This window comes from Abramis brama (assembly GCF_963993115.1).
Source record: "Abramis brama genome assembly, chromosome: 1".
Taxonomy (NCBI): Eukaryota; Metazoa; Chordata; class Actinopteri; order Cypriniformes; family Leuciscidae; genus Abramis; species Abramis brama.
The window spans coordinates 57,688,269-57,757,673 of record NC_139963.1 but is presented as its reverse complement, the minus strand read 5'-3'; the positions used below and the strand labels follow the sequence as shown (position 1 = coordinate 57,757,673).

The window sequence follows — 69,405 nt, the reverse complement described above, 5'->3', positions numbered from 1 at the left end:
TGTACAAAGTCAATTGCCCTAATAAAAAGATAGGGCCCTAAGACTTGTGTAGGTGTTTAGTTAAATCTTAATTTTTCTGTTTAGTTTTTTTTTTTTTTTTTTTTTTTTGATTCAGAATATATTTCAGTGTGGTATACGGTAGAAATATTGCAAATTTCAGTCTTATTAATTTTTGTGTTATAAGATTTTGAACTTAGATATAATAGTCTTGGAAATATGTAATCATGTGCAAATTGGCCTGTATAGTAAATCAAGTTCTGTTGGTCTTTGTGTTTAAGTGAGAAATGAATTAATGTAAATTGAAATATCTCAGTTTAGCAGCAGACTGATCTTGTGATCACTGTGTGAAGAGTTTTGAGAAGGTGTTCAATGTTGTATTATGATCAGTTTTGAACTTATATATAACAGTTTTGAATAGACTGTATAGAAATGGGCTCTGAGTTTTGGCAGTGGTTGTGTCTAAGTGACATACTGTATGTAGTTTGGAAGATGTAGTCACTGAATGCATTAATACAACATTGAATGACACAGACATTTGCAACACTTCTACAATAATACCATATTAAAATATATTCAGAATCTAAAAAAAGAAATACTATCAAAACAATTAGATGTAGCTGAATACATACACAGTTATTAATCTTTCAGTTTCATCACCATCTATACAAAAGGGAAAACTCGGGGGAAAATGTGTACTATAATGTAAACATTGACCATATAACATAAAATGCAGAAATATTTTATAATGCTACCTGTTATTTGTGTTTTTTTATTTTATGAGTGACAAAGTGTGTTTGTTGGGTGAAACCTTTACTAGTGTTCTGGAAGAATGAGTTGATTTTAGACATGAATGAAGTGTTTTGAGCATTTTATTGCGTTTTGAATGTGAAATTAACCACAGTGAAGCTTAAGGTTGGTTATGAGTAGGCCTACTGAGTGAAGCATTCTGAAAAAATTACCAAAGTATTGAGAAATGTGTCCTAGCGTCTGTAAAAAAAAATAAAAAAATACCTGTAATAGCAGCCGTACATGGAGCCTTATTTATCACTCAGAATTAGTGTTAAACACATTTACACAAACAAATGTAGATCACTGCCTCTCTAGGGTCGTCCACACCATCACAATATGGGGATCCTGTGCCTGAGTTGCTCTCTTTTGGGTTTATTTAGCTGTTTGACACATCACAATTAAGGAAAATAGAGAGAAGACTGAATATTAGTCAAATATTACATAAATCTATACAAATAAAATTGTTTCTTTTTTCATCAGTGATTATTGACTAATTATTATGTCAGGAGTCCTCAACTCTGGTCCTCGAAGTGCACTGTCTTGCAGTTTATGTCCAGACCTGATCAATCTCACTTGCTCTTTTAACCAAAAGAGCTCGATTAGCTTGTTCAAGTGTGCTGGACCAGGGTTGGTGCTAAAGTCTGCAGGACAGTGGTCCTCAAGGGCCAGAGCTGAGATCCACTGCAAAATGTTCTGAACATGACTAGATCAATCACTTACAGCAGTGGTGTCCAGTCCTGGTCATGGAGGAGTTTAGCTCCAGCCTGTCTAGTGTCCGCTGATCCTAAAGAACTCGATCAACTGGTTCAGGTCTGCTTAACTGGGGTTGGAGCTCAATTCTGCAATCAGGATTAGATGGCAATAAATACTGAAAAGAGAGAGGACAAACCACATTTCAAATACAGTATTTGTTCAGGGAATGAGGAACATCTCATTTAAAAAATGACAGTTTTTGTAAATGTCTATGACAAATCTACAATGCAAAAACTGAGAATGTGTCAGACAGTGATTCCAACAGAATACTTACACAGAGCAGTACCAATTATCTGATTACACATATGGAAAAGGGAGAAAAAGAAACTACTTGGTTACTGACGTAACCTCAGTTCCCTGAGATGAGGGAACGAGTATTGCGTAAGGCTAGCTTACGCTATGGGAAAACCTTCTTTTCTCGAGAATATTGAAGCAAACATTTTAAAACGCAAGCACAACTGAGTGCGAGAGCGGTCATTGGCTGTACTGCGGCAACTGCACGAACATATGGCGAGGCGGCTTTGACGCGAGAACCAAGCAGGACGTGTGGCACCCTGGCGCGCCAGAGCCCGCCAGTATGGGCGTGATCAGACGTTATATATTGGCGTGTCTCGGGTACCCGTCGAGGAGCCATGCGTGGAGGGCCCATAAATCGGGATGGGGTTGCAAAACCATCCCGTTTGCCTGTGTGAGGAGGTCGTTCCTTAGAGGAATCGGCCACGGGGCTGTTTCCATCAGCTGTAACAGCTCTGGGTACCAGCACTGGGTTCTCCAGAGGGGGGCTATTAACAGCACTGTACATCTGCACTCCCTGATCCTTTCAATGACCTGTGGTAGCATCGTGACAGGAGGGAATGCGTACAGAGGGCGGCTCGGCCAGTCGGTGAGTGTGTCCCTGTTCTTTGTAAAAAAATATTTGGCAGTGAGCGTTGTCTTCTGAGGCGAAGAGGTCAACCTCTGCCCTGCTGAAGACATTCCACAGCAGCTGAGCCATTTGTGGGTGAAGATTTTTCTGGATAGCATATCCACACCCTGGTTCAGAACGCCTGGTACATGCGCCGCCCTCAGTGAGCACAGGTTGAGCTGGGACCAGAGAAAGAGATTCTCGGCCATGCTGTGCAGGCTGTGTGACCTGAGACCACCCTGGCGCTTTATGTAGGACACCACTGCCCTGTTGTCCGTCCGGACCAGGACTTGGAGGTCTTTTAAGTATAGGAGAAAGGCTTTTAAGGCTAAGGCTAACGCCTTCATCTCTAGACAGTTTATGTGTAGGCGTTTCTCTGGGTCTGACCACAGACCAGAGACGGGCCTATCCTTGTAAAGGGCCCCCCAGCCTAAGCTGGAGGCATTTGTCGAGATTGGGTGTGATCTCGAGGAGAAAAACAATCTCATGCCAGACCGATACCATTCAGTCGCTTTCCAGGGAGTCAGGGCTTTGATGCAGCCGTGACTCACTCTGATTTGTAAGTGACCAGTGTAAGGGTGGATTTCCTGCAGAGGTTCAAGCTGCAAGAACTGCCGAATGACTAAAGAAACATTATTAGCAAGATGGTAGAAAACTGTACATTTCTTGTCTATTCCACCCACTGCCACTTATATCAATGACGTAAATAAGCGCAGTTACAATAGATTAATATTTGTGGGAGAGCGTTGCTATAGAGAGTGACGATATTGTATTGCAATATGTAGCACTTCAAAGTCAATACCAAATCAAAACTAGTTAGCACATTAGTTGTAATTGAAAAGGTTTAATGACAAAATATGGTTATGGTTACACTTAAAATAGTTACAAAATAGATATATGAGATGATGATATAAGTTATCATCATCTCATATATCTATTTTGTAACTATTTTAAGTTGTAGTTAGTTTAAGTTACCATTAATCTTACTTGTTTTATACTTTCCTTGACCATGTGACTAAAACCCAACTGTGAGACGTTCAAAATCCTTTGGGGCCCATGTGAGCTTTCTGTGGGCAAGCCCACAGTGAAATGCCCACAGTAAATCCTAATGGGGGCCCAAATTTAATTTAATTTAATGGGCAAAACTGCTATGGGCCCCGCATGGGCTAACCCACTAGGGATCCGTGTGGGTTTTCTTTGGGGCCCACACTGGCTTGTTTGCTGGGGTGTTATACAATACAGATAATTTCAAAGCAGCTTTACGGAGATAACAGAAAAATAATGCAACAATGTTTGTTTTATCTGTCCAGCAGATCTAGAAGAAAATAGTATAATTTTTCAGCTGAAGTCAGTTCAGTTTTGATTCAGTTCCAGTGTAAAGATCATCAATTAATTATTAAATTAGTTAATTTCATCTATAAAGTAGCTCTGCAGAAGAACAGTGATATATTAGGGAGATATTTTCTTTTAAAGAAATTATGTTTTATTACCAAGGTTCGGGAGGAGCACGTTCAGATAATTAACACAAGTGGAGAGCACTCAGCAATCAATGGTAAGAGGTGTATATATACTCAGCAGTCTCACCTCATTCCATTGACAGTTTTGCAGCATGTAGCCTGACAGTATCGTCCTAACAGGTCCGAATCGAGCAATTCCCGTCCGATGAATAATCTCTCGTCTATGAAGAACCTCTGCCGCAATCCTCTGACCAATATCGCGGGCGTCAGGCTTAACAAACGGGATCATAACCGCGGGCGAAACATCCGCTATCTCCTTCCGCATATTTCTCTACACCGGTCCATACAATAATTCCCGCCATAGAGAAATGGTTAGTAAGGCAATGCCGCCCTGGGTCTTCCTCCTTCGTCAGGCCGCCACAGCAGGCCCTAAAGTAAGCCGCGCCGTGCCGCGCCGTGCCGCGCCGCAGATTCAGTCCCGGCCAGTCCATACTCAACGTTTGCCGGGTCAACTCAGTGAGTGCTCAGCTCGGCCCTTCTCGTGTCTGTCTTGGTTGAGCTTGGCATTGCTTCAGTTGTTTGAGTCACGAGCCAGTCATGCCATCTGTATACAAATTTGATCGGGGGAATGCACGTTTTAAATTGTTTCTGTACAAATGATTTACTGTCATACAGTAGGTCGCACGTTACGTGCAGATTGATCACAGAATCATTAAGAACCTATCGTTAACACTGTCCTGCAATTTATCTGCAAAATCTCGTAAATCTATTTAAAAAAAAAAAAAAAAAAAAGTGTGTAGGCTATACAAGCAATGTGTTTCATGCCAAGAGTTTAGTTATCCTTAATTGAAACACAGTTAAATAAATACAAGATGCCTACATTTATGCAAGCTTCGTCCTTTACCATAAACCGTCTCTTTTGTACTTAACTTAATAAACTTCAGACAATCAAAATTGTTCTAAACGCAAACTGTTATCTTTGCTCGGTCACTTAAACTTCAATGTGCATAATCCTGCAAGGATTTCATCTCGCCTCCTTTTTCTCGCGTCTTTGATCTAAAGCACAAGAAGACGAGCGTCAGCCAGCTAAGCCCCACTCTCCTCCTCCCTTTGTTCAGCCACACACCGCAGGAGCTCAGTTTCTCCAGGTAAGTTTATCCACTGCTGCAACAGTGATGTCTCCTCTGGTCCTGGAGGAGCTCAAATTCTCTGGCAAAATTTTCTCTAATATTGCAACAGTAATGTCTCCTCCGCTCTCACTAGAGCTCCGTTTCTCTGGCTAATCTTCTCCACTGCCGCAGCAGTGATGTCTCCTCTGCTCCCACTGGAGCTCTTTTACTCTGTCTAATGTCTCCACTGTCACAGCAGTGATGTCTCCTCTGCTCCCACTGGAGCTGTTTTACTCTGGCTAATCTTCTCCACTGCCGCAGCAGTGATGTCTCCTCTGCTCCCACTGGAGCTGTTTTACTCTGGCTAATCTTCTCCACTGCCACAGCAGTGATGTCTCCTCTGCTCCCACTGGAGCTGTTTTACTCTGGCTAATGTCTCCACTGCCACAACAGTGATGTCTCCTCTGCTCCCACTGGAGCTGTTTTACTCTGGCTAATCTTCTCCACTGCCACAGCAGTGATGTCTCCTCTGCTCCCACTGGAGCTCTTTTACTCTGGCTAATCTTCTCCACTGCCACAACAGTGATGTCTCCTCTGCTCCCACTGGAGCTCTTTTACTCTGGCTAATCTTCTCCACTGCCACAACAGTGATGTCTCCTCTGCTCCCACTGGAGCTCTTTTACTCTGTCTAATGTCTCCACTGCCACAGCAGTGATGTCTCCTCTGCTCCCACTGGAGCTCTTTTACTCTGGCTAATGTCTCCACTGCCACAACAGTGATGTCTCCTCTGCTCCCACTGGAGCTGTTTTACTCTGGCTAATCTTCTCCACTGCCACAGCAGTGATGTCTCCTCTGGTCCCACTGGAGCTCTTTTACTCTGGCTAATCTTCTCCACTGCCACAACAGTGATGTCTCCTCTGCTCCCACTGGAGCTCTTTTACTCTGGCTAATCTCCTCCACTGCCACAGCAGTGATGTCTCCTCTGCTCCCACTGGAGCTGTTTTACTCTGGCTAATCTTCTCCACTGCCACAGCAGTGATGTCTCCTCTGCTCCCACTGGAGCTGTTTTACTCTGGCTAATCTTCTCCACTGCCACAACAGTGATGTCTCCTCTGCTCCCACTGGAGCTGTTTTACTCTGGCTAATCTTCTCCACTGCCACAGCAGTGATGTCTCCTCTGCTCCCACTGGAGCTCTTTTACTCTGGCTAATCTTCTCCACTGCCACAGCAGTGATGTCTCCTCTGCTCCCACTGGAGCTCTTTTACTCTGGCTAATCTTCTCCACTGCCACAGCAGTGATGTCTCCTCTGCTCCCACTGGAGCTCTTTTACTCTGGCTAATCTTCTCCACTGCCACAGCAGTGATGTCTCCTCTGCTCCCACTGGAGCTCTTTTACTCTGGCTAATCTTCTCCACTGCCACAACAGTGATGTCTCCTCTGCTCCCACTGGAGCTCTTTTACTCTGGCTAATCTTCTCCACTGCCACAGCAGTGATGTCTCCTCTGCTCCCACTGGAGCTCTTTTACTCTGGCTAATCTTCTCCACTGCCACAACAGTGATGTCTCCTCTGCTCCCACTGGAGCTGTTTTACTCTGGCTAATCTTCTCCACTGCCACAGCAGTGATGTCTCCTCTGCTCCCACTGGAGCTCTTTTACTCTGGCTAACCTTCTCCACTGCCACAACAGTGATGTCTCCTCTGCTCCCACTGGAGCTCTTTTACTCTGGCTAATCTTCTCCACTGCCACAGCAGTGATGTCTCCTCTGCTCCCACTGGAGCTCTTTTACTCTGGATAATCTTCTCCACTGCCGCAGCAGTGATGTCTCTTCTGTAGTACTTCTCTCGCTGGAGCACTCAATCTCCTCTTTCTCTTCTTTCCTGTCTCCTCTTTCTGTCCAGCGAGCATTGGTCTCACAGCGGATGCAGTGTGAGAAAATCTCCCGGGCAAGCACTCATTTTCCTCTTTTCCGCTTCCTCTTTCCGTCCAGTGAGCATTGGTCTCACAGCGGACGGAGTGAGAACTTTCCCGGTAGAGCACTTACGTTTTCTCTTTCATCCAGCGAGCATTTGGTCTCACAGCGGATGCAGTGTGAGAAAATCTCCCGGGCAAGCACTCATTTTCCTGTTTCCTCTTTCCGTCCAGCGAGCATTGGTCTCACAGCGGACGGAGTGAGAACTTTCCCAGTAGAGCACTTACGTTTTCTCTTTCATCCAGCGACGCAGTGTGAGAAAATCTCCTGGGCAAGCACTCATTTTCCTGTTTCCTTTCCGTCCAGCGAGCATTGGTCTCCCAGCGGACGGAGTGAGAACTTTCCGGCGGCTGTCCTCTGCTCTTTAGCCTTTTGGGGGGAGTACTCTGGGTTCGGGCCGAACTCTGAGCTCGGAGCCCTCCCTCCGGACAGCACGCCAGATACTCATTAAACCTTACCCCTTCAAATTATATGTAAGTGTGAACTCGTGAAATGATGTTTTATTAACAAGGTTCGGGAGGAGCACGTTCAGATAATTAACACAAGTGGAGAGCACTCAGCAATCAATGGTAAGAGGTGTATATATACTCAGCAGTCTCACCTCATTCCATTGACAGTTTTGCAGCATCCCTCCACCACCCCTTCTCCACGCTTCTAGTCCTAAACACTTACATACGGGGGGAGTACTCTGGGTTCGGGCCGAACTCTGAGCTCGGAGCCCTCCCTCTGGACAGCACGCCAAATACGCATTAAACCTTACCCCTTCAAATTATATGTAAGTGTGAACTCGTGAAAGGGTTAAAGGTGTAAGAAAGAAAAAAAAGACACACCCACGAAAATTATTTAAAGGGGTCACATGGCAGTTCTAAAAAGAACATTATTTTGTGTATTTAATGCAAGGTGTCTACGCAGTTTGGGGTTTTAAAAAGTCATTATTTTACACATACCATGCATTATTGTTGCTCCTCTATGCGCCGCCTTTCTGAAACGCGTTGATTTTTACAAAGCTCATCGTTCTGAAAAGCACGGTGTGCTCTGATTGGCCAGCGATCCAGTGCATTGTGATTGGCCCAAAAAACCTTACGCTCCGTCAAATGTCACGCCCGTTCCATATTTGGAACATCCGCTCTCAAAGCAATAATGACAGGTTATAATGTCGGTACTACTTTATCAATTCAAGCCCAAATCTGATCCGGATAAAGCAGAAGACCAAGCTGATCGATCAACTTTGCCAGCGCGACTGGACCAGAACTTATCAGATTGCGAATGTTTTATTTATTTGGGGACATGATTACTGATTATAATGACTTACACTGTATTACGCGTTACGGGTGTGAGAACACTATGTAAACATAAAACCATGTCTGCATTTGTGATCATAGAAATGACAAGCAAGTGCTACTGCTCAAAACTCGCAATTGAATAGTCAGTAGCAAATTCTTAAAATATGAAAACATACAGGCTGTGTGAGTCAGAATAAGCGCCAGACTGTATTTAGGATCAGCCTTTGTGCACAGATGTCATTGTTTGAGGAATGTGCGGAAAAAGCCTGGATATCTCTATTAGCTGAAAAGTACTTGTCATTGCAGGGCGCAAAAAACTACATTTAAGGTTACAATAAAAACATAATTGTAATGTAATACATATTTAATTAATTAAAATTATATATATTATTTTACCATCATTCATCATTAAGCATCATATCATTATCATTAGGGACACAGAAGTTGACACAACACTTCATATTTTATTTTAATTAAACAACACAATATTTATAATTCAATTATTCATTTTGTCTTTATTCATTAAAATGCATAATATCAGCATCATATATATATATATATATGCATACATTATAATAGTCATTACACTTCAAATCTCATCATAAAACCTGACAGCCACAGGAAGAAAACATCAGTATTTGTTACTTTCTTTAGACAAAATACAATATCACTCAATTTTACTATTAAATACTTTGGTAATGCCGTAAATGACTCCCTTCTCTGCCTTCCCTTATAAAATAACCTTTTTATCATAGTAAAATCTACACATTGTTCCCAATAAAAGTATTGTTTAGTCTAAAACATGTTGAAGTGAGCAGGATTCATTCAATGATGAGGTGTTTCCTCACAAAAGCGCTTTATTCGGTGTAGTGAAGCCTCTTCTCCATTGACATCTGTTGCATGTTTATGTATTTGTGATTTTGTTCTGTGTAATGATTTGTCTGTCCTCTAGGGGACAACAATGTTCTTGTTTGTGTCTTTGTCTTGTTAGGAACTGATTGCCTGCACCTGTGGATCGTGTAGGTTTGGGATAAGAAGTCTAAGGGGCTAAATCTGTTCGGCGGGCGGTTCTGTCCCCGATTCATTTTCCTTCTACAATAGTTTATATTCCTTTTTGTAATAAGTCCCCTATTAAACGAGTTGTGCTGTGAAGCAATTGTGTCGTAACAACATCCATTCATTAAAAAGTCCTCTGCTCTCCTTTCCTGCGTACCAGCCAAGTCAAGCCAAGCCATGTTCAAGTTTAGTCTGCGTACAGATAGGAGGTGGAGCAGCTGGCTCTTTGGTGCAGTTATAACAACCTGGAGCTGAACATGCTCAAAACAGTGGAGATGATCGTGGACTTCAGGAGAAACCTCCCTGCACTCCCTTCACTCACCATCATGGACAGCACTGTGACTGCAGTAGAGTCATTCAGGTTCCTGGGCACCACCATCTCTCAGGATCTGAAGTAGGACACTCACATAGACTCTATTGTGAAGAAAGCCCAACAGAGACTGTACTTCCTGCGTCAGCTGAGGAAATTCAACCTGCTCTCCTTTCCTGCGTACCAGCCAAGCCAAGCCATGTTCAAGTTTAGTTCTTTAACTCAATGTTTTGTTAAAGTTCTTTTCATGTCAATAAAACGGCACTTGGGTTCTTCAAACTTGCCATCAGTGGACTTACTTACATATTTTAACTTAAAAGCTTGGAATGACAGCACTGAAGAGAAAAGCAGTGAGAAAACCTCATGCATAACCAAACACTAAATTTTATTCTTAAATGAAAATACAAAATTTGTTGAATTATAAAGTCTAAAATAAAACAGTAATTTTGTATTGTTAAATTATAATTCTGTGTATTTATAGCTCAATAACATTAGCAATAACATTACCAATTCTGCATCAAAACTGGTTTCAGTTTAAACAAATTTTTTTTTTTTTTTTTTTTTTTGTCTTCATGGTTTGGTAGTAAAATGTTACGACTACATGACTGAACATGAAACTTCTGAACCCAGAACAGATACACCGATTTTGGGGCCAATTGAGACTCCAGTTCCCAGGAATTTGACCTCCACCCCATCCACACCAACAGATGCACCCGTGTCAAATCCAAGTCCCACTTTCACAGCAGCTGGACCGGCTTTACCTTCTGCAGCGAAGACTTCAGCTCGAGCCATTGCTTCAACTCCAGTCAGACTGGCTTCAGCCTTTACACCGGCGTTAGGGCCTCTGGCTTCTGCCTCAAAAACACTGTATTCAGCACGAGCTCGTCCATATCCTGCTTCTGCTTTGTATCCGTACTTGGGAATTCTCTTCCCTGGTTTGTCTTCATAAGATGACGCATATGATCCTTGTCCAGCAAAAGCGCCTTCTGCTGTGGCATCTGCTTCTCTGTCATATGTGTCATACATGCCTATGACCTCCTTTACCAATGATGTATCTTGTGCTCTTGACTTTGTTATAGTAATCTCATCGACTTCACCCTTGTTCTGCCGTTGTATGGTAGAAGGTATATCAGACTCTAAATCTGCAAATGAAACAGATGAGCTTTAATGCAGTGCAAATAGACAAACAAAACAAAAACAAGCTCCTATGTAAATGTACACCATTTTGCCCTGAACATTACAACAAGTTGGTTTTTACGGAGCCCGGGACGTCGCCTGTGGGAGAAAAAAACAAACAATTCATGGCGACGGTTTTGCAATCCGTCCCCTCAGTTTATAAACCGTACTCACGAATCCTTAAACTGTTCCCTCGGTTAAACAAATCGTGCCCACAGATTAATACACCATCCCCACGAGTTCCTAATCCGTGCTCTCAGATTTGTAAACCGTGCCTTCCGTGTTGCAATCTGCACCCACAAATTCATAAACCGTGCCCACGCTTTCCCAATCCGTTAACACAGGTTTGTCCTCACGGATTTGTGGCCCGCCCTCAGTCTGTGCTGGCGGATTCAACCAGGCCACTGTTTAGCTGCGGGATGCATTGCATTGTGTTTAAACTTTATTTTTCTAAATTAATGATTTCCATAATAAAAAAATAAAAAAAGACATTTACTTGCATCTTTTAAAGTCCATGTTTTTTTGTTTTTTTTTAGCTCAGTATAATAGAATAAGCAAAAAAGACTTCACATAGGCCTATACAAAAGAAATATAACACAAACACATTTCCAAAACTGTAAATGGTTAGGTTAGATAAAAATAAAACATTGATGAATTATTTTATGATAAACATATTACTGCCTTAAGTGAACTTGTTTATAGTTATAAACGCAAATAAGAATATTAATGATCAACATTATTATTAGGCTATATATTTAGAGGACGCTTTTATCCAAAAAAGGAACAAAGCAATTTGTTAAATGTCAGGTTAGACAATAATAGTACAGGGCTAATATTATCACAAATAAACACAAGGTTTTGACGCATATCCAATGTTTGTGCGGAGTGTGACAATTACTAATAAACTGTTGTAATAAACAATTAAAATGCCTTCTTATTTTTTTTATCTTAATATATGAAGAGTTCAGATGCAAAAGCCTCTAAGTGCCATCTGAAATTTTCTTCTAGAATGATCATTTTTATCAAGCTTGTATATTTAAGTTCAGTAATTTCACTTAAGTGGCAATTAATAGGTAATTTTCATTGAAATTTAAGTGAAATTACTGAACTTAAATATACGGGCTTGATAAAAATGATCATTCTAGAAGAAATTTTCAGATGGCACTTAGAGGCTTTTGCATCTGAACTCTTCATATATAGAACAACTATTGGAATACACTTACCATTTCCACTATGTTCATGTTTGTTAGGGGGCACGTCACAGTCTTCATCTGCAAATAAAACAAATGAACTTTAATGCAGTGCAAACAGACACAGATGTTTAGAAAAAACAACAAGCTTTATATTAAAATGCACTTACCACTTTTATCTTGTGTCTGGTGGCTTACTTGTAGTTTTGTAGACATTTTAGTGAGTCGCAAGTTCTCAGTCTCTTTGGTGGAGCGTTGCTGTGTCTCGGTCAGTAACGCTGCTCCATATTTATATAATTATGGGTAGGGCAACTGAAAGTGAATGTCAAAAGTGAGAGGTCCTACAGTAGGTTTAATGGAATAGCCTCACTTTTTGGAAGCTTTATTTGTAGTGTGTGTTCGCAGAAGTCACATGCTCTTCTTTGAAAGAGGATTTCCTGCAAAATCTTGAAAGGGCCAGTTCATCTTGAAACTTCAGCTTTGCGTATATTTGATTCATGGATGTTTAGTCTCTCTGTGTCAGTCGGTGATTTCTGTAATGTTACCAGTAAACTGCAGTTTTAATCAGTCATTGAAATTTTCTGGGATGAGAAGTTGCAACATTTCCAGTTAATCACCATTTTGATTCTACGGTATGTGAACATCCATCCATCCATCATCCATTTTTATTTTTACCGCCTGTATTATTATGGTGGTTATCTGTATATTACAAAGGTATAAAGCAGATATTAATACTTTAGTGAAATTGAATGATAACTTTTATTGGTTAATGAAATTTCAGGGATGTCCTGTGAAAACTAAAAGGTTACTACTGTATTGTTTATGGTACAGTACTAGGAACCACAGCAGATGTTTTTTTTTACCACACATTTAAGATTTTTTTGCTGTAAATTTAAGTCCAAAGTTAGGTTGCTACTGTATTTTTTAATGGTAAAATACTGGCAACCAAGCTGACTTTTTTTTTACCAATTATATATCACATATATCATTTTTTTAACATTGTGTTTGTAAGTCCTGTAAAACATAAAACATTGCCAACCACAGCTGCCATTTTTTTACCGTAAATTTCACAGGTTTTTCTTAACAGTGTAGGAATAATAAATAAAAAAAATATATATGTTTTTATTTATTTATTTATATTTATATTTATTGACATTTGTTTGAACATTAAAACAATAAAATAAAATAAATGAATGAATGAATGAATAAATGAATAAAAAAATTATAATAATTATAAACACATTACAGTCACAGAACATCTAAAACATAAAATAAAATAAGAAATATACATTTTGATCACTCACAGCATTTCGTAACGTTGGTCCGTGCCAGTTTGTGAACGTGCCTATTTCATCCGTCATCTGACATTTCCATAACATTTCCATTCACCCATGCGTTGCCTTTTATCATCACACCTGACACCTTGCAACTCAGACAATTGACATTTTCAACTAATATATAAACCCATATTGGATTTAAAAGTGGACTTTCCACTCATAACTTAAGTTTATTCCTTAAAAACATCCCAAAATTAACTGTGAAAATGGATTTTATGCAGAACTTGTGTTTTATTTTGCAGATTGACATGGTTTTAGTGCAAATAAATGAGTTAAAAAAAAATAATTTGAATTAATTGTAAAATTAGGTTTAGTGAAAAAAAAATAGATCTTTCAAGTTACTTTTTGAAAAATAAAAAATCTACTGTCTATTCATTGTCAACTGTTTTCTATAAATATGTTTGTATTGGCTAACATTTATTCAGCTAATTTGTGTCCTATTTAAAATGTGCAATGTTCAAATGAAAAGACAGCACGTCACAAATAGATACTAAATTTAAATTATTAAAATAATTTAATATTTAATTAAAAAGTTGTCTTATCTAATTCTCATTGCCATTTGAGTTCAGTTTAAAATCAAAAGGAGGATGCAGAAATAAAATACAGTACAAACAGTCGGACGAACAGTGGCACAGTGCTCAATCAGTAAATGCATAGCTAAACAGAAGTGTTTTGAGTCTGGATTTGAAAGTGACTACAGTAGGAGCACGTCTGATCTCCTCTGGAAGCTGGTTCCAGCTGCGGCTGGCATAATAGCTAAAAGCAGATTAGCCATGCTTAGAGTGAACCCTTGGTATTTCTAGCTGATATGATCCTAATGATCTGAGTGATCTGTTGGGTTTATATTCAGTGAGCACATCTGCAATGTATTGAGGTCCTAGGCCACTGAATGATTTATATACCAGTAATAATACTTTAAAATCAATCCTAAATCTAATTGGGAGCCAGTGTAAAGACCTGAGGACTGGTGTGATATGTTCATATTTTCTGGTTCTGCTCAGAATTCTGGCAGCAGCGTTCTGTATGAGCTGCAACTGTCTTATTGTCTTTTTGGGAAGGCCAGTGAGGAGTCCATTACAATAATCCACCCTGCTGGTGATGAAAGCATGCACAAGTTTCTCTAAGTCTTGTCTGGAAACAAAGCATCTTATTCTTGCAATATTTTTAAGATGATAGTATGCTGATTTAGTTATTGCTTTGACATGACTACTGAAACTAAGGTCTGACTCTAGTGTCACACCAAGATTCCTGACTTGATGTTTAGTTGTTTGACCCCTAGAGTGAAGGTATGCATTCACCTTGAGAACTTCATCTTTGTTTCCAAACGCAATGACTTCAGTTTTGTCTTTGTTTAACTGAAGAAAGTTTTGGCACATCCAACCGTTGACTTCATCAATGCATTGGCACAGGGAGTCAATGGGGCTGTAATCGTTAGACGATAGGGCTAAGTAGATCTGTGTGTCGTCTGCATAGCTGTGGTAAGCAATTTGGTTCTTTCTCATTATTTGGCTCATTGGGAGCATATACAGGTTGAACAGGAGTGGCGCAAGAATCGAGCCTTGAGGGACTCCGCATGTCATGGATGTCCACTCAGACTTATGATCTCCTATACTCACATAATAACCTCTCCCATCTAAGTATGACCTGAACCATTTTAGGACTATCCCAGAAAGCCCCACCCAGTTTTCCAGCCTGTCAAGAAGTATGTTATGATCGACAGTGTCAAATGCAGCACTGAGGTCGAGTAGTACCAGCACTGATAATTTGCCTGAATCAGTATTTAAGCGAATATCATTTATTATCTTTATGAGCGCTGTCTCTGTGCTGTGGTGCGGTCGGAAACCAGTTTTAAAATTGTCAAAGTATCCATTCAAGCTCAGGAATTTGTTCAGCTGATTGAAGACAACTTTTTCAATGACCTTGCCTATGAAAGGAAGATTTGAGATCGGTCTATAGTTGCTTAATATGGTCTTATCCAGATTGTTCTTCTTCAGGAGGGGCTTGACAACTGCAGTTTTCAGGGAGTTTGGAAAACTCCCAGAGAGAATTGTGTCAAGGGCACAAGTTGATGTTTTAAGGGTGCTGTGCGGTTTCTTCCAGAATTGTACCACCAATTTCTTCAAAATCAGACATTTTGCGGATCTGTTTGACCTCAGTGCCATGTTGACCTCAACGTGAGTAAAAAGAGCTGACTGGAACTGAAGTGAAAAAGAGGTGGCAGAAATGTGGGTTTGGAAAGAAGAACTGTTAATCACAGAAAAAAGGATGTGATACTGACTAGGTATGCATTCCCACCCTGAGAATATTTACATATCTTTAACATGCTGAAATGTTCCTGTAAATATAATTATCTTAGAAAATGTGCATTGGTCTCATTTGTTAATGCATTAGCTAACATGAACTAACAGAGAGCAATAACCTTTGTGAATGTTAGTTAATAAGATATTTGTGTTCATGTTAGTACACAGTGCATTAACTAATGTTAACAGATACAATTTTGGATCTTAAAAATGTCTTAGTAAACGTTGAAATTAACATTAAAGTTCATTCACTGTTAGTTCATGTTAAATAATGCTAACAAAATGAAACCTTATTGTAAAGTGTTACCATTTGTTTTATTATAAAATTCATAGGAGTGTAATTAAGCTAACAAATCACTGTTAGACGCTACACTGAGTTTGAGCTGGTAAATGCGTAGATCAGAATGACTTTGACTCAAGTGAGTCGACGTAAGGACAGGCGATACTTTCATTTCCTATTAGGTGTAAGGGGGTATACAGTTTAGACCCAGAGATCAGATATGATGAAAGAAGACCAGGAGTTGTGAAGTTCAATCAAATAAGTAAAAATTTACTGAAGAATAGTTTGCAGTTAAATTGGTAGAGCCAGCGTCAAAGTCTCACGAGGAGGTCGCAAGCTAACTCTACCTTACACAAAATCTTACACCAATTCTACTATTTCCAAGGACATACATGTAGGCCTGTCGCGATAGTCAATAAATCAATTAATCGCACAATAAAAAAAATGAGCTCGATAATTTTTCCGGCCGCGATAATTCCATTTCCTCGTCTCTCTCTCTCTCTCTCTCTACCAAAGAGACTGGATGACCACTCTTGGTTCCTTAGCATATAGGAGTGAACCCTCTTGTAAGTTGCATGGTCTTTGTGAGGGGAGGTGGCGCCGCGGCGCTTGTCAGTCACATGGTCTTTGTGCCGAATTTCGACTCCCTGCCAAATTATTACCCCCCTCATTGAAGTCAGTACCTGATTGCCTAATCCTAACCCCACCCCTAATCCTAACCCCTCCCCCACAACTAATCTAAGGCTAAGTTTACACGTGGATGGCTATTTTCATAAACGGACATTTCACCCCTCTTCGTTTTCAAAAATAACATTGTGCACACAAACCTGTGTATATGCTGTCAAGAGCATGCCAAACCTGTAGGTGGCAGTGTAACGAGAAGCTCAAGCCCACCTTAGCCAATCAGAATCCCGAAAATAGTCACATTCTGTGACGTCGCTGCCTAAAACTCTGTTTTTCTCTGTTTACATGCAAACATTTTTTAGTTTTAGTTTCATTTAGAAGTTTTTAGAAAGAATCGTTTTTTTTTGCCGAATCCTCCGTTTGCGTGTAAACGAAGGGCGCAAACGAAGGGAAATGTCTCCGTTTTTCAAAATAACCATGTACGTGTAAATGGGGCCTAAACCTACCAATACTAGGGGGGTAATAATTTGGCGGGGGTAGAAATTCGGCACGACACCGGGAGAGAGAGCCCGATCTCATGAAAATGCGTATCTATACCACGAATGTTATTTCTCGTGCCATTTATACGCCATAAATAGTTTTTGCGTGCATATGATACGCACTTTATGGCGTGTAATACGCACGCACTCCTCTCCCCTAATCCTAACCAAGCATTTTCAGTGTGTAGCATATACACGCAATAAAGTGCGTCTCCGTCTTCCCGACAGTAAACAATCACTCGGGCATTTAGTCGACAAAGTAACAGGAGGACAGTGCAAAATGGTGTGATATGGCCTGTTGAGGCTTTTTTTTTATTTGTTTACAAAGGTCCTAACTGGTAGTTTTGCCTGTTATGGAATGTATAACTATTTATGCCTAATGTCTAAAGCCTAATGTTTAATATTTTTTAAAGTGCAATTTTGTTTACATCCATTTTATTTATTAACAGACATTTATTTTGGATATTTAAAATGTTTTCCGTTTTCAATGTTTAATATTCTTTAGAAATAAAAGTTTATAGATCGTTGAAAAGGTGTACCTGCATTATAATGCCATTATCATTATATTAGATGAAAATGGTCTCAATATTATCGTTTATCACAATAATTTCTTGGACAATTTATCGTCCAGCAAAATTTGTTATCGTGACAGGCCTACATACATGACATCATCGTTGACTTCTGATTGGCTAAGAGAACATAAAATCTAAACATGAATACATTTTTAATGGATAAATAGGTATATCATCATTAATCAAAATAGTTGGTGCCCAATTCCAAGATTTACGTCCAGGATGACCTTCCAGGGTCCGAGGAATGCGTCTTCGTGTCTATATGTCGTACATCACAGTGTTAAGAACCTGTAGAGAATATCAAACGCACACACACACACACACTGACGAACAACAGTTCTCTTCAAGGTTGAAGAAGGCCTGAGCTCATTATCAGAAGAGCAGTCCACCATAACAGACTGATAAAACATTTCACTCCTCAGAAAGCAGGAATGATAATATCCCCCTTTACTTCTTAGAAAAATGCACATGAGGATGTAAACTTAATTAAAAACCAGGTAAAGTTACGTATTAGAAATTGACCCTTGAACTTATACAAGTCAACCAAGAAAGATATACGTATATAGATGCAGATGTATGAAGGTATGTGCAACACTTGAGTCCAAATTCCTTCCCGCTGCTCTCTGTATCTCAGGAGAATTATTATCAAAAGGGCTTTGCCTGCAGACACAAATCAAGGGCATACATTGGAAAGCACCTAAAAGAAACTGGTTAAACACTCACAGAAATCATAAGTATATTTGTTTGATTCATTCAATGAATATAGAAATGATTATGATAACATGCATATACTTGTTTATTGATTATTGTTAATAAGAATAATAAAGTAATCATTCAAAAGGATATATGTAAATTTAAATTGAAGAGGCAAGGGTTTCTGACCCCAACCCTTCATAGGGATGCATCGATTGAAAATTTTGGCCGATGCTGATAACCGATAATTCTTTACATTTGAAAGCCGCTAACTAGCCGATAAATCTAAATCCAAATTAAAAGCCTGATCTCAAACACTTCAACATAAACCAAACATTTACAATACAGTAGCATATAGTGAACCGATTCTGTGAATTGTGAACCAGTGATTTGAGCCAATCAGATCACAGAAGCAGAGCTTCACCTCGTCGTCGCATCACCATCAGGTGTGCATTATTTCTCTTTATTATTAATATACTGCATTATTTCAAGTATTCAACAGCCTGTCGACAATTATTCCTTATATAGGCTATAGTGTGTATGTGTGTGACGTCACCGTCGGCCTACACCTGTGATGGTGGTTACACACACTGTGGCACAATTGGTTTTCACTGAAAAGTGAATGTCGTAAAAAAAACACAAAACACATCCAAAACGGGAAAGAGCTTTGAGATTGACTGTATTAATAGATTTGACTAGAAATCTGAGGTATATTTTTACAGACTGCCGAAGGCTACAGAACAGAGAAGCAAATTGATCGCTGCGATTCACAGAAACAAAGTTGGATTTGCAGTTATTGTGTCAATATGCTGAATTTAGGGGTAAAATCATACTCTATATATTGTATTGTTATATATTGTATTGACAACTCATCAGTTAAATCTTTATCATCACAAGTTTTGGGCTGGACGATCTATAACATATATATATATATATATATATATATATATATATATATATATATATATATATATATATATACACAAGTGATCACTCAGATTTAGACCTATATTGTATTTAAATAAAGCGTTCACATGCAAATATGCTTTATGTATTTTCCCGGCGTCGACATCAGGTTCATATAAATGTTAGGAAACATGATTCCTGCCATGTCAATATCAATGATCACTGGATCTTTGGTAGAAACACTGGGTAATTATATTGAGAAACCCTGATAAACAGGCGAATAAAGATTAAATAAATAAAGACTGAGACAGAGAAGCTGAATATTCAGAAATAAATCAAGTAATTTAAAGCTGTAAAATGCATCTCTTTATCTATTATTTGCACACTTTACACCTTGACAAACTGTGTAGCAGAGCGTTAAAAAAACAGCTTAACTGCTAAAAATGCCATAACTTTTATGTAAAAAAGGTAACTTTACAATAAGGTTCATTAGTGGACATTAGTTAACTACCTTAGTTAACATGAACTAAGAATTGAACAGCATTTATTAATTTTAGTTAATATTAATTTCAACATTTACTAATACGTTATTAAAAAGGTTGTATTTGTTAACATTAGTTAATGCACTGTGAACTAACATGAACAAACACTGAACAGCTGTAACTAACATTAGTAAAGATTAATAAATACTGTAACAAATGCATTTCTCATTGTTATTAATAAACCTTATTGTAAAGTGTTACCATAAAAATGAATATTTGTCTATAATTGACAAGTTTGTCTAAAGTAACTGATGAATCTCATGTTGATGAGGTTCAGAATCATGTGTTTGTATTGTGTTATGGGATATGCAAATTTTTTTTCTATTATAAATATGCCTTTTTGTGTATGAAGCAATTATGTATTGGAGTCAACCATAATGGTAACCTTATATAATGGAAGTGTTTTTTATAAAGCAAGACACCAGAAGTTGTTGTTGTAAAATCATTTATTGAGAAAATGGTTTATAAAGAAAAACATACCTCACTGAAGCTTTGCCAAAGAAAGAAGAAAAATGCAAACAATACTGTCTATGTGTTGTGGACGAGATACAGAATGCGTCAAAGAAAAGGTCCAGAAGAAGGAGGACGAAGAGGCTTTAATGACCAAGTACTAGGGGGTTTCCAGGAGGGGATTACCAATGGACAAGTTTTAGAGAGTTACCAGGAGGGTAAGATCTGAAGATGTCAAAAAGTTGATGGACTTTAAAAAGAGCTGGAATGACATGTCCAGGGAAGGATGCTGATTCACCAAGGACGGCCTCTCCAGTGTTGGATGCCTTGCTATTGCGCCTCATAAAGATAAAAGCTTGTAAATTATTTGGTTTTGATTTACTTTTATTTTATATATTAGTACCTTTTATGTAAAATAGTTAACCTGTATTTAATAAAAAATATAAATAACTGAAATTAAGAAACTTGCCTGCCATAAGTCTCTGTTTTACAAAAGATTGAGCTGAACTGACCACGGAGACGTCTTCTGTGATCTAAATATTGTAAGTATGGAAATTCAAATGCTTATTATTTAGGACAGATTTGACTTACTTTACCTAACCTGAGAATAATTAAAATAAGGTTAAAGGTGTTTAAAAGTACGCACCATAAAACAATCTTCAGTAAGATTAAAATAGTTCATCTTTTGTTTTGCCTTTTATTTCAGACTTAGGCTACCAGAGGTTTAATATTTACATTTCATATTTGACTGTTGTTTCGGATGATCTCGTGACTTCAGCTCAGAAATATTTGACTTGCTTTGTTATAAATTTATGTTCTTGGCAAATAAATGTAAGTTTACCATTAACAAACCTTTTTTTTTCCTTAAAGAATTTAAAATATATCTTACTACAATTAGGCCTACATCTTCAGTACGTATGAAAGCAAGTATTTGTAAGAATTCGTACAATGTAATTGATGTATAGTTTAATATCTTACCCTCGTGTTCTTTCTCTCCATTTTTTTTTCTTTTTCAGCTAATCATTTTTCATTTTCTCATTTGTATTCTGATGACATTGAACATAATTAATAAATTTTGTATACAAAGATGTATATAAAAAAAGTTGCAATTAAAAAAAGTGATTGCTTCATCGTTATTACGCATCACATGAAAAAAAAGGGAGTAAAATGAATCTCCGTTTCAAAACCCACAATAGATGGCGCTAATTCGAGCCGCCAATAAAGAAGATGATGATGATGAAGAAGAGTCTTCTGAGGTGAGGAGAGCAGTTCACGGTATTTTTCATATTTACACAACCATTACACACACTTTATACAGTTTGATTAAGCGACATCATCACATACCCTTCACCATACCTAGAGATTGGCATGGGGTACTTTCCATAAGATCATCTCTCTGCAAATCAAACCAGCGAACTGAAATAATATGGTGAAGGGTATGTGATGATGTGGGGCTATATTAATTCGAAAGGCCAAGGGAACTTTATGCATAGTATCCATGAAATAACTGGCTTTTAAAAATAAAAATCTGCCTGCCTCTATTGGAATTTAACATACGGGTATCCAGACTTATGCACCCTGTATTTTAAGGAACAAAATTTAAGATACACTATTCATTCAGGAAAAAAAAAATGGTGTCCTTAAAGGTTGGAGTTTTCCTCATTTTTTTAATTAAGGCATTAAGATCAATTTCCAAATGATGATTTTTTTTTTTTTCATGGGTGTGTTCACTTATGCTAAGCACTGTATGTAGGGCCCAAACATAAACTCAAGCTCAGGGGCCTCAGACCCCTCAGTCCTGCCCTGATTCTATTTATTTGTGCTATTGTTTGCAACTTGTTCATTTGTTCTTTTTACTTGTTTTTATATTTATAAATAAAAAAAAATACTTATTTTTTGTATTTTGTTTTTTGGTGGGTCCAGTCAATTTTCTTTGCAGGGCAAGTAAAAATCTGAACCAGAATGAACCTGTAGAAAAGTGTCCAGTTTCAAAGATACATGAAAGTATATCTTGCATTTCCAAGAGTAGAAGTGGAAGAGAAACTAGATGTAAAAACAATGAAGAACGAGTAAAAAATAATATCAGATTCATGTCTCTCTTAAAAGTGTTATGGCCTCTTCTTCAGCTCCTGAACTTTGCCTTCAAAAGATTTTTCCAGTGTGAATTTTATGGTGCTCTTTCAGTTCATCGTCTGTAGAGAAGGACTTACTGCATTTCGCTTCTTCCCAGTGTGAACTCTCATGTGAATCTTAAGACTTGATTTTCATGTGAAGCGTTTCTTACACTGAGGGCAGGAGACAGATTTATTGCCTTCTGCTTTTCCTTTCTTGTTCACGTCCATCAGATCTAAAAGAAACATTAAATCAAGTGAGTTTCAATGGACTATTTTATGCAAACAACTTGCTAATCAACTCATGTAGTTAAAGCAGTGATGGGCGATTTCGAAACACTGCTTCACGAAGCTCAGACACTTTTATGAATCTTTGTTTCAAATCGTGTTCAGATTTGTGGTGGTTCAGAGCGTGTATCAAACTGCGAAAGTCATGTGATTTCAGTAAAAGAGGCTTTGTTGCCTCATAACCGTTTCGAAATGTCAATGATCTCTGTGAACCCATCATGAGGCAAACCATTGAACAAGTGTTTTGCCTGATTTCTGATCTGTTTTAAACATTTGTAGACGTTTTAATGAGACTTTTGTATTATAATACAATATTAGTAGTTGATAGTCTCTTATTCGCCTGTTTAGCTGAGCAATCCATGCAAAAAAAAAAAAAAAAAGAGCCCTGAAAATGTATTAAAACCCACATATTGTTACGATCTGCTCAGAGACACAAAGTAGGAGATCCAAATGCAGCTTTATTGGCTGGGGCAATCCAGAGGCGTAATCCAAAGTACAGGCTAGGGTCATACACAGGCAGGTAGTCAAAACAAAGAAACAAACAAAACAAACAAAACAAACAAAACAGGCAGGGACCAGAGGCAAGAGAGTAATCCAGGGACCAGAGGCAAGAGAGTAATCCAGGGAACAGGGCAAGATATCAAAAACCACCCAGCCAGCAATGACACGTGGGGCCCAGATGGGTTAACTACGGGTTCCATGGGTACTGTGTGGGCATGGGCTTTGGCTGGGTGAAATCAGCGGGTCCCATGTAGGTTTTGTAGTACGAGTCCCACATAGGAAGCCCATATGAGCTGATTACATGGGCCCCATAAGGGACAGGCATGGGCCAAGTGGGCATGGGTTTGATCTGGGAACACATATATGGGTCTTGCATAACATATTTATGGGCCAAGTGGGCATGGGTTTGATCTGGGAACACATATATGGGTCTTGCATGACATATTTATGGGCCAAGTGGGAATGGGTTTGATCTGGGAACACATATATGGGTCTTGCATGACATATTTATGGGCCATGTGGGCATGGGTTTGAACTGGGAATGCACATATGGGTCCTGCATAGAATTTTTATGGGCCAAGTGGGCATGGGTCTGAACTGAGAACGCATATATGGGTCCTGCATGGTTTATTTATGGGCCGAGTGGACATGGGTTTGATCTGGGAACACATATATGGGTCCTGCATATAATTTTTATGGGCCAAGTGGCCATGGGTTTGAACTGGGAACACATATATGGGTCCTGCATGGTTTATTTATGGGCCAAGGGGGCATGTGTTTGATCTGGGAACACATATATGGGTCTTGCATGACATATTTATGGGCCGAGTGGGCATGGGTTTGATCTGGGAACACATATATGGGTCCTGCATAGAATTTTTATGGGCCAAGTGTCCATGGGTTTGAACTGGGAACACATATATGGGTCCTGCATAGCATATTTATGGGCCAAGTGGGCATGGGTTTGATCTGGGAACACATATATGGGTCTTGAATGGCATATTTATGGTCCAAGTGGGCATGGGTTTGAACTGGGAACACATATATGGGTCTTGAATGGCATATTTATGGTCCAAGTGGGCATGGGTTTGAACTGGGAATGCATATATGGGTCCTGCATAGAATTTTTATGAGCCAAGTGGGCATGGGTTTGAACTGGGAACACATATATGGGTCTTGAATGGCACATTTATGGGCCAAGTGGGCATGGGTTTGAACTGGGAATGCATATATGGGTCCTGCATGGTTTATTTATGGGCCAAGTGGGCATGTGTTTGATCTGGGAACACATATATGGGTCTTGCATGACATATTTATGGTCCAAGTGGGCATGGGTTTGAACTGGGAATGCATATATGGGTCCTGCATAGAATTTTTATGAGCCAAGTGGGCATGGGTTTGAACTGGGAACACATATATGGGTCTTGAATGTCACATTTATGGGCCGAGTGGGCATGGGTTTGAACTGGGAATGCATATATGGGTCCTGCATGGTTTATTTATGGGCCAAGTGGGCATGTGTTTGATCTGGGAACACATATATGGGTCTTACATGACATATTTATGGGCCGAGTGGGCATGGGTTTGATCTGGGAACACATATATGGGTCTTGCATGTCATATTTATGGGCCAAGTGGGCATGTGTTTGAACTGAGAACACATATATGGGTCCTGCATGGTTTATTTATGGGCCGAGTGGGCATGGGTTTGATCTGGGGACACATATATGGGTCCTGCATAGAATTTTTATGGGCCAAGTGGCCATGGGTTTGAACTGGGAACACATATATGGGTCCTGCATGGTTTATTTATGGGCCAAGTGGGCATGTGTTTGATCTGGGAACACATATATGGGTCTTGCATGACATATTTATGGGCCGAGTGGGCATGGGTTTGATCTGGGAACACATATATGGGTCCTGCATAGAATTTTTATGGGCCAAGTGGCCATGGGTTTGAACTGGGAACACATATATGGGTCCTGCATGGTACATTTATGGGCAAAGTGGGCATGGGTTTGAACTGGGATAATATAGGCCTAATATAAAAATATATTTTTGATTTATTTACCGGTATGTTGTGACATTTGAACATTTGTTTTTTAAAGATTATGTTTGTTGTTCAATGTAACAATTTTGTATTAATGTATTTTTTGGAGAGCTGTTTTTTTTTCAGAGATTTTTTTTAATTTAAATATATTTTTGATTTGTTTACCGGTATATTGTTGTGACGACCACAAAAGTGTTGTATTTGTGTTTTAAGAATATTCACAATTATTGTCTTTTATTTGAAACAAGTGATTGTATTTAAAAAAAACAAAACAAGTATCCCAATTGTTTTATTTTTAATGTGAATTTTCGTGACTTAAAGTGAATTGTGTAGTGTTTGCTCCAGGCCAGTAGGGGCAGTGTAGAGTGACGAGTTACTGTAGCTGCGTGAGTTGCGGGTTTCTCATTACTGCAGAGAGCTCGAAACTGATAACACTGTTTCCTCGTTTCTCTCCTGTTTTACAGGTGGGTAAATGTATAAAAACACCTCAGAAGTAGCATTTATCTATGCTGGAATGTATGTGAGATATGAGTGAACTGTTTTTAGTGAAATAAGTTTCGTTAGGGTCTGTTTTTGATTTAGTTTGAAATGAGTTGAAACGAGAGGGCACAGTCCTACAGAGTAACGGTCGAGAGACATTACTAGAGAGCAAGTCAGCTCAACACACACTTTCCCCGTGTATATGATGTTTTTTTGAGCTTGTAATGTTAACAGATATGTTTAGCTCACTGTATGTCAGTTTCCCACCATCTGTTGGAAATGTTTTTTTGCTCAATGAGTTTATACAAAAATGTTTACAGTTTAAAATGAGGTTAAAAGTTACACTTTAAGCACTTTATGAGTTCTGAGCATGCTTTTGCAGTACTGTATTAACATGATACTGATAAAATACTGTGAATGGAAGATTCAAAGTATCTAAAAAAAAGCTGGTGAATATTACCATTGTCTTTACATTTCATTTTGATAAATAGTATAAAATACAAGCATGAAGAGTAAGTGAACATGCATTTGGTGGAAAGAGGTTTATTTTAATATGGATTTTGCATTGACATGGACACTGAAAATTAATTGTAATGTTAAAAAGACACTGAACATGTAATATGTGAAACATACAATGATACTTAACAATAGAGATGTGATTGCTGAAGAAAATTCAGAAAATAAATTACTGCAGAGAGCTCGAAACTGATAACACTGGCTGAGTCCCAATTCGCCTACTTATACTACGACCTAAAAGTATGTACTTTTTTTGTGATGAAAAAGTATGTACTTTTGAGTGTGTAGCAAAAAAGTATGCACGTTCTGGGACATACTTCGATGACGTCATGCAACGTGAACTTGAACGTGGTTGCCTAGTTACGCACACCGCGACTGTTAACAAAACATTTAACATTTCATTCATTCTTATATATCCAATATAATTTTATTTACTATTCCCATCTTTTTTTCCACAATACATTTACAATGTGTTTACCATATTGAGGAGTGAAGCAGGGCGTCGTCGTAGATCAACCAAACGCAGGTCGTTTGTGAGGCGGCTGGTTCTTAAAATAAGCGCTACTTATTTTCTGAGTAAAAATATTTAAAGTTTATAGTGTAACTATTGTTTAACGTATTTTATACTTAATCTTATACTTATGTATAATACTTAAAAATACCCCAATGAAAATTAACCATGCTTTTACTATAGTAAAAGTGTAGTAACCATGTTTCTTTGGTTGGACTGATAAAGTTAACATATGTACAGCCACAGTATTACTACAAATAAGTCAGACAGAAACATCAAAAGAAATACATAAAAAAAGACACTTGCATGACACTGTACTAGAGCCTTTTTATTTATTGTTTTGTAGCCTGCAATGAGGCGCTCGGTATCTTCATCGGACCCTACAAGATAAACACGGTACTTTTTTGGCACAACATAAACCCATTAATATTACGAGACAATAAAATATAATTTTAATTAGGGTTAAACATTTGAATTCTCACACTTAAAAACTGAGGGCGCATCTCCGTTGCTGCATCCGACTGCCAGGTTTACATCACCATCATCACCACAAAGCTCCTCCCTCCCGCACGCAATGGGTTGTGGGCAATATTAGCCGTTAGAGTGTGCATTGATCTGCACTTCGAATTCTAACCGGAAATAGTAGACCATCCGGGTATCTTTGGAATACTCATTTCAACATGCTACGATTTGGGACGTACTAATTCTAGTTTCGCATACTATTTAGGACGGATAGTATGCGAATTGGGACTCAGCAACTGTCTCCTCGTTTCTCTCCTGTTTTACAGGAATTAATCTGTTATCCACGGTGCCGTTGCTACGGTACCCGTTACATTGTGACATTTAAATTGTTTTTTAAAGATCATTTTTGTTGTTCAATTTAACAATATATTTCTTGCAGTTCAAAGCGTTTTCTTAGATTGTTTCCTTAAAGGAGAACTCCGGTCAATTTTAACATTGAGCTCATTTTTTTGTACATTTGGAGTGCTGTCAATACAGAGAACAACGACATTGGTGTTGCCTACACCGAGTTATCCTCTTTTTAAAATTTGCACCCTGTTGACTTCAATGGGGCAAGTTTTAAATCTGCTTTTAGCCTCTTAACATCCTTGATGTGTCATTACAAGTGCACAGGTCATGTGAGTGATTCCTTCGGAGTGAACGCGGGTCAATCTGACTGCAGTAGATGTGAAAGATATGGATAAAAATGATATTTATTTAGCCAGCGCTCATACCTGTATTTACATCCTGTTTTCGGTCAAAGTCCATAGTAATCAATTGTCGAGTTCACGCACATGATCATAGGTACTAAACCAATGCGCGTGAACTCGACAATCGATTACTATGGACTTTGACCGAAAACAGGATGTAAATACAGGTATGTGCGCTTGCTGAAATAACATCACTTTTATTCATATCTTTCACATCTACTGCAGTCAGACTCACCCGTGTTCACTCTGAAGGAATCACTCACATTAGCTGGGCACTTGTAATGACACATCAAGGATGTTAAGAGGCAAAAAGCAGGTTTAAAACTTGCCCCATTGAAGTCAACAGGGTGCAAATTTTAAAAAGAGGATAACTCGGTGTAGGCAACACCGATTTTTGTCGTTGTTCTCTGTACTGACAGCACTCCAAATGTACAAAAAAATGAGCTCAATGTTAAAATTGACTGGAGTTCTCCTTTAAACCATTTGGCATGGTTGGGCTTAGATAGGCCTTGCATGAATTGCCCAGTTAGGACCCACATAAGACTCTTACAGAGCCCATTTAAAGCCCATCTGGGTAGCCATGGTTGGATCCCGGGTGCAAGCCCACTTTAGACCCATTTGGGCAGGTGGGGCCCAAATGGGTCTGACATGAATTGCCCAGTTAAGACCCACATAAGACCCTTACAGATCCCACTTAAAACCCACCTGGGCATCCACGGCTGGTCCTCATGTGGATCCCGGGTGCAAACCCACTTTAAACCCCTTCAGACTGGTGGGCCCCAAATGGGTCTGTCATGAATTGCCCAGTTAAGACCCACATAAGACCCTTACAGATCCCACTTAAAACCCACCTGGGCATCCACGGCTGGCCCCCATGTGGATCCCGGGTGCAAACCCACTTTAAACCCCTTCAGACTGGTGGGCCCCAAATGGGTCTGTCATGAATTGCCCAGTTAAGACCCACATAAGACCCTTACAGATCCCACTTAAAACCCATCTGGGCATCCACGGCTGGCCCCCATGTGGATCCCGGGTGCAAACCCACTTTAAACCCCTTCAGACTGGTGGGCCCCAAATGGGTCTGTCATGAATTGCCCAGTTAAGACCCACATAAGACCCTTACAGATCCCACTTAAAACCCATCTGGGCATCCATGGCTGGCCCCCATGTGGATCCCGGGTGCAAGCCCATTTTAAACCCCTTTAAGCAGGTGGGCCCCAAATGGGTCTGACATGAATTGCCCAGTTAAGACCCACATAAGACCCTTACAGATCCCACTTAAAACCCATCTGTGTAGCCATGTTGCAAAGCCCACTTTGGACCCCATTGGGCAGGTGGGGCCCAAATGGGTCTGACATGAATTGCCCAATTAAGACCCATGCATTACCCTTACAGGTCCCACTTTTAGTACGTCTGGGCTTCCACGGCTGGCCCCAATGTGGATCCCGGGTGCAAGCCCATAATGGGGCCCACATTTGCCGCCCATGAAGCCCTCATCTGGGCCCCACATGTCATTGCTGGCTGGGCAAGAAACAAGAAAACCAGGGAAACGCTCAGAAATGCAGTGTAACACTTAACAAGACTTCGCGGTGAGTGAATGAATATGGTATAAATAGACAGACTAACAGGATGAGACAGGTGAATGCAATCAGTGAATGAGGTACAGGTGAATGTGATCAGTGATGAGTCCAGGCAGTGAGTTCTGGGAAATGTAGTTTGAGAGTGATAATGGTCTTATGTGGAGTGCCCTCTGGTGGCTCTCAAGGGCAACTCCAGCTGGTGATTGTTACATAGCCCCCCCTTTAAGGAGCGGATTCCAGACGCTCCTAAAACTGTCCAGGAGGGAGGTGGAGCGGAGGCGGACCCGGGGGCGGGACGGAGGGCCAGGCCCGTGCAGCAGAAGGGGACCTGAAAACTCTGGCAGGGCGGCAGGCCAGGGCGGAGCAGGCTGTGCAGGCGGCCAGGGCGGAGCAGGCTGTGCAGGCGGAGCAGGCTGTGCAGGCGACCAGGCCGGAGCAGGCTGTGCAGGCGACCAGGCCGGAGCAGGCTGTGCAGGCGACCAGGGCGGATCAGGCTGTGCAGGCGGCCGGGGCGGAGCAGGCAGTGCAGGCGGCCGGGGCGGAGCAGGCAGTGCAGGCGGCCGGGGCGGAGCAGGTTGAGCAGGCGGCCGGGGCGGAGCAGGCTGTGCAGGCGGCCGGGGCGGAGCAGGCTGAGCAGGCGGCCGGGGCGGAGACGACCCTTCAGGCGGCCGGGGCGGAGACGACCCTTCAGGCGGCCGGGGCGGAGACGACCCTTCAGGCGGCCGGGGCGGAGACGACCCTTCAGGCGGCCGGGGCGGAGACGACCCTTCAGGCGGCCGGGGCGGAGACGACCCTTCAGGCGGCCGGGGCGGAGACGACCCTTCAGGCGGCCGGGGCGGAGACGACCCTTCAGGCGGCCGGGGCGGAGACGACCCTTCAGGCGGCCGGGGCGGAGACGACCCTTCAGGCGGATCCAACGGTTCAGGAACATGAACGGGCTCAGGAACAGGAACAGACACCGGCTCAGGGACAGGAACAGACACCGGCTCAGGGACAGGAACAGACACCGGCTCAGGGACAGGAACAGACACCGGCTCAGGGACAGGAACAGACACCGGCTCAGCGGCGGCCATCTTTTCCGAAGACACTGGCTCGGTGGAGACCATCTTGTCCCGAGACACTGGCTCGGCGGTGGCCATCTTGTCCGAAGACACAGGCGTGGTTTCAGCCATCTTGTCCGAAGACACAGGCGTGGAGTCGGCCATCTTGTCCGAAGACACAGGCGTGGAGTCGGCCATCTTGTCCGAAGACACAGGCGTGGAGTCGGCCATCTTGTCCGAAGACACAGGCGTGGAGTCGGCCATCTTGTCCGAAGACACAGGCGTGGAGTCGGCCATCTTGTCCGAAGACACAGGCGTGGAGTCGGCCATCTTGTCCGAAGACACAGGCGTGGAGTCGGCCATCTTGTCCGAAGACACAGGCGTGGAGTCGGCCATCTTGTCCGAAGACACAGGCGTGGAGTCGGCCATCTTGTCCGAAGACACAGGCGTGGAGTCGGCCATCTTGTCCGAAGACACAGGCGTGGAGTCGGCCATCTTGTCCGAAGACACAGGCGAGGATTCGGCCATCTTGTCCGAAGACACAGGCGTAGAAAGAGGAAGAGGAACAGATTCAGGCTCAGTATCCGGATCAGATTCAGTCTCGGCGGGACGAGACTCTTGACGGGCGGACGTGACGTGAAGCTCAGTCTCTGGATCGGCTGACGTGACGTGAAGCTCAGTCTCTGGATCGGCAGAAGTGACGTGAAGCTCAGTCTCTGGATCGGCAGAAGTGACGTGAAGCTCAGTCTCTGGATCAGGATCAGCGCGCTCTGAGCTTGACGGGACCAGCGTCAGCGAGGGCTTTGAGCTGGATAGGACCAGCGGCGAAGAGGACTTTGAGCTGGACAGGACCAGCGATGAAGAGGGCTCTGAACTGAACGGAACCAGCGGCGAAGAGGGCTCTGAGCTGGGCAGGACCAGCGGCGAAGAGGGCTCTGAGCTGGGCAGGACCAGCGGCGAAGAGGGCTCTGAGCTGGACGGAACCAGCGATGAAGAGGGCTCTGAGCTGGACGGGACCAGCGGTGAAGAGGGCTCTGTGCTGGACGGAACCAGCGATGAAGAGGGCTCTGAGCTGGACGGGACCAGCGGTGAAGAGGGCTCTGAGCTGGGCAGGACCAGCGGCGAAGAGGGCTCTGAGCTGGACGGAACCAGCGATGAAGAGGGCTCTGAGCTGGATGGGACCAGCGGTGAAGAGGGCTCTGTGCTGGACGGAACCAGCGGTGAAGAGGGCTCTGTGCTGGACGGAACCAGCGGTGAAGGCTCTGTGCTGGACGGAACCAGCGGTGAAGGCTCTGTGCTGGACGGGACCAGCGGTGAAGACTCTAGCTTGGCGGGCATGTCGCTTGCTGTCTCAGGGGCGGCGGGCATGACGCATACTGCCTTGGCTTCGGCAGATCTGGCGTGAAGTGCGGGCTCGGCTGGACTGGCGTGAAGCTCTGGCTCGGCAGACGTGACGTGAAGCTCTGGCTCGGCAGACGTGACGTGAAGCTCTGGCTCGGCAGACGTGACGTGAAGCTCTGGCTCGGCAGACGTGACGTGAAGCTCTGGCTCAGGAGATACTGTGGGTTCACGGCGCTCCTCCTCTACCCCGCCCACAGTAAACGATGAGCCACTCAACAAAAGGGCCAGGTTGATATACTGCTCTAAAGTCCCGTGAGGATCATGCCAGGGCATGAATGAACTGAGCGGTTCAGATAGTCCTCCACGAAAAAATATCATTAGGCACTCTGTGGTCATTGAGGTAAGATGTGCCAGTTCAATAAACTCTTCGACATACCTCTCAATCGAACGATTCCCCTGACGGAGACGCAGGATTTGTGCACCTGTGTCCATGGTTGGCATGGCTGCTGGATCTTTGTGTGGCGAAGTCTTCTGTTACGATCTGCTCAGAGACACAAAGTAGGAGATCCAAATGCAGCTTTATTGGCTGGGGCAATCCAGAGGCGTAATCCAAAGTACAGGCTAGGGTCATACACAGGCAGGTAGTCAAAACAAACAAAACAGGCAGGGACCAGAGGCAAGAGAGTAATCCAGGGACCAGAGGCAAGAGAGTAATCCAGGGAACAGGGCAAGATATCAAAAACCAAGAAACAAGAAAACCAGGGAAACGCTCAGAAATGCAGTGTGTACAACTTAACAAGACTTCGCGGTGAGTGAATTAATGAACATGGTATAAATAGACAGGCTAACAGGATGAGACAGGTGAATGCAATCAGTGAATGAGGTACAGGTGAATGTGATCAGTGATAATGAGTCCAGGCAGTGAGTTCTGGGAAATGTAGTTTGAGAGTGATAATGGTCTTATGTGGAGTGCCCTCTGGTGGCTCTCAAGGGCAAATCCAGCTGGTGATTGTTACACATATTATACAGATACTTAACATTTATGATATTAAATGATTTGTTGATTGCATTTGATTGATTACCCTTAATAACACATTTGCAATAGTTTTAAAATATGTTTTTAAGCATGCTTGGCCTGAGTTGTTGTTGCATTACACGGTATTAAGAAAGTTCTCTGTAAAATAATTAAATATTTAATTAGTCTTTTTTTATTCTTGACCTGAAACAATGTAAATCTGGTGAGACGAATGACGAATGAATAAAGAATCAAGAATAAACGGCAATCTCTTTGTTCTTCAGTATCATGATGTTTCATTTTCTTAAATTGTTTCTGATGATCAAAACAAACTTAAATTAACTAGGGCTGCAAGAACTAATTGCTGAAGTCGATCATGAAAATAAACAATTAGTGAAGTTCACAATGTCATTTCGTCATTTCAATGAACCCATCTAATATTTGTGAACGAATCGTTCTTTTTGAAAGAATCTTTTAGGTGAACAAATCATTCTTGTTCATGTAATCCATTGACTCATACAGTGGGGCAAAAAGGTATTTAGTCAGCCACCAATTGTGCAAGTTATCCCTCTTAAAAAGATGAGAGAGGCCTGTAATTTTCATCATAGGTACACTTCAACTATGAGAGACAAAATGAGAAAAAAAAATCCAGAAAATCACATTGTAGGATTTTAATGAATTTATTTGCAAATTATGGTGGAAAATAAGTATTTGGTCACCTACAAACAAGCAAGATTTCTGGCTCTCACAGACCTGTAACAACTTTTTTATGAGGCTCCTCTGTCCTCCACTCGTTACCTGTATTAATGGCACCTGTTTTATCAGTATAAAAAAACACCTGTCCACAACCTCAAACAGTCACACTCCAAACTCCACTATGACCAAGACCAAAGAGCTGTCAAAGGACACCAGAAACAAAATTGTAGACCTGCACCAGGCTGGGAAGACTGAATCTGCAATAGGCAAGCAAGCTTGGTGTGGAGAAATCAACTGTGTGAGCAATTATTAGAAAATGGAGAAGACATACAAGACCACTGATAATCTCCCTTGATCTGGGGCTCTACGCCACCAGGGACTCAAATCCTGCAGTGCCAGTCGTGTCCCCCTGCTTAAGCCAGTACATGTCCGGGCCCGTCTGAAGTTTCCTAGAGAGCATTTGGATTATCCAGATCCATTGGGAGAATGTCATATGGTCAGATGAAACCAAAATAGAACATTTTGGTAAAAACTCAACTTGTCGTGTTTGAAGGAGAAAGATTGCTGAGTTGCATCCAAAGAACACCATACCTACTGTGAAGCATGGGGGTGGAAACATGCTTTGGGGCTGTTTTTCTGCAAAGGGACCAGGACGACTGATCCATGTAAAGGAAAGAATAAATGGGGCCATGATTTGGAGTGAAAACCTCCTTCCATCAGCAAGGGCATTGAAGATGAAACGTGGCTGGGTCTTTCAGCATGACAATGATCCCAAACACACCGCCCGGGCAACGAAGGAGTGGCTTCGTAAGAAGCATTTCAATGTCCTGGAGTGGCCTAGCCAGTCTCCAGATCTCAACCCCATAGAAAATCTTTGGAGGGAGTTGAAAGTCCATGTTGCCCAGCGACAGGCCCGAAACATCACTGCTCTAGAGGAGATCTGCATGGAGGAATGGGCCAAAATACCAGCAACAGTGTGTTAAACCTTGAAGACTTACAGAAAATTTTTGACCTCTGTCATTGCCAACAAAGGGTATATAACAAAGTATTGAGATAAACTTTTGTTATTGACCAAATACTTATTTTCCACCAAAATTTGCAAATAAATTCATTAAAAATCCTACAGTGTTATTTTCTGGATTTTTTTTTCTCATTTTGTCCCTCATAGTTGAAGTGTACCCATGATGGAAATTACAGGCCTCACTCATCATTTTAAGTGGGAGAACTTGCACAATTGGTGGCTGACTGAATACTTTTTTGCCCCACTGTATCTCTCGTCCACTGAAATCCCTCCCTCTACTATTAGCAGCACATGTGCAGCTCAGTAATAAAGCCAAATATTTTTTTTGTTACAAGTAAATATTTTTGTTGACTTAAGACAAAACACATAAGACACTCTTTTTCACCCCCTGCTGGCGTATTTATGTAATATGAAGAAATTGTCACTAAACGAATCAATAAATGAATCATTTTGGTGAACAAACTGAAAATGAACGATTCTCTGGAAAGAATTATCACCACTAGTACACACACACACACACACACACACACACACACACACACTACCATCACGGTTCGACACGGTTAGCCAAGTGTGCTGAGAGTTCAGGGCCGAGAACGGTTTGTAATTGTGCCGTGCCGTAACAGGCTCAAGTGGAAACACAACTGGAACCTTTTCCGAAGGTAGAAAAGCAGCTTTTGTTGCTCAGCACATAAAGATGAACAACTTACCGTGATCTCAGACTGCGGTGATGTGGTTTCTCCACTGTATGGAACTTCATGTGTCGCTTCAGGTGAGTTTTAATAGAGAAACTCTTTCCACACTGATCACACGCATGCAGCTTCTCTCTGCTGTGGATCCTCTCATGTTTTTTCAGAGCTGATGACTGATTGAATCTCGTGTCACAGTGTGAACACTTGTAAGGTTTTTCTCCAGTGTGGATCCTCTCATGCTTTTTCAGAGTTGATGAATCAATGAATCTCTTGTCACAGTGTGAACACTTGTGCGGCTTCTCTCCAGTGTGGATCATCTCATGGGTTTTCAGAGATGATGACCGACCGAATCCCTTGTCACAGTGTGAACACTTGTAAGACTTTTCTCCAGTGTGGATCCTCTCATGCATTTTCAGATGTGATGACCGACCAAATCTCTTGTCACAGTGTGAACACTTGTAAGGTTTTTCTCCAGTGTGGGTCCTCTCATGTGTTTTCAAATTTGATGACCGACTGAATCTCTTGTCACAGTGTGAACACTTGTAAGGTTTCTCTCCAGTGTGGATCCTCTCATGCATGTTCAGACTTGCTAAAATACTGAATCTCTTGTCACAGTGTGAACACTTGTAAGGTTTCTCTCCAGTGTGAATCCTCTCATGCGTGTTCAGACCTGTTAAATGACTGAATCTCTTGTCACAGTGTGAACACTTGTAAGGTTTTTCTCCAGTGTGGATCCTCTCATGGATTTTCAGAGATGATGATTGACTGAATCTTGTGTCACAGTGTGAACACTTGTAAGGTTTCTCTCCAGTGTGAATCCTCTCATGCGTGTTCAGACCTGTTAAATGACTGAATCTCTTGTCACAGTGTGAACACTTGTAAGGTTTCTCTCCAGTGTGGATCCTCTCATGCGTTTTCAGAGATGATGATTGTTTAAAACTCTTTTCACAGTGTGAACACTTGTAAGGTTTTTCTCCAGTGTGAATTCTCTGGTGCAGTTTCAAACAGTTCGAAGTAGCAAAAGTCTTTTCACACTCAAAGCACATGTACTCTCTCACATCAGCATGAGTTTTCTGATGTCTAAGTAAACTTTGCAGCAGTGAAAAACTCTTTCCACACACAGAACATGAGTGTGGCTTCTCCTTCGTATGAACTGTCAGGTGTTTTTTCAGGGTTGATGCAGAGATAAATGTTTTCCCACAATGATCACATGGGAACGGCTTCTCTCCGGTGTGGATCATCATGTGAAATTTAAGGTATGAAGAGTGACTGAAACTTTTCCAACATTGATTGCATGGGAACGGCTTCTCTCCGGTGTGAACTCTCATGTGAACATTAAGGCCTGCTAATTGCCTGTAACTATTCCCACATTGATTGCATGTGAACGGCTTCTCTCCAGTGTGAACTCTCATGTGAACCTCAAGAGCTGTTTTTCTTGAGAATCTCTGTTCACACTGATCACACATGAACGGCTTCTCTCCGGTGTGGATCCTCATGTGAACATAAAGGTGTCCTAATTGACTGAAACTATACCCACATTGATTGCATGTGAACGGCTTCTCTCCGGTGTGGATCCTCATGTGAACATCGAGACCATGTTTGCGTGAGAAACTCTTCCCACACTGAGTGCAGGTTCTAGATTTCTTGGCTCTTCTTTTCTTTAAAGTTGTCTTTTTAGTCTTTGAGCGACTCAAAGGTTTTTCTCCAGGTTTAACATGATGTTCCTCCTCCTCTTCACTCAGTTCTTCTCTCTCCTCCTCCACTTCTCTCAGTTCTTCACTCTCCTCCTCCTCCACTTCTCTCAGTTCTTCACTCTCCTCCTCCTCCACTTCACTCAGTTCTTCACTCTCCTCCTCCTCCTCCTCCTCCTCCTCCTCCTCCTCCTCCACTTCACTCAGTTCTTCACTCTCCTCCTCCTCCACTTCACTCAGTTCTTCACTCTCCTCCTCTTCACTCAGTTCATCTCTCTTCTCCTTCACTTCACTCAGTTCTTCACTCTCCTCCTTCACTTCACTCAGTTCTTCACTCTCCTCCTCCACTTCTCTCAGTTGTTCACTCTCCTCGTTCTCTTCCATCTGGTCTGAAATCAAAGAAAAACAAATTTTATAATTTTATAAATAATCTACTTAATTAAAAGAGAGAAATATGGAGTGAATGGAGATAAAAATTATACCAGATGTAACAGACAACTGCTTTAAAATATTACATTAATTTATGTCTTTTTATAAATGAATTAAATGTCCCTGAAACTTTCCATGAGTGAGGTACACTGATCTTCCAGTTATTAGTTTGTAAACATTATAGGCACAAATCCCATGTTTCTGTCGTGAGAACTATTAAATATATTTGATCAATGACACAATTATCTTACATATGAACATTAAAATACACAATACTGCCATATTTTGACACCAAATTTTAGATTTATATTCAATTACGTTAAAAACTACTAAAACGTTTAAATTATTAAGGGCCGTTCACACTAAACTTCTACTTCCATTAACTTCACACACATGTGAAAGTGTGACAAGAAACAAGTGTAGCAAATTAGCTATATGAAATAATAGTCAATAATAACTGGTTATAATTGATTATGAATATTTAGATCAGTAAATATAATTAACTTTATGTCGTCATTTAATATTACAATCAATTAACCTGTTTGTCCCATGAACACTGTGTTAATTGCCTATTAATTCTAAGACATTTACATTTCTGGGGCATGGGAAATGTCTTTCTTACTTTACAGTACTACTAAGAGCAAAAAGTCAAGATCTATATGATAATTGACTCCAGATATGAGCTTGAGACACAGACAACTTTATGTGTGACATGAACAAGATTTTAGTAACTAGTCTAAGCACTTAAACGTACACACAGACATACATTCATACATTCAGACATTCATACATTCAGACATACAGACATACAGACATACATACAGTTTACCAGGGGAAAGAGAGCTGAAGCAGAATAAAGGAAAGCAAGAAGTTATAGCATTGTTTGAAATTCAGCAGATCAACAGCCTTGAGCAAACCATCAGTTTAGTTCTAACACGCCTTTCTTTAAAAAGGAGTAAGGACACTTAATGTATCAAATTGTAACACTTTCCTTCTTACATTTATTGGTGTGTAGCGCGCGTACCCTTCAGCGTACCATGACGTGCACCTCTCCAAAAATGTAACAACGCATCAACTCTAAGCGGACACAAGCGCTGTGATTGGTCCGCTAGAACCCCTCCCTCGGGTTTCACATGCTCCCTCTGCAAGTGTAATTGCGCGTCAACGCGGACAACGACGCAGAAGTATAAATAAAGATAAAAAAGATAAAGATAAAATATACTTTAATGTCCCCCAGGGGGGAAAACCAACGCGTTGCCTACAGCGTAGAGGCTCCGGCGCGAGTTCAACGCAGAAGTATAATGGAGACTTAAGGCAGATTAAATCCATTCATTGACGTAATCAACTTCCCATCGGCTGAGTAAAGATGAGCCTGCACACAACCTGAACCTATTCGTTCAACCCGCCATCACTCTTTTCAGCTTAGCCAATGCGTACGTCATCTTGCATCCGGTATTCCCAAACCGAAATGTGAGAGACAGAATCTAATCCAGAAAATCACATTGTATGATTTTTAAATAATTAATTTGCATTTTATTGCATGACATAAGTATTTGATCACCTACCAACCAGCAATAATTCCAGCTCTCACAGACCTGTTAGTTTTTCTTTAAGAAGCCCTCCTGTTCTCCACTCATTACCTGTATTGCCTGCACCTGTTTGAACTCGTTACCTGTATAAAAGACACCTGTCCACACACTCAATCAAACAGACTCCAACCTCTCCACAATGGCCAAGACCAGAGAGCTGTGTAAGGACATCAGGGATAAACTTGTAGACCTGCACAAGGCTGAGATGGGCTACAGGACAATAGGCAAGCAGCTTGGTGAGAAGGCAACAACTGTTGGCACAATTATTAGAAAATGGAAGAAGTTCAAGATGATGGTCAATCTCCCTCGGTCTGGGGCACCATGCAAGATCTCACTTCGTGGGGCATCAATGATCATAAGGAAGGTGAGGGATCAGCCCAGAACTACACGGCAGGACCTGGTCAATGACCTGAACATAGCTGGGACCACAGTCTCAAAGAAAACCATTAGTAACACACTAAGCCGTCATGGATTAAAATCCTGCAGCACACGCAAGGTCCCCCTGCTCAAGCCAGCGCATGTCCAGGCCCGTCTGAAGTTTGCCAATGACCATCTGGATGATTCCAGAGGAGGAATGGGAGAAGGTCATGTGGTCTGATGAGACAAAAATAGAGCTTTCTGGTTTAAACTCCACTCACCGTGTTTGGAGGAAGAAGAAGGATGAGTACAATCCCAAGAACACCATCCCAACCGTGAAGCATAGAGGTGGAAACATCATTCTTTGGGAATGCTTTTCTGCAAAGGGGACAGGATGACTGCACCGTATTGAGGGGAGGATGGATGGGGCCATGTATCGCAAGATCTTGGCCAACAACCTCCTTCCCTCAGTAAGAGCATTGAAGATGGGTCGTGGCTGGGTCTTCCAGCATGACAACGACTCGAATCACACAGCCAGGGCTCAACTAAGGAGTGGCTCCGTAAGAAGCATCTCAAGGTCCTGGAGTGGCCTAGCCAGCCTCCAGACCTGAGCCCAATAGAAAATCTTTGGAGGGAGCTGAAAGTCCATATTGCCTAGTGACAGCCCTGAAACCTGAAGGATCTGGAGAAGGTCTGTATGGAGGAGTGGGCCAAAATCCCTGCTGCAGTGTGTGCAAACCTGATCAAGAACTACAGGAAACATACGATCTCTGTAATTGCAAATGTAGCAGTAGGGGATTTCCCCTTTCCTGTTTCTTTGCGTCATTCCCCTTATATGGGAGTGGTAGGATGAGGTAATCAGGGTCTGTGTATTTAAGGGTGTAAATGGGAAGCCCTAGAATGTAGGCTTTGTCATACCCGCCCCCTCTTCCGGTTACCGGTGTCATGTTAGCCGAGGTAAGTGACGGAGGTTATGCACGGCTTCGTGGGGTTTTAAAGTGTTTAGAGTATGTGTTTTTCTATCTTTGAAGGATTGATGTAACCTTTTTGGCTGCGTGCCCTGGGAGTTGCGTCAAGCGCTCATTAAAAGCTTTAAGGTAGGCGATCGCAATGTTGTGATATGGGTTGTATGGGGTTAGTCAAGTTTAATGGGGTTTGTTGTGTGTTTTAGCTGGACATTCGTGAGTGCATCCTGACTTCGTGATAACGTTATGTGTGGTTCGTGAGATGTGTGTGATTCTCGTGTGGTACGTATGATTTGGTAAATGTTCTATATCCTTTGAAGTAACGTTAAAATCTGATCTAAGTGTTATGTTTTGTTTTGCAGTCTCCCGTGTACAACGTGATTAATTCAGGTCGTGCTGCTGTTTTTCATGATTAGGTTATTTTCTCTGTTTTTCGTGACTAGATCAGTCTCCTTGTTTCTCGCGAACGGATAGTTTACTTTATGATTGCCGTGTTTTGTTCTTCATTTCATGGTTTGGGTTATTTTGGTTAGCAGCTATTTCCTTAATGAGGTTTGCTTGACCAGTGTGATTTGGGCCGTTGGCCGTGTGGTGTAATTAATTATATTATATCATATATCAGTAGCGTCTCTCTAACGGTCACCTGTTGAGACCAATAATTACTGATTTGGTCAATCTTTCTATTTGTGTCGGATGTGATTACTGTGATTATTTTGTATTTGTATCGTACCCACTAATCTTTCTTTTTTCTTTTTGTTTGTTTTTTTTGAGTCAAGGCTGAGTGAGCCGAGGGGAAGGCTAGTCACCTGGGTGAACACATTTGCTGTGAGGTTGGAGCACCAGGGTTGAGCACCTCGACTTATTTGGTTTGCTGTGCACACATAAATGGTTGAGCGCACAGTTGTTTATAGCTAGCTTGCCACCCCTAAAGTAACTTTAGCCTTGTTCATATATATATATTTTTTTTTTTTATTAATTCTTTTTTTTTTCTCCTTGTATATTATTTGGTGGAGATGATACATTTGTTTTTTTTTGGTTGTGATGTTTTGTTTGTGATAACTTGCTTGGATCACGTATGCTCGGAGGAATGTTCTTTTAACATTGTTCTTAGTATTGTTACAATAAACTTGCTAGTGATTTATACTATTTAAAGATACAAGCAGAATATTTTCCTCTCAAATAAAATTATTTATTTGTTTGCTGAATTACACGACTCTGACTTTTCTCTGCACCACTGAACCTGGGTTCCTTTTTTATATTTCCTTGGGTGTAATTCCCAAGGTGGCGTAGTCAGGCTATCTGTATTGAGTTATATTATAAAACAATACTGCTCCGGTCACACAAACAAAGGTTTCTGTACCAAATATTAAGTTCTGCTTTTCTGGTGTATCAAATACTTATGTCATGCAATGAAATGCAAATTAATTATTTAAAAATCACACAATGTGATTTTCTGGATTTTTGTTTTAGATTCTGTCACTCACAGTTGAAGAGTACCTATGATACAAATTACAGACTTCTACATGCTTTGTAAGTGGGAAAACCTGCAAAATCGGCAGTGTATCAAATACTTGTTCTCCCCACTGTTTAAACTCTTGAAGCTACAGATTTTCTGACGTGATCGCAATGTTCACAATGACCATGTAGTGTAAGTGTAAGAATTCTGGTTTGATATTTTTAACTGTTTCTGTAGATGTTCAGTGTGGATGTTGTGTGTGGGGGGGATGTCCTGTTTTGTGCTGTATTGAATGGAAAATTCTAAATACAATTGTATACAAACAAGGGACTTTTTTTAAAAGAAGTCGTCAATAATGATGGCGTGTGTTTGCGGGGGGGTATCTGGACCTTTTTTTATCTATTTGTGGACACAACTTCAGCAGCTCAGTCCCAAATTGTGATTTGGCACTCTTCCTCATGTAACCGTCTTTGTCAACCAAGAAGAATGCAGAGTTGGTGATCTCATGCTGGAGTAGCTCCTCAACTGTGAACTGTAACTGGCAATTCCTGTATGTTGCTTAATAGGTTGACTGTTTTTTAGCCATTTTCTTTATATCAAATCAGAATGCTTACACTCTTCTATGACCTTATAATCATGGTCATTGTGAACACCTCAGAAAATCTGTAGCTTCAAGAGTTTATATGTAAGGCCATTGCACACTGAGTCCGAAATTTTCGTATGCGTTTTTTCGTGTTCGTCAGCCTTAAAATTCGTCACGCACAGAAACCTTGCACACTGAGTCCGATGCGTATTTATTAAACCTTTGCGGAAAAAAACGCAAAAAATACAAAATGGATTCGTCAAGCAGTGAGGATGAATTTGTTGCCCTCTTTCTTCTTAAAAAGAGAAAGAAAAAAAGAAAGAGGAAATATTGGGTCCATCCAATCCTGAGATTGTGCTGAGAGGAAGGAGAGTTTCACCTCCTTATCAAGGAGTTGCGAAATTATCCCAAACGATTCAAAATTTACCTCAGAATGTCAGTGGAACAGTTTGATGCTTTGCTAGCGATACTGGAGCCACATATTAAAAAGAAGACCACCAATTTCCGTGCACCAATCGATCCTGAACAGAGACTGACAGTATGTCTATGGACAGACACACACACACACCGGCGGAAGCGCTGGGCAGACAGAACAGCTGTATACAGGTTATATTTTATTCAGTGTCTTTGTAATCCGCATTTTGTTTTTCATACAGTACTTGTGCTGTGAGACGAATAGTGTATCAACTTGTCAGACGTCATTCTGGATTTTGTCGTTCGCTTGTACGGTGGCTCTGAATTTTCAAAAAACCTCTCAAAACACTGGCTGTGGATGCGAAAAACGCAGAAAATCGAACCCAATCCGAATTTTTTTTTTACGGAAGAAAGTTTCGTAGACAGTGTGCAAGCGTGATTGACATAACGTGAGGTCGAATTTATTTTTTAACGTTTAAGATAAAATGCAATACAAAAAGTATTTGTCTTAATATTAAGACTAAACTGGTAGAAATGTATGAGGATATCTATAAAGGGAAGAAAAAGTCCCATTCACCTGTAGTGTGATAATAGTGTCACAGGTTGTGGTCATTTTCAGGACTTTCATCCCGGGTAGAGATTTTGGCACACATCCCACGTTGTTCAATGAGGTCATATTAGTCTATAACAGTTGAGATATTCTCCGCTAAATTAAGTGCATACAAATCTTACCCAGGACCTCTACTAAAGAGAGAGGAGAGCTGATCTTGATCAGTGATTTTTAAAGCGTGAAGATGTCACACCCTCTGAAGGTGTGTGAGCCAATAAGAAGCGTTTTCCTCTGGAGGGAAAATTCTTTACAACCCATTGTTCAAGCAGGCCTTTGAACATGTAATTTGATTGGATGTTTAACACATGAATCTTTAAGATGCTTGTAATACTAATGCGTCACAAAGTTAGCCAAATGTAATGTAAATTAACAAATGGGAGACGAAGATTGAATGGGATTAAAGTCTGAAACTTTAGTCCCAAAAGTTTACAATACAAAGGCCAAACCACATAGAAGGAAAGATTAGATGAGATTAGATGAGAAAATTAGATACATGTTTATATATTTCTCAAGTGGTTATATATAGAATATATAACATGGTGTAAAATCCTCAGCAAGATTTAAGTGAGCATCACAGCTCTCTGGAAATTCTTTTGGGTCGTAAAACTCTTATCAGTCTCTGTGTGTCCTGTAACAGGACACCAGGTTCTCTCAGTGTTAGCTTCATTTGTGATGTTAGTTTTGGGGGAAGTTTCACAGGCCTTTGTTGGGAGAGTGAGTTTGCTGGATTATTCATTAAATAAATTAATAATTTGTATGTGTCTAATTGGTCCAGATGCTACTCAAGATCAAGTGAATTTCACTGCGAGAAAGAACACAAATGTTTGCAGTAAAGTGGAGTAGATTGTAAATTTCTACATTTTGGAATGATTATTATTTGTTATACATGTTTGTAAAAATATGCACAAAATTTAGGTCAAATTCTGGTAAAATTGTTACAAATTGTAAACCATATATAAAATAAATATAAAATAAAAGTTAAAATATTTAAATGGAGTTTGACCTGATGTTGACAATCAATATGAAACCTCCCTTTACTGACCAGTTGTAAAAAAAAAAAACAGAAACCTTTGCAGACATTTCACAGTTGAACTGTTTATCTAAATGTGATGAAGTGCTTGAATGTTTCTAACATGAATGTTCTTCAGCATCATGAATGAATGAAGAATAAACACCAACCTCTTTGTTCTTCAGGATCTTCAGTGCGTTTCATTCTGCAGGGATCTGGATCACTCATGTTCTCACTGTCCTCTTTAATAAACTCAGTCTTTGCAGATTTCAGCTCTTCCTGATGCTCGTCTTCACTTGTAGCTGATGGGAATTTACAGCATTTATTGGAGAATTACAGTGGGAGGAGCTTCACTGATGATGAATTACAGTGGGAGAAGCTTCACTGATGATGTGACTGCTGTGGGAGGAGCTGATCTGCCAAAATCTAAAATATATCAGTTACAGAGTTTGTTTTTAGGCTCATGGACAACAGAATATAATAATGTAAATTTTCCCAAATATAAATAATGGTAAGAAAAAGAGTTATAAGCATAAACATAAGTAAATCTACAGATTTGTCACTATCAAATACCCTCAGTCTGCTGACACCAATGAAATGAGCTTTAAGTGTCAATTCACAGGAGATCTGAAGACATCAGCATAATAAATGAGGTGAAAACAGGAACTATTGTCATGAAATAAAGAGTGTTTTCAGCAGATCTGTTGATACTGATGAGCCTCAGACTATCAACACTCATTCAACAAGCCATTCAGGATCATCAGCAGATCATATCACTTTATTCTGAGTGTTTGCTATATTGATAGACAATAGTGTTTTTCACAATGTAACATGGATAAATCATCAATAATAAAACAAAATAAGTTAATAAATAGGCCTAACCTATCTTTATGAAGCTCTACAGGCAAAAAAACTACAACACCATAATATGTGAATCTAAATATAGTTTGACTTTATAAAAACTATTAATTGCAATAAAGTAATTCCATCATTAACATGTTACAGATTTGTGTCTACAGAAACTACAGGGGAAATATAAAGTGTTAGAATATACATCAATTTTAATAAATAAATGTAATCTGCCAAAGATAAATGTCGGTACTATTAAAGTGTGAAAGGGACTTTTTCAATCACAGCTAGCTGTTGTTCTGCCTCTGGATATAGTCCAATCAGTGTTAAAGGGTTAGTTCACCCAAAAATTAAAATTCTGCCAGTAATTACTCACCCTAATGTTGTTCCAAACCCGTAAGACCTTCGTTCATCTTCGGAACACAAATTAAGATATTTTTGCTTAAATCTGAAGGCTGTCTCAATCCTCAATAGGCTTCTAAGGGAATGAAACTTGCTGGCCCAGAAAATGTATTAAAGACATCGTTAATATAGTCCAAACTGCAGTGGCTCAAAAGTTTATAAAGCGACGAGAATACTTTGTGTGCAAAAAAAAATAAAAAAAATAACGACTTTATTCCACTTTTCATTTTCTTCTTTCTGGGCCTCGAGTTTTTTCACATAGTATTTTAGCGTAGCACGTATGTGTTGTACGTCACATGTAGGCTCACTATTGGCCGATGCTGGTCATGTGTGTGATGCGTGGTGCAACACAGAAGCGCTGCGCAAATTTACTACTTGAAAAAACTCGAGGCCCAGAGAGAAGGAAATGAAAAGTGGAATAAAGTCGTTATTTTTTTTATACACAAAAAGTATTCTCGTCGCTTGATATACTTAAGATTGAGCCACTGTAGTCACTTGGACTATATTAACAATCTCTTTAATAACTTCTCTGGGCCAGCAAGTTATAATGTCTTAGAAACCTATTGAGGAGTGAAACAGCTCTCAGATTTAATCAAAAATATCTTAATTTGTGTTGCGAAGATGAACGAAGGTTGGTCTTACGGGGTTGGAACAACATGAGGGTGAGTAAATAGGCTACTGACAGAATTTTCATTTTTGGGTGAACTAACCCTTTAAGGCACAGGTGTCAAACTCAGTTCCTGGAGGGCCACAGCCCTACAGAGTTTTGTTCCAACCCTGCTTCAACACACACTCACCTGCAGTTTTCAAATAAGCCTGAGGGACTTGATTAGCTGATCAGGTGTGTTTAATTAGGGTTGGAGCTAAACTCTGCAGGGCTGTGGCCCTCCAGGAACTGAGTTTGACACCCCTGCTTTAAGGCAACAGCCTCTTTTTGGGTGATTTCACTCTGGCCGAGAATCGGCCAGTGTTCCCATAGACTTCCATACAATTTTTTTTTTTTTTTTTTTTTTTTTAACTGCAGGCACTGCAATGCATTCTCTATGGGTTCTTGTTGGGCTACCAGGGTTCAAATTACGTGGGAGCCAGTGGGAGCTGAGCTCCCATAGAGAGGGGATGAGCTCCCATGAAAGCAGTACAATCATACACCTGTGGGGGTCTCTAAAAATCATCAGCACCATTATTTTAAATTACAAATAAAGCACTTTTTCCTTCAGACTACTGTAGCGTGACTTAAAAGATAGGACAAGATGCCAAACACATGGATCTCGCGTCTCACTATCATCACACTACATCCTTATGCTTCGCTTTCTGCCAGGACTTTTACTGACTTTTCTCAACTCACAACAGAAGTGACGTCAACGTCCGATCTAGCAGTAGCATCAGGCAAGTGTTATTTTAACATTGGCGTAATTTGTGGTGGGACATGTCCCCACCACTTTTAGCTAAGGTCGATATTGTCCCCACCACTTTTGAAACATGTCGCGGCACTAATATACCAATACAAATAAATAAAACATCTTTAGTTAACTAGCAGAGCATTCATTTAGTTCGTTTGTTAAATAAGAGATGATCTAGCGCTGAAATGTGTTGTTTTTTAAATAAAGTGATCAAAGTGCTCGTTGCCGCTGCGATCGGTGGCGCGGATACTGTGTTCTCTTGTGGCTCGGGCACAGTCTGCACTCAGACGCGCGCTTCAATCCGTTGTGGAGACTCTCTATTCGTTCCGGTGAAATTACAAAAAAATGCACACAAACCTGTCCTTAACCACTGAAAAAACATAATCGGTTTTGATGAGAAAAAAAAAAAAAACTACAAGTGTGGATTAGAACCCCAAACCACGAACCTCTGACACGCTTCTACCACTGGACCACTTAAATGCACGCTTAAAATCTTACCACTAACAACATAAATTGAATTGTGTTAGCAACGCTTTTTTATTAAACATTTTTATTTATTTAGGCCTACATTAGCCTGCTCATAGGCTACTTTTTTTCTTTTCTTTTTTTTTTTTAAAGAGACCCCCACAAAGATGAAATCATAATTCAAACCCTGGCTAGCACTAATGTGCTTTCGTCATCATATGTAACCTTAACTTGTGCAGTGATTGGTGGGAACAAATATACCTCTATTAATAATCTTTAAAGGATTAGTTCACTTTAAAATGAAAATTCTGTCATCATATACTCACCCTCATGTTGTTTCAAACCTGTATGAATTTATTTCTTCTGCTGAACACAAAGGAAGATATGTAGAAGAATGTCAGTAACCAGACAGTTTTTGGGTCCCATTGACTTCCATAGTATATTTTTTTCCTACTATGGAAGTCAATGGGGCCCAAAAACTGTCTGGTTACTGACATTCTTCTAAATATCTTCCTTTCTGTTCAGCAGAAGAAAGAAATTCAAACAGGTTTGAAACAACATGAGGGTGAGTATATGATGACAGAATTTTCATTTTAAAGTGAACTATTCCTTTAAGCTGAAGTGCAATCTAATAATTTCCTCAGTGCATAATTTACAATCCACGGACATATTCTCTAGGGCTGGGTAAAAAATATTGATTTCTCAATTTTAATCAATTCTCATTTTTACGAACTGATATCGATTCTTAAATCCCAAGAATCGATTAGTCATCCTGTTTGCAGTTGATGAATGAATAAAACATTGTAGCGCACATCACATCCAATAAATCACAATAATCTTTATGCTTTGTTACTATTGATCTGAAACAAAAAATCTCAGATTTCAAATTATGATCTTCTCTTCCACCTTAATAATACCAGTTACAGCGCGAAATAAACATGAATGAGCATCTTAAAGTGTGTTAGGAGATAGAGTTGGCTACAACTTATTGAAATCTGTATCATGTCTCATGGAATCGCTCAATCAGTGTTTCAACCGTGGAAAAACGTAAACAATGTCATGCAACGTCACATTTACCTCAGAAAAACCATATCCAGTGACCGTTAGCTCGTTAGTCAGCAAGAAAAATTAACTCTAGAGAGGAGCATTTTGCTAAATATATGCACCATATTATATATTTATTATAATTTGTAATGTTCTGCAATATTTAATGCATGTTTTAATAAATCTGGTAAGTTTTTATGACAGTCACCATTTAAATGTTTATATTGTATAGGCTATAACTTTATTATAATAAAAATAAATAAAAGTGTAATTTAAGTGTTAATATACAAATCAGTTCATTTTTACCTTCAATATTATAGTAGGCTAATGAAGCTTAGTAGGCTACAACTGACTCCCATAGTTTACAGCATTAGTTAGGCTAAGACATTTGTTTTTCTTGAGAAAATGTGCCATGTATTATACCTGATATCCAAAATAATCAATTGAATCGAATCGGAATCAAAATCAAATCGAATTGTGAAATTTGTGTCAATACCCAGCCCTAACATTCTACATCTGTAAATGTTAGAAAGTCAAGCAAATATTTTCATTTTGCGGTCAGAAGTGGACGAGCTTCTGCAGGCTAAACTTCCGTGAAAGAGCACCGAACAGACGGATGCTCGCTGCTGCTGCACTAAATGTTTATTTCAGTAGGAAGACGCCAGAAAAGACGAACAAGTTTCGCTATGATCGATGAAAACAGTATAGAAATGAGTCTGTCGCTTAATCAAACTGTATAAATTGTGTTTGAAGGTTGTGTAAATATGAGAAATACCGTGAACTGCTCTCCTCACCTCAGAAGACTCAACGCTGAATCTCCATGAGGGAAAAAACGGCGCGAGCGGGCGGTGACGTCATCGGCATCCAAACCACGCGCGCACGGGACACCCCCGCAGCCAATGAGGGCCACGCAGATTCACATTCTTCTTCCTCTGCTTCTTCTTCTTCGTCTTCTTGTTTTACGGCGGATCGCAGACTTATAAGTGCATACCGCCACCTATCTTTGAAATGGACCATTTACACTCTACATACAACCTCACAACTCAACTTCAAACACCTGGCTTCAACCATCCCTTTCTCTTCTCTCTCCTCCACCCTCCCAGAGTCTTCATAGAGTTTAGATTCACATATTTACTAGTAGCATTCGATTAGTACTATTTTAGAACTGAAGTGATTCCAGTCCAGTTACTAAATGTAAAAGGAACTTTTTTTTAAATGAAGCACAAAAATAGGAAGAATTATGCTGATAGAGCACATCCTGTATTTTATTGTATTTTAATGACTATTTAACTGATCATGTAGAATAATACATAAACGGACGTATTCAATACATCAAAGGTTGTTAAATACATACATTAGCCTAAATCACTTCATTTGATCACCTAACATGCATATTTTTATTGCCTCAAAACCTCAAAGCCATATATAATATAGGAGAAACTGTGAGCCATGCACTAATGGACTGTTTATGTCATCGTACAGAAAGAAATCTCATGTACTCAGAGCTGTCGGAAGCTGGTTTAATATCCTTTGGTGCAGCATAAATGCAAAGACATGGGGTGCTTCTCATTTCTTATTTGTGCATCCTCGTTTCCTTCCGTTCCTCGCGTCTCAGCCCCGCCCCTGTAGGATGCGAGGGAAGGTTGCAAGGAAAAGACGCGAGGACGGACGGAGGAATCGAATGTAACTTTTTTTAATACAATAGGCTTGCTTGAGATGCGCCTTTCCTCGCCTGAAATCAGGGCCGGCGCTAGCCATTTGGGTGCCCTAAGCACAAATGCTTGGCGGTGCCCCCCCACCCACCAACCCACCAAAGGAATAACAACCATTCAGAATTTCTTAGTTAGGTTCTCTTTACTTTCAAAATAACTGCTGCAAATAAATAATTTTACATTAACAATGGCACCAAACATGAAAAGAAATAAATAATAAAGGTTAAAATTATAAATACCAAATACCACCACAATTACTAAAAACACAGATTTGGAACTGAACAATGTAAACACAGAAAGTTAAAAGTGCAAAGGTCTGATGAGGCACAATATAATAATTCTGTACATAATTTGACAACTCTGTGAATATGAAAATATACAAACACTGAGATTGTGGGGGTTTTTTTTCTTCTAATTGCAGTTTCAAAGTTTTTTTTAAAAAAAAGACTCAACATGCAGGGCTAAAGCCCCGGATCTTTTGCACTACTAGCGACGCCCCTGGACATGCATACACGCATAGGCGTAATTTGCGGGTAGGACATGTCCCCACCACTATTTTCTAAGGTCGATATTGTCCCCACCACTTTTGAAACATCTCGCGGCACGAATGTACCAATACAAACAAACAAAACATCTCCAGTTAACCAGCAGAGCATTCATTTCATTCGTTTTTTAAATAAGAGGCGATCTAGCGCTGAAATGTGTTGTTTTTTTTAAATCAACTGATCAAAGTGCTTGTTGCCGCTGCGATCAGTGGCGCGGATACTATGTTTGTTTCTGGCTCGCGCACAGCCTTCACTCAGACGCGCGCTTCAATCCGTTGTGGAGAGACTCTCTCGTTCGTTCCGGTACAATTAGAAAACAAAAAGCACAAAAAAGTGTCCCTGACTGATATACAACCACTGAAAAACATAATCGGTTTTGATGAGAAAAAAAAAAAAAAAAAACTATATGAGTGCGGATTAGAACTCAGAAGCTCAGACACGCTTGGCAAAAATTCTACCCCTGAACCACTTAAATACACGCTTAACTTCGTCGGATCAACATACAATAGGCCTCATTGAACGACCACTTAAACCTAATATTAACATGCTTTAGACATATTTTATTTGTTATTTATACTAGTAGCCTATTGTGATGATTTTTCACGACCCAGATTTTTTGGTGCCCCCCCAAGCACTTGGTGTCCTACGCGCAGTGCGTGATGTGCGTGTGCGGAGCGCCGGCCCTGCCTGAAATGTACGCGAGAGTAGGCGGCTGCAGTGAGAGGAGAAGTGAAAAAAGCGCAGGCAAGCCGGACAGATCTCTCTTCTCGCAGTGGATCTGACACCTGCGAGATCAAAGATGGATATCGCGCTCGTGCACAGTGTTGCTAATAAACTGGATGTAATTCGAAAGTTCTGTTGCTTTTATATGAAAATAAATAAAATGAACAAGACACCCAAAGTACTTGTTATTTAATTCCATTCCAAATACATGTTTATCAATAATTTCTTCTTTAATACAGACATGTGTGGGGTTTTTTCATAAAAATTAAATTGCATAACCCAAAGAGATTGCACTGTCAGATAGTTTGAGAATATTCACACATAACATATACACATAAAACATGATATTAGAGTTTTAAAATCAAACATTTTAAAAGAGAACAATACATCATAGTTGTTTAAACCAATGAGCATTAAGCTGTGTCGTCAGCAAGTCGTTTCCCATCATGCTTTTGATCAGCGCAGTCGGTGGAAAGCAACTGCGCTCGCCTGCAGAATCCGACATGTCTGCCTTGCAATTTTTGACATACGTCAGCATGACATCAGAGCAAGGCGGACCGCAGTCGGACACATTTCTAACCGACATGCATCTCGCGCTGATCACTGGTGATCGGTTCTGCGCAGATTTTGCTCATCTCAAACAAGCCTATTGGAATACTTGATCACTCAAGCGTCACTTCATCGCGTCATCAGCAGCGCTCAAAGGATCTGCCCTTATGTTGTTGAAGTTTGTTTACTTAAGAAATTCATAATAAATAATAATAAAGCAAGATACCCTGTTAAAATATGTGAGATGTGTGGTTTATATAAACTGCAATGGTAAAGTATAAATTAAAATGATTGTGACCGATGTGAAGGAGGAGGAGAATTTAGACGTGCGTCACGTTTAAGTCGATAAAACTCTTCCGCATAGGATACACCTGTGTATCCTCGCTCATGACTCCTCGGGAAGCATCCTAACTCCTCGATCCTCGACTCCTCGCGGTGCATTTAGAGAATTGAGATGTCCTTCAAGATGGCTGAGCTCGATCGGTTTCCGGGTCATAGGATGGAGGACGTAGGAGAGAGGAGACGAGGAGGGATATTGAGAAGCACCCATGGAAGTAACATACTTTAACTCTTTATTGACAGGTGCAGAGCAGACAACGCATGATTACAGCATCTTCATGACAGACTGACCCGGGAACAACACTTATTCTCTACCCCAGTAAATCAGGAGAAAAGGTACCATGTAAACCCATGCCGCCCTCTACTGGACAACATTGTCTATTACATCTCATTTACTACATCCTCTTTCCCCAGATAACACTAGCTTCAAATAGTTATCTACATTACTCTTTACCATATACCACCTGTTAACACTATTGTACATTTTACCAAGTTTTAATATATATACATAAGAGAACAACACAAAACCATAACATCTGTGCAATTACAATATAAACTAGGGATTTCGGGTGGACTACCTCCGTCCCAGTGAGTTCCAGGACGCATTCTTGCCCTGTGGCTGGGGAACTCACTTCTAACTACTCATAGTCCTTTAAATAACTCGGCGTCTTCTTCTGTCTCATCGACCTCCTTAACTCTAAATTGTCTTTCACCACAGGAGTTTCTGATCTTAACACCTCCTTGGTTGTGACAGAGTGTTACGCTCCACGTGTGTTTTGTTTTGTTTTTACTGATCTGTGCATGTTGTTGGCTGTTGTGCTCATTATCTTCTCTCTGTCTCTAGCTCACTATCTCTGCTCGCAGGTTGCTGTGATTGGCCAAGTTGGACGTCGGTCTTTATTAAGGCGGCGCTTGAGAGCCAATCGGAGGCCGCCCAGCTGGTTTAAAAGGATGGCGTGTTCATTCATGCTTTCTCTCTCGATCGCGAACTGAGCTCTTTGTAGTGGAATGAGTTTTATGTAGCGGACTGAGCTCTTTGTAGCGCAATGAGTTTTCTGTAGTGAATCGAGTTTTTGTGTATGTCTCAGACTCTGCCCGCAGACTGAGTTGTGTGCTATGTGCTATGTTCTTTGTATTGTGTTGTCTACCTTTTCATTTGCTCTGAGGTATTGGGCAACAGCTGATATAGTGGGAAGAGAACACAGGTCAGTATATCGCGATATACACTGCACCCGTAGCAGATGATTGTCTAGACACACTAGGTAAGAAGTTAGCGCCACTTAATGTATCTTCTGTTTTGTTAGGTAGTTCAGTTAGGGTGCCGGATGCACAGAAGATTTCGGTTTATTTTCTACCTTTTTTCTTTGGTTAGATTAGGTTTAGATTAAGGATTGTTTTGTTATATTTTGTTCTTTTCTTTGGCGCCGCTTTTGTTCTTTTCCCATTTATTGTTTGTTTGTTTACATTATCACATTGTACATAGAGCACATTATTATTTTATTATTTTACTGGCTCTAGGCTTCGGCTTTTATGTGAAATAAAAATCCAGTAATTTTTCTCTTTCAAAGATTATCTGTCATATTCTTCCACCTCACTTCACATCCAGCAGTATATTAATATATAAATGTTACGGTACATTCCCTAGACCTTTTAAAGTTCGTAACACAGAGGTTGGGTCCTCTGTCTGCTCCACATTAGTGTCTTTGGAGAGTGTGACACCCTCACTTGATGTCAACTCGTCCCCCTCTTTCATAGATGTTTCCTCCGACACCAAAGTTTCCTCTGAAGGCACAACATTCCTGTTCCTCACTTGATCTATGTGCCGGCGCACGATCTGGCCATTTCCAAGTGCAACAGTACAAGACACCGGTCCCGTCTGTTTCTGAATTTCCCCAGGAATCCAGATAGGACCTGAACCAAAGTTCTTAGTATACACTTGGTCACCTTTAGTCACCGGTCTCTTCTTAACATGTCAATCATGGTAAAATTTTTGCTTCATTTGTTTTTCCTGCACTTGACTTTTAAAATCAGGATGGATGAGATCCAAGGTAGACCTTAGTTTTCTTCCACACAACAGTTCCGCAGGAGATTTCCCAGTAGTCGACTGTGGTGTGATCCTATAACCCAGAACAAGAATGCGTCCTGGAACTCACTGGGACGGAGGTAGTCCACCCCGAAATCCCTAGTTTATATTGTAATTGCACAGATGTTATGGTTTTGTGTTGGTCTCAATGGAATCTCCTGTGCTTTTCTTCATTAGACTTTTGAAAGTTTGCACTGCCCATTCAGCCAGTCCATTACGTAGAAGCTGCATGATACGGTGCTGTGGTGATGTGTTTGAAGTCATTTTGGGTCATGAACTCTTGGAACTCATCACCTGTGAAACAACTACCATTATCCGACACCACTATTTCAGGTATCCCATGTTGGCTAAAACTTTGTCTCAGGCATTGAATGGTTAACAGCAGAGGTAGACTTGTTTAACGGGTACACAGAGCCATTTAGAGTAGGCATCCACTACGATCAAAAACATTCTTCCCAACCATGGACCAGCATAATCAATGTGGATTCTTCTCCATGGCAGATTAGGCACCTCCCACGGATGTAAAGGTGCACAGGGTGGAGAATTTCTATTTTCTTGGCAAGTGGCACAAGTTTTTATCATACTTTCTATTTCTGCGTCCATCTGTGGCCCCCACATGTAACTTCTTGCCAAATCCTTTCATTCGGTTTATTCCCGGGTGATTGACGTGTAATTGTTTCAATAGAGCTGCACGGCCCGGCGGTGGAATCACCACTCGCGCTCCCCACAAAACACAGCCTCCCTGTACACTGAGTTCCTCTCGTTTCTTAGTATATGCTCCAAAAACGGACTCGTCCATTCTCTTTGGCCATCCTCTGAGCACATACTCTCGCACTCAAGCTAAAACTGCATCCTTGTCTGTCCATTTTCTCACTTGTTCTGCTTTGACAAGGGGCACATCATTTTCTTCAAGTAGAAGTACTCTTTCTTCCTCCGCTTGAGTCTCTACTCCTTTCTCTGTTAAAGGCAGTCTGCTAAGTCCATCAGCATTTTGATGTTCCTTGCCAGCTTTATAAACAATGGTGTATTCATATCCACCCAATGTCACAGCCCATCTCTGTATCCGTGGAGATGCCATTTGTGGCACTTCTCTCAGTTCATTAAATAATGCAATCAACGGTTTGTGATCCGTGACAATGGTGAACTGCCTCCCACACAAGTATGTGTGGAACTTCTTCACACCAAAAATAACAGCTAGACCTTCCTTCTCTAATTGAGAGTAATTCTTCTCAGCTGCATTCAGTGTTCGTGACAAAAACCCAATCGGCCACTCTGTGCCGTCCTCCATCCTGTGCGACAACACGGCTCCAACCCCGTATGGGGACGCGTCGCAAGCCAGAATGATCGGTCTTTTTATGTCATAATGCACTAGTATGGCTGACGACTGCAGAAGATCTTTTGACTTCTCGAAGGCTTCTTTTTGTTCTGAACCCCATGTCCATTTGGTCTCCTTCCTCAACAGTGCATGTAATGGTGCTAACAAGGTGGATAGACTAGGCAGGAACTTATGATAATAGTTCAACAGGCCTAAATAAGCCTTCAGCTCACTCGCAGACTGCGGTGTGGGGGCTTCCTGGATCGCTTTAACTTTTCAGGGACTAGTTGCACTGATTTTGTGGCCTAGAAATACCACCTCCTCTCCCAAGAACTCACACTTGCTGCGTTTCAGCCTCAGTCCACTTCTTTTTAGTCGAGACAACACCTCGTCCAGGTTCCTTAGATGCGTAAATGTCATCCAAATAAACTGTGACATGTGGCATGTTTTGCAGAATTCCTTCCATGATGCGTTGGAAGATGGCTGGGCTTGACGCTACTCCAAATGGTAGCCTGCAGTAAGTGTACAATCCTTTGTGTGTATTAATAGTGACATACTTCTTTGCACTGATGTCAAGCATGATCTGCTGATACGCATGACTCATGTCCAGCTTTGAGAATTTCTGCCCTCCATCTAACTGTGCAAACAAATCATCCACCTTCGGAATCGGATATTGTTCCACACTGAATGCTCTGTTAACTGTGAGTTTATAATCCCCACAAATTCGAATTGAGCCATCTGGCTTCCTCACAGGTACAATGGGTGCTGCCCATTCTGAAAACTGTACTGGTTCTATAATTTTCTCTTCCGCCAGTCTTTGCAGCTCTGCTTCCACCAGGGGTTTTACTGCCGAGGGTAAATGTCAAGGCTTATAGAATCGTGGCTGGGCTTCAGGGTTAACATGAATGTTCGCTGTGGTGCCTTTAAGCTGGCCCAGCTCTTCTTTGAACACTTCATTGTGCCAGTCTAAAACATCTGACAATTTTAGAGCTGGAGTTGTTGTTACTTTATTCACCAGCTGTGGCAGCAACCCTAAGTCTCTTAGCCAGCCACGGCCCAACAAATTTGGACCTGCCCCTTCTACTACGACCATCACCAGTTTTTTTTTCTACTTCCTGGCATGTCACTCTTCCTGTGACTTGTCCCAGCACCCCCATCTTCTCACCTGTATATGTCTTCAAGTTCATACTGCATGATCTCCACTCGGGCATGTCTGTTCTTTTCCATAGCTTGGAGTATTGTTCCTTGCTGATGATGGTGACCCCACATCCTGTGTCAACTTCAAACTCCACTTCCACGCCGTTCACCTTTAACTTTTGTGTGATAGGAGCCACTTTAGGTAGGTTTTGTGATACACTGTAAATTGTATTGATGTCACTTGCATCCTCTACATCACTCACTTCCTCTTCTTTGACTAAATGTGACCTCCTACCTTTCTCTTTTTCCTTTCTCTCCACTCTTTGTCCTTTGAACGGTGCTTTCTGTGAACTAGCCCCAGCTTGCTTCGACCTGCATGCTCGTTTTATGTGTCCACGCTTCCCACATTTATGACAGAGTTCATTCACAAGCCAATTATGTAATATCCTTTGGTGCAGCATAAATGCGAAGACATGGAAGTGTAAGGGGGGTACAGTTTTCAGACCCAGGACCAGATATGATGAAAGAAAACCAGGAGTCGTGAAGTTCAATCAAATAAGTAAAAATTTACTGAAGAATAGTTTGCAGTTAAATTGGTAGAGCCAGCGTCAAAGTCTCACGAGGAGGTCGCAAGCCAACTCTACCTTACACAAAATCTTACACCAATTATACCATTTACACTTATAGATAGACAGTAGGGTACAATGACGTTAATCAAGATAATTGTCGTCCGAGTCCCTGAAGGTTCGATGTTGACCTCGGAGGTCGTCGAGAAGGGTCCCGAGATCTGCTGCTACATATCGTCAGACCTGCACAGAATATGCAACGCATACACAAAAGCACAAGAGAAAAACAGTTCTACCAAGGTTGTAGAGAGCCTGAGCTCAGTGTTATCAGGTCAGACTACCCAAAATATACTGATAACACCTTCCCTCCTCAGAAAGAAGTACAGATACTGTCCACCTTATTCTCTAGAGAAATACACATGAAAGAAATACAATTCTGTTAACTAACTGTGAACTAGATCATGTAAGTCACGTCGAAGTTGACCCTTGTAACCTCAACTTGGTCAGCAGAAAACAGACACAGAGCCATCTGATGGGCCTTCAGGCTTGCCCTCTTCTATTAGTTATTAGCTGTTTTCCCAGTACAAAGGGCCTGTTCTCAAGGTCCTCGTCCAGGGCAATAAAGATTAGTCACAGACACCATAATGCACTTAAAAATATATGAGCAGAAATGCTGACAACAAAATAGGATTAAAACCATATATAAATCACTTGTGAATATAGTTAATGATTATAAACTTGATTAGTACATGTTATAGGAATAATGTAAAAACTAAAACAATATATAATATATATTGATATAATGAAGAGGCAAAGGATTCTGACCCCAACTCTTCAGAAGTAACTTACTTTAACTCATTATTGACAGGTGCAGAGCAGACAACGCATGATTACAGCATCTTCATTGCTTGCGCTGTCTCATCTGATAACATTCCTTGTAAATCTTTTACATTTTTGTTTGCCGACTCCATTGCTTGACAGATATTAAGTGCTTTCTCAAAGTTTAAATCCCCTTCTGACAATAGCCGTCTCTCAGACTCCACACAAGAGTCTGTCACGCAAAATTTGCGAAAGCGTTGCCCCGTACTCACAATGTTGTGCTAATTTTTTCAATTCAGCCACATAATCAGCAACAGTCTTTCCATTCTTCCGTGTGCGTGAATTAAACTTAAATCTTTGCACGATTTCACTCGGCTTTAGATTGTAATGGGCTTTGAGCACGTTTATCAACTCCCCATATGTTTTCTCCCGTGCAGTCATAGGACACAGCAAATTTCTCAACAAACTATAAGTGGCTGCACCTACCCCACTTAATAGCACTGCTTTCTTTTTGTTCTTATCTCATTTGCTTGAAAGAAAAATTCCAGCATTTCACTGTATTCCTCCCATACTTGTGTCTCACCGTCAAAAGGGCTCACCATTCCTACCAGCGCTGCCATCGCGTTTATCCACAAACTACTCTTCTCCGCACGTGGACTGTACTCCGTGTACAATTTTCAGCCTGGTTCCTTAGTGCCTTTTATCCTCGTCGCCAATTATGTAATATTGGCGCATATATCAAAAGAGGAAGAAGATGAAGAAGAAGAAGAAGAAGAAGAAGAAGAAGAAGGTGAGGAGAGCAGTTTACCGAGTTTCTCATCTTTACACAACCATCACACACACTTTATATAGTTTTGATTAATAGACAGACTCATTTCTGTATTGTTTTCATCGATCACAGCGATACTTGTGCGTCTTTCCTGGCGTCTTCCTTCTGAAATAAACATTTAGTGCAGCAGCAGCGAGCATGAGGAGAATATGTTGAGTTCATTCAGACCTGAGCGATTCTGTGTTCATTTGTGTGATTGTCTCGATGTTTGTGTGAGAACTGTTACTGAATGTTAAAGTCAAGAGTTATAGTTTGAGATCTGTGAGGGAAATGGATGCTGCCGTTTTATTTTATCTTTAACAAATCAAATGTGTTACTTACTCCATATTAATAAAATACACTGGAACAGAGACGGCTAAATACTTCACATTGAGCTTATGAGTTTGTTAGGATCATTATTAGTTTTGACCTAATAACATTAGTGCAATAAATGTAGTTTCTACAAAATCAAAATTTATTTTAGATATTGACATTATGCTGCTGTAGTTATTTAGATGAGGTGGTTAATTAAGATGCCAAGATTAAGATGCTAAGAATGCCATTAGTGTTTTTATATATATATATATATATGTTTTATCCTTGTCATGTTGTGAGAACCAACAGTATTTTCTTTCAATAGAGCTGTTTTACAGGCTTTTATCATCTATCCTGACTCAAATAATGTGTTTTTAACAGCAAACACTCAGAATAAAGTGAAGCTCAGAAGCTCCTCCCACTGTAATTACATCACCAGTAAAGCTCCTCCCACTGTAATTCTCCAAGAAATGCTGTAGATTCCCATCAGCTGCAAGTGAAGACGAGCATCAGAGCATCAGGAAGAGCTGAAATCTGCAAAGACTGAGTTTATTAAAGAGGACAGTGAGAACATGAGTGATCCAGAACCCTGCAGAATGAAACACACTGAAGATCCTGAAGAACAAAGAGGTTGGTGTTTATTCTTCATTCATTCATGATGCTGAAGAACATTCATGTTAGAAACATTCAAGCACTTCATCACTTTTAGATAAACAGTTAAACTATGAAATGGGTAAAAATCGTTTCGTATGTCATAAATAACAGAAGTTCCCATTCGAATGGGAGCTCGTACTGATCCTCTAGTCTAGTGCAGTGGTTCTCAAAGTGTTTAATTTATGTGATATTGTGTTATAGATTCTCTCCAACGATTCTGTATCGATTAAGATAATTTCAGATTTATGTCTGAGTTTAGTTTTAAACACAGATACGTGATGACGCGTCTGCTTTATAAACAACCGTATTCTGTTTGTTTCTAATTCCTCTGTCTCTCTCTCACACACGAAAGCACTCGAACCTTACGAGAAATAATCTTTAATAAAGTTCGGAAAAGTTGAAGCGAATTACAAGGACATTCACGGGCTTCATTGCACAAGATATGAGAGACGCGCGGTCTGCGTGATGTTATTTTTGTAGTGCGCGGTCTCGCACGCAGTATTTTACTTACAGATGTTCTACGAAGACATATGTCTTGGAATGCAGTTGGCTTGTATATTAATTGAAAATCACCGACAGAAGCTGCTTTCAATTTCAAATACTCACGTGCGCTTTGCGAAGAGCGTTTGAGCATGCGGCTGTGAACGACTCTGTCTACGTGGTTAAATGTTTGCATCTCAAAATGCTTTTATGACGCGAAATTAATGTGACACAGTCAGTTATTAAACAGACAAACCACATCTTATAATTTCAAAAGAGATGAAAACGTTCAGACAGCCCACTCTCAAATACTGAAAGCACTCTTTGTTTATTTATTGGTTTGTTGCCTCAGGGCAACGATGTGCTATGAGGGTACTAAAACTCAAAGGTTTTCTACATAGGTGGAATAGGGAAAACAAGCAATATGTGCAATAGAAAAAGATTTATTTTGACAAACATCAATCACAAATGGTTTCAACCAATCACAAACATCAAACAATCAACAACAAAAAAACTACTAGGCCTACTACTAATTACAACACCCCATAACACAGGGTTTCTCAAACTCGGTCCTGGAGGGCCATTGTCCTGCACAGTTTAGCTCCAACCCTGATCAAACGCACCTAGCTGTGAGTTTCTAGTGATCCTGAAGACACTGATTAGCTTGCTCAGGTGTGTTTGATCAGGGTTGGAGCTAAACTCTGCAGGACAATGGCCCTCCAGGACCGAGTTTGAGAAACCCTGCCATAACACCTCATGTATAAATGTTCATATTCATATAAACATTTACACCAAACAAACACTACACATACTCTTTCTTTCTCTCTCTCTCTCTCTCTCTCTCTCTCTCTCACACTCACACTCACACTCACTCACACACACACACACACACACACACACACACACACACACACACACACACACACACACACACACACACACACACATTACTTTGCTGACTGACCCCTGACCTCCTAACTGTCTCTCAAACCTGATTCAGGGATCCACTCTTCCTGACTCTCCTCAAGCTCACTGTCCTCACTCTCAGAAGGAATGACCCTAACCATGTTCCTTTCACCCGTAAAATGTTCGTGTCCATTTCCTGCAAATATCAGTAGATCGCAAAAACATTGACTATTGATGCGTTCAAGTCATTGATTTTAATTACGAGTTGAATGCACATGAATGTCACCACAAAGTCGTAATTACGAGTGGGAAGCAATGGCGGAAGAAAATAGTTTTCAATCATGATAAATTTAATTCTGAATTCCGACAGTACAATTTAGTTTGTGTACATATTATGTGTACTGTTAATGAAGAAGAGAGATAAAGTTTGCCAGAAAACACTACTCATTTAGCCAGTTTATGAGCTGATGGGCATGAGTGACCAAACTACATTTTCCATCATTCTCTGTGGCAGTATAATAATAATAATAATAATAACAACAACAATAATAATGAAACATAATTTATGACACATAATGCACATTCTTTGAGTTTTCCGAACTTGTAAAAACAAACTTCCCAGGAGAACTTGAATGCACCATATGGTCCTCCTGACCTAACCCTATGATATTGCCTGAACAAAAGTGGTCTAACTGCACAGTCTTGCCCTGAGGCAATGAACAAAAAAACACAGTTTTAGCATATAAATAAAAGCAAAATAAATCTTTAAACAATCAAACATACTTATTTACATACTGATGCACATGCATATATTTTTTAATATAAAGGTATTTTAACTTAAACATGTTAAAAAGTGATATTTATCTTACTAATTGGTGACACTGTGTACCATGTGACTTTGCTTCATGAAAGGACTGCTCCACCCCCAAACAAAAGGTCACACCCACTTCAGCCCCTCATTTCACTGAGGATGTCAGGGGATATTATATATTTAAAAATATATATAAAAAAAATTAAAGGGGCGGTGTGAGGACCAAAAAGGTAGTTTGTTGCCTGAGGGCAACACCATGCCATAGAGGATTAAGTTTTATTAACAAGATCAATTAAAGAAAAAAAATTTGATCGGCTCATGAGGTGCCTAAAGATTCCCTTCCCTATTTTACAATGATTTATTGCTTGTTTTTGTTGAATAATAGAAAAGATAAAGAGCTTAAAAAATAATTGCATATTAAATCGCAATCGCAATATTGGTAAAAAAAATCGCAATTAGATTATTTTCCAAAATTGTCCAGCCCTACAGCCCACCGTTTTCTCCTGACTATGAGTCGTGTTTTCTTTATCATCTGAAAAAAATGCTATTTATTCAAAAGTGACTTATATAATGCATTTAATGCCAAATAATAAAAAAGTAGACACTTAAAGGTTCCTTTAGATAGATAGATTATATATCTATATTTCTCAAGTCTGTGTGTTAGTAGTTTATTCGCTGTGTTTTGGTTGATTTTGGGGCACATGCGCCAGAAAGGAGACAGAGACGGCAGAACCCGCATCCTGTTGTTTTCTTTATTTTTAAAAGGCATGACATTTTGTAGTCATTTTTAATGTATACACAAATAAAAAAGACACTTTATCCGTTTTGTAAGATGTACTCTTATCTGTATGACCATAAATAAGATTTTTCATTTGTTTCCACTGCTGAGGAGTGTTCATGCAAGAGTCTCACATGCACGTCTGTTCTAGCACCGCTAATTTTGACATCGCAGCCTGGTCATTATCAAAATAAAATACAGTCAACCAAACTTAATAGTTAATAGAACTTAATAAATAGTTCTGCTTAATGCCATGCCAATCATTATACTGTTGACTTGCTGTTATTCCAATTTAACATTGATTGAATATGGATTCCCAGGATGAGATTAACATTATTACAATGGATTCCTATTTAACACAGATTTACTGCATGTTTTTTCCCCGCTAATTACAGTGGATATAAGCACAACACAATTTAACAACACAAGCACCTATTAAACAAATTACTATTATTATTGTTGTAAAAATGTAGGCTAGGCTATATTTGTGTACCTCGAATGTGTATAAATTTTGGAATTTAGCATCTATGCAAAATAATCCTTGAAACATTTCTCATTTAAGGCCATTCCTGTTTGGAATATGTGATTTGTTTTGATGCGATGTGAACAATAATCATATACAGTACATTCTGCATTTCCATTTTGAATGTAGATTAGTGGTCGACCGATATTGTTTTTTTGATGGCCAATGCCGATATCTTAGAGAGCAGGGTGGCCGATGGCCGAAATAAAGCCGATAGTTTATATATATATATATATATATATATATATATATATATATTATACTTTATATTTATTTAATCAATATTTAATCAATTAGAAATAAATTAGAAAACAAATCCTTAAAATAAACATGCTTATACTTTAGATGGCAACTTCTTGAATCTGCAATCCTATAAGAGATGTGACGGTGATATTTATTCTCCCACCGGTTAATCGACTTGTGACAACACCGGTGATGTCGGTTTTATCGGGTGTGCACTTCACTTTCACTTTTAAATTAGCATCAATTCATCCTTCGCAGGGAGTTTGATTGACATGCGATCTGAGTCTGACCAATCAAAAATCCACCATTTTTGTCCGACAAAGCAGTCAGCAGTGTTGGGAAGGATACTTTCAAAACGTATTTCGTTACAGAATACAGAATACATGCCCCAAAATGTAATTTGTAACAATCTGAGTAACGTATTCTGAATACTTGGATTACTTCGACACTGAATTGCATTTTATAAGTGTAGGAATGCAGTGCGGTGATGCGGTGGTGACGCGTTCATGTAACATGTAAGGGTGGCGCTGCCAATAAAGCACCTAAAAGCTGTCACAAAGAACCGGCAAAAGTAATGATTATGAATGTCAAATATAGCAAGAAGATATTTTAATTGTTTATTAATAAACAAGTGTTTTCTGTGTCAGTGTCGGCTGCATAGACGAAGTTGACGATGCTGACTCGCAGTAGCCTATAGTGAACGCGCCAAAGAGAAATGACCGTAGATGATATGTCTGGATGAACTTAAGAGGTATGATTTTGATAATGAAATTGATCCGGATATGTATTATTATAACAATCTTGACATAAATTGTAATTATTACACAGTACAAGAATTTAACAAGAGTGTGGAAATGTATGGTGCTCTGTCCGTCATACATTTCAATAGCAGAAGTCTATGTAAAAATTACTCCGCTATCAAAGAATTTCTTAAGTCTTTCAAAAAATTTACTATAATAGCTATATCAGAGACTTGGCTTGATGATGGCAAAGTGGGTGACGTGGGTCTTGAGGGATATGAGTTGTATACCACCAATAGGAACAACAAAAAGGGCGGAGGAGTTGCTTTGTATATAGATCAATCATTAAGAAGTAAAATTGTAAATGTTTCATACAGCATAGACAATGTTCTGGACTGTGTAACAGTGGAAATTGAAGTAGAACACTTCAGAAACATAATTATTAGCTGTGTGTACAGACCACCAGGAACAAGTGTCAACATTTAATGAAAAAATTGCAGATTTGCTTAACAACATGACCACTGACAAAGTACAAATTTTGTGTGGAGACTTCAACATTGATATACTTAATCAACGTGTCTTCAAAGGTACTTCTGAGTTTATAAATATAATGTACAGCAATCATCTATGTCCACTCATTGATAAGCCAAGCAGAATTACAACAGAAACAGCAACACTAATAGATCATATTTTTACTAACAGATTTAAGGAATAAGTTGTTGGGGGCTTATTTATTAGGGATTGTAACAGAGACAGGGGTGCCACAAAGAGGCCCCAACAGCAGCAGCACCACTGCTCTGAATGTACCGGCAGATGGAGGCGAAAAAATGAAGTGACGTGATGATGAGGTCAAAAGTTCAGTGTTTTAATCCAATAGGTGCAACTGGTATTTACAGTGAAAATCCAAAGAAGAGAGAAAAAAAAAAAAACTAATCAAACAAAAATAAATAAAATAAACTGTTTAAAGTTATCTGCACACAAAATTTGGCTATACCAGTAAATCGGCCCAAAAACAGAGCAATAACTCCCAAACACTCACTCTACGAGCTTCCTAACCACACTGAGGTGCCTTCTTAAAAAGCCCCTCCTACTTGGACCAAACCATTTGGTAATTAAAGATAATAAAAGACATTTAAAGAAGACAAATCAAAATAGATTTAACAGTAACAAAGAGATAAACAGTTTGAATAATATAAAAATATATAAACATTGAAAACAAAACAACTCAATTAATTATTAATGTTGAACAACGTTTATCAAAGAATCAAACAGAACTCCGATCTCCCCCTCACACATGACAACAATTAACTGTGCCTATTGGCGGGAAAGAGACATTCAAAATGGTGGCAGTTCCTGTGACCGGGTTTCGTCTGTTTGGTAAAGTAAAATGTTCCTGTACGTAAGTATGACAATTTATTATTATGTAAGAGGTTAATTGAAATCAATAAACATATAACATGGTTACCGGTCTTGTTTGAGTTCTTTACAATATATAAATCAACAACGAGAAATGAATAACTCAGTAAATGAAAAAAGGGCATGGTGAAGACAGGTACAACACGAAACAATACACAATCAGTGACACACATATATCTGCGTTAACTGGTGTAAAACTATGCGCAAAACAGATAGTGTGTTAAGATGTTAGTGTGAAAGTGTCTGTATGCATTTTCTCAGTCCAGTGTCATACTAAGAGTCTTCTCCAAAATAAGAGTGAGTCTCTAGTCACAGATCCTCACTGTGACAGGGATGTTAGTGATCATTTGCCAGTGTTTGCAATATTTCCACTTTTTTTTTACACAAAAAAAGAAATCCCAGACCATTAATAAATTTATAAAAAGGTGTACGGCAAAAAATATTGAAGAATTCCAAAAGGAACTTAGTAATCAAAACTGGTGTGATGTTTACGCAGAAAGTGATGCAAATGTGGCATATGATACTTTCCTGTTCCTGCGGTTTAATATCAATTGCCCCATGAAGATGATTCATAACCAAGAAAATAAATCAGTAAAAAAGCCATGGATAACTAAAGGCATTGAAAATGCATGCAAAAAGAAGAATACACTATATGCGAAATTTGTTAAAAACAGGACTATTGAGTCAGAAGAAAAATACAAAAAATATAAAAATAAATTGGTAAGTATTATCCGAAATGGTAAAAAGCAATATTTTTACACCCTCTTAAAACAACAAAAGCAAAATATGCAAGGAACTTGGAAAGTACTAAACAAAATTATTAAAAAAACAATTAACAAACGAGAGTGTCCAAGTTATTTCATAAATGACAATGAAGTCCTTATTAGAAATCCAAAGGAGATAGCAAACGAATTCAGTGATTATTTTGTTAATGTTGGTTTCAATCTGGCAAAAGGAATTACTGATTCAAAAAGTAAAAATATAAAGAGTTGTGAATATATCAGTAGGAACTCTTCCTCCATGTATGTGTCTGACATTACCAAAAATGAAATATTGGAGATTGTGAATGGTTTTAAAAATAAAAGGTCAACCGATTGGACGGATATTGATATGAAACTAGTTAAAAATATAATCCATTTAACATTAGAACCCTTGACTTATATCTTCAATTTGTTCTTTAATTCTGGCTTGTTTCCAGATCAGATGAAAACTGCAAAAATTATTCCAATTTATAAGAGTGGTGATAGTCATGTATACTCAAATTATAGACCAATTTCATTATTATCCCAATTTTCAAAAATACTGGAAAAACTTTTTCTTAAAGAGGCTTGATAGTTTCATAGAAAAATGCATGATATTAAGTGACGGTCAATATGGATTCAGGAGTGGTCGATCGACTTCATTGGCAGTTATTAAATTAGTTGATTATATAGCTTCTGCATTAGACAAAAAGCATTTTACTTTGGGTGTTTTTGTCGACCTCAAAAAAGCCTTCGATACCATAGATCATAAATTGTTAATGAATAAACTAGAGCAGTATGGTTTTAGAGGCCGTGCTTATTCATGGTTAGAAAGCTATCTTGACAATAGATACCAGTATGTACATTTTGATAATCATCAATCAGAAATGCGTAAAGTAACTTGTGGGGTGCCCCAGGGTTCTTTGATTGGTCCTAAGTTGTTTATTTTATATATTAATGACATCTGTAAGGTATCCGATTTGTTAAAATGTGTTCTATTCGCAGATGACACAACACTGAATGTATCTGGGGATAATCTTCACCAACTAATTACTGATGTGACTAGAGAACTATCCAGAATCAAGCAATGGTTTGACCGATATAAAATATCTTTTAATTTAAGTAAAACCAAATATATTATATTCAGTAATCGACAAATTAAAACCAGCATGAGCTTAAAGATTGATGATGTGGTACTAGAAAGGGTGTATGAAAATAAATTTCTTGGAATAATATTAGACCATAAATTATCCTGGAAACCTCACATCGCTCATGTTCAATCAAAACTGTCCAAAACAATAGCTATATTACATAAAACCAAGTATTTTCTAAATACTCCCTCTCTGTATATTCTGTATTGTTCTCTTATTGTTCCATACTTTTCTTACTGTGTTGAAATATGGGGGCATGCTTACACCACAAACACAAAACCTATCTTTATCTTACAAAAAAAAGCCATAAGGATAGTCAATCATTCACCGTATAATGAACCGACAAACTCAATATTCTGCAAATTCAAAGCACTAAAATTTCACGATCTAGTCAGTCTGAATACTGTTGTCTTTATGTTTAAAGTCAATAGGAAAATATTGCCTGAAAATATACTATGTTTGTTGAAAATAGGGAACAGAAATATAACCTAAGAGGAGAGAACATGTTTAAAAAACAAATGGTCAGAACAAACTTTAAAATGAACACCATTTCGGTAAAAGGGGTCGACTAGTGGAATGGTCTCACCGATGATCTTAAGAGGAGCAATTCCATTCATTATTTTAAAAAGCAGCTTAAAATCTTAATTTTTGACAAATATAATGGATGCTTAAGAAAAATTGTCTAAGATAAGTTTATGTATAATTGTTGTGCATAAATTGAAACAACACAAGCAATGAATATGTATATATGTATATATATATGTATGTATGTATGTATATGTTTATGCATGTATATTGTTTGTGCTTAAATTTTGATGGGTAGATGTTGTTTTATAAATAGGGTAGGCGTAATAAGCCATGGCTTCAGCCTACACCTTTTCGGTTACTATCTTTGTTTGTAATGAATTTTCTGTACATATATTCTGTCCTATGTTTTTAGTAACCGAATAAACCTTCATTCATTCATTCATTCATTCATTCATTCATTCAAATGCACATTTCATACGGATTACATAAGCAGATAGCAGTCTGTATTCTTTCGTTTTGAATTGTTCTGTTTAAAAGTAGACATGCCTGTGAGGCAAGTATAACCTTGTACACTAAGTTTCGGTTCATTTTTGAGATGAACTCCAGTTCATGCGCCAGCACCTCCATGTCCTGATTATCTCTTGTCTACTATATACTACTATATACTTCTTATTTATTAAATCCAGGCAATTGGTTGAAACATTTATTAAAATGAAGATACAATTAATAAAAAACAAAATTCACTTTAAATAAAGGCTTTGTGCTTTCTGTTTGAGGTCTCTGTAAAAGTTTTAAAGCAGTCTTTTAGTGCCATTTTCAGAGCGGAAAACTGTCACGTCCATAACATTGTTTTTTCCTCATAATTGCGAACACGAAAAATTTAAATTTTATGTTCTCTGGAGAGCCAACCTTTCTTCATCCAGTGGGTAGTATTACTTTTGGTTTGCTTAGTGTAATTCACAAAAGTAC

General features: G+C 39.8%; 2 protein-coding genes across 2 annotated transcripts; both read right to left on the bottom strand.

Annotated features, from left to right (window-relative positions):
• Nucleotides 1-8,781: 8,781 nt before the first annotated feature.
• On the bottom strand, nucleotides 8,782-12,366 carry LOC311068079 (uncharacterized protein). Its single transcript, XM_084090293.1, has 3 exons — nucleotides 12,167-12,366; nucleotides 12,030-12,077; nucleotides 8,782-10,772 (listed from the first exon to the last, which is right to left on the bottom strand). Exons 1-3 carry the CDS (start codon nucleotides 12,210-12,212, stop codon nucleotides 10,228-10,230), a joined length of 639 nt encoding a protein of 212 aa, XP_083946419.1. The 5' UTR covers nucleotides 12,213-12,366; the 3' UTR covers nucleotides 8,782-10,227.
• Nucleotides 12,367-20,238: 7,872 nt separating this feature from the next.
• LOC311076692 (uncharacterized protein) lies at nucleotides 20,239-49,506 on the bottom strand. Its single transcript, XM_084105078.1, has 5 exons — nucleotides 49,350-49,506; nucleotides 44,566-44,821; nucleotides 37,272-37,372; nucleotides 35,311-37,115; nucleotides 20,239-22,586 (listed from the first exon to the last, which is right to left on the bottom strand). Exons 2-5 carry the CDS (start codon nucleotides 44,621-44,623, stop codon nucleotides 22,544-22,546), a joined length of 2,007 nt encoding a protein of 668 aa, XP_083961204.1. The 5' UTR covers nucleotides 44,624-44,821; nucleotides 49,350-49,506; the 3' UTR covers nucleotides 20,239-22,543.
• Nucleotides 49,507-69,405: the final 19,899 nt, after the last annotated feature.

Coding starts and splice junctions, on each gene's coding strand:
- LOC311076692 (XM_084105078.1), bottom strand. CDS start 44,623: ATGAGTGATCCAGATCCCTGCAGAATGAAACGCACTGAAGATCCTGAA. Junction 37,116..37,271: donor AGAGTGAAGAACTGAGTGAA/GTGAAGGAGAAG, acceptor AGTGAAGTGGAG/GAGGAGGAGAGTGAAGAACT. Junction 22,587..35,310: donor CACCGCAGTCTGAGATCACG/GTAAGTTGTTCA, acceptor TGTTTCTTTTAG/ATCTGATGGACGTGAACAAG.
- LOC311068079 (XM_084090293.1), bottom strand. CDS start 12,212: ATGTCTACAAAACTACAAGTAAGCCACCAGACACAAGATAAAAGTG. Junction 12,078..12,166: donor CCAGACACAAGATAAAAGTG/GTAAGTGCATTT, acceptor TTTTATTTGCAG/ATGAAGACTGTGACGTGCCC. Junction 10,773..12,029: donor ACATGAACATAGTGGAAATG/GTAAGTGTATTC, acceptor TTTCATTTGCAG/ATTTAGAGTCTGATATACCT.